Raw genomic sequence first — 71911 nt, forward strand, 5'->3', positions numbered from 1 at the left:
CCACCCGGTTGAATAGCTGGATGTAAGCTCGGAGCGACTCCCTGGGCTCTTGTTTGATGGCGAATAGACTGACACTAGTCTTCTGGTAACGCCGACTGCTTGCAAAATGGTGGAGGAAGGCCGTGCGGAACTCCTTGAAACTTGTAATGGATCCGTCCGGCAGCCTCTGAAACCACCGTTGCGCCGATCCCGAGAGGGTGTTAAGGAACACCCGGCACTTTACTCCATATGTGTATTGATGTAGGGTAGCTGTGTTGTCAAACTTACCCAGATGGCCGTCCGGGTCGGTGATTCTGTTGTATTCCCCGATCGTCGGTCGAACATAATGCTTTGGCAGAGGGTCCCGCAGGATGGCCTATGAAAATTGTCGGTTGATCCTCTCGGGGGAGGTATCCGTTCGGGGAGCTTTGCCTTTTCTGTAGTCTCGCCTAGGCACCTCGTCGGATGAAGATCCTCGATCAAGGTTAGCAGGTGCGATTTCAGGATGCGTACGGAATAGGGCCTGATGAAATGGAACCGTGGCCGGCGGTGCTTCCGCTCGGCCTCCCGACGCGGACGTCGCCTGTTGCTCCACGAGCTTAGCTGCTCTTGCCTCGATTAGAGCATCGAGTTCCTCCTGGGAGAGCATCACGGTGTGCGGTCGTCCAGCTTCGTCCATCTCTTCCGCTCAGATGCAGGTGTGTTCCCACAGACGGCGCCAATTTGATCCTGTCCGAACGCTGAGTCGACGAACGCTGAGTCGACGAACGCTAGGGACGTGGCGCTCTCCTCTGTCTCCAACCAGCTGCACCAATCTCCGGCGAACCTGCAAGGAAGTCGGGCCGGGGCGGGGTTCTCGGCGACGACCCTCCGACGCTCAAGTCAAGCAAGAGGAAAATGATGGAGTGGCTCTCAAGATGATATATTGCGTACCTCCGTCGAAGTGTAAGGGCTCTTATATAGAGCTGTGGGGAGGCTTATGCACACCTACCGAGGCGTACACGTGTCCTTTACCATACCGTAGTGATCCGGCAGTAAGAGCAGGGGACCCCGTTCTGTGGAGTCAATGCCACGTGGGAGTCAAAAGGGCAGGTGGCCGGCCGGAGAGAGATGGGTCGACCGGCCGGCCGGTGTCTAGTTGATGGTTAAAGGCACCCTGGCGAAAGTTAGGTTTCCGGCGCTCATCGGACAATATCACAAAGCCAAGCGGATGGCACGCTCGACCGAATACATGAGGTAGCCTACTGCTAACAGTCCCCATAAAGCACATGATTGAGAATCTCCCAACTAAACCACCCTATATGTCCGGCCGGATGTCGGCGGAGGCTAGCCGGCCGGACGCCCGGCAGGGAATAAAGGCAAAAGGACAAGGGACATCTTTTTCTGACAGCGGGCATGTGCTGCGTTCAGGCCATACTCAAAATCCTATGACAGAAGGATCCGCTGTCCCATCAGAGACGTGCTCAAACTGTAGCAGTATGAGGTCAGGTAAGCTCTTCTGACAAGCTCATACCGGGATATGGATAGAGGACACGTATGCATCTCGGTACATGTGCCCGAGCCTCTTCATAGCTCTATATAAAGGGTCCTCGCCCTTCGTCGGAGGTACGCGTTCTACAATTTCTGGAGCCACTTATTCACTATTTGCTTGCCTGACTTGAGCGTCGGAGGGTCGTCGCCAGGAACCCCTTCCCGACCCGACTTCTGTGCAGGTTCGCCGGAGTTTCGTACAACCCATCGAAGATCTACGCCAGCGACTCAGAGAACGCCACGTGCCCAGCGTCCGTTGATTCAGCTTTCGGACAGGATCAATTTGGCGTCGTCTGTGGGAACGCTCCTGCATCCGATCGGAAGCAATGGACGAAGCTGGACGACAGCACTCGGTGATGCTCTCCACAGAGGAGCTCGATGCTTTGATCGAGACAAGAGCCGCCAAGCTTATGGAACAGAGACAAAAGTCACAAGCCGAACGGGCCAAGCAACAAGCAACATCAGCATCAGGCGGCCGAGCGGAAGCACCTCAGGCCACCGTTGCATTCCATCGGGCCCTATTCCGCACTCCTGAAGCCGCAGCAACTAATCGGGATCGGGAGTCATCTTCAGATGAAATGCCAAGACGAGATAGCAGAAAAGGGAAGGCCCCCCGAGCGGACGCATCGCCCGAGCGGGTCAATCGTCAGTTCTCAGAGGCCATCTTGAAGGACCCTCTGCCAAAGCTCTATGTGCCCCCGGCGATCGGTGAATACAATGGAACCACCGACCCGGACGATCACTTGGGTAAATTCGACAATACGGCTACCCTTCACCAATATACAGATGGGGTGAAGTGTCGAGTTTTTCTGACCACCCTCTCTGGATCGGCTCAACGGTGGTTTCGGAGGCTGCCGGACGGATCGATTACAAACTTTAAAGACTTCCGTACGGCCTTCCTCCACCACTTCGCAAGCAGTCGGCGCTATCAAAAAACCAGTGTTAGTCTGTTTGCCATCAAACAGGAAGCCCGCGAATCACTCCGAGCCTACATCTAGCGGTTCAACAGAGTGGCCATGGACATTCCAACGGCCACCTCGGAAACCATGATGAATGCCTTCACACAAGGCCTCGTGGATGGAGATTTCTTCCGCTCACTCATTCGGAAGCCGCCCCGAGACTACGACCACATGCTACACCGGGCCAACGAATACATCAACTTGGAGGAAGCCCAAGCGGCCCGGAAAAAAGAAACCACAGCCGAGCGGGCTCCTCCGGCCGAGCGAAAGCCGCACACTGCCCATCAACCGCCAAGAGGACCGAGGGCCGAAGCAATCCGCTCTCCCCACGTGAGGTCCCACGTGAAAGAAGTAGCAGTCGAGCGGCCCAAGCCAAAAAAGAAGTGGACCCCAATGTTCTGCTCATTCCACCGGACGGACACCCACAATACCAGAGATTGTCGAAATCTTCCCCTGATTGCCCATCCCGTTCCCCGGAGTGGTGGCCGTAGATCACCATCGTCTGGCAGGTGACAGAGGCCTCGTATAGCCGAGCGGACAATACCCGATAGGCGGCAAAGGCAGACTCCCGAATGGCAACATACACCGAGACATGACAATCCCCGGATGTCTAGGGAGCGACCTAGACCGTCCGCCCGGGAGGAAGAGAATAGAAGCAACACTTCCCGGGGCGAGATCAACATCATTGCTGGTGGTCCGACCGGAGGAGACTCCAACCGAGCAAGGAAGGCGAGTGTCCGGCAGCTCCAAATCCATGCAGTCGGCTGCAGCCAAGAGCGGGCGAGTGGACCCGAAATCAGTTTCGGGCCAGGGGACTTGGAAGGAGTTGAAGTACCCCACGACGACGCTCTGCTCATCAAAGCGGTAATAGCCAACTACACTATTCACCGCATTTTTATTGACACAGGAAGTTCGGTCAACATCATATTCAAAAAAGCTTTCGACCAACTACAAATTGATCGAGTCGAGCTGCTGCCCATGACGACCCCTCTCTATGGGTTTACGGGCAATGAAGTCCTGCTGGTCGGACAAATCCGGCTAGCTATCTCATTGGGAGAAGAGCCGCTCAGAAGGACGCGGACAGTAAACTTCGTGGTGGTTGACTCTCCCTCATCATACAACGTCATTTTGGGACGGCAGGCTCGTGAGTTCCGGCGGCGATCTCCACCTTCCACCGAAGATCAAGTTCCCGTCGAGGACAAAGTGGGAGAAGTACGGGAGATCAACTAGCGACTCGGCGATGCTATGTCCGCTCGGAAGTCGCCCCGGATCGAGGTGAACGCTATAACTGAAAAGCCCCTCTTTAATTTATGAAGAGAAAGAGGAAGTGCAGATTCACCCAACCCGATCGGAGGCCACAACGTTGCGGCCGATCGGAGGAAAGTCGGCGAAGTGATCAAATGCCTCGGGCTGTGATGTCTTGTGCGGTCGCAGCAGGAGCCGGCGGCGTAGCCACAGAGCTACATGTCCAGGACTCGGTGGCGGAAGAAAAGAGATTTCATGTTGGCGAGAATGCCATCATCCGGCGGAAGTTGAGAAGCTTTTGGAGCGTAGCATATCTGTGATTCATTTCCGGTGGCTAGCAAACGTAGTATTGGTCTCCCGGCAACAAGTGGAGAGTATGGGATTTTCGGGATCTCAACAAAGCTTGCGAAAGACTTTTATCCTCGCCTCGGATCGATCAATTGGTGGACTCCACGGTGGGTTGATATGCTCGACACCAAGATATCATCAAGTCGCTGCTTGTGAAGATCAAGAAAAGTCAACCCCGTTCTGAAGCGGCACCTATTGCGTGATGTCGTTCGGATTAAAGAATGCGGGCCACTTATCGGTAGCTTGATGAACAAAGTATTCAAAGAGGATCGGGCAAATCTGGAAATATACGTGACGACATTCTAATCAAATCCGTCAAGCGGCCAACCTCCTTGAAGACATGGAGACTTTCCAACGAGGAGGTACGGTGTTAAACTAAATCCCATGTCTGTTCGGAGCAAAGGAGGACGTTTCTTGGGTTACATGATGACGTGGTATCAAGCAAATCCTAGCAAGGTGAAAGCTCTACAAGATATGCCGCCTCCAGAAATCAAGGTCAATGAACTTCGGATAATTCTGCATCGAGTTCATCTCCAAACCTGACGCAGCCTACCTTTCTTCAAAATCTCATAAGCCACCAAGTTTCATTGGGACGAAGAATGCAACGTTCGAAGATTTGAAGACATATTTGAATTCTCTCCCGGTACAAGCCACTGCAGGTGAGCCACTTTGTATCTATTTATCTTCAAGAAGCAAGCGATATTTCGGCACTAGTAAGGGCGAGCGGAGAAGAGCATATATTTTCGAGCCATATTTTAAAGATGCTGAATCTGCTACGGGCTCAGTTGGCCTTGCTCGGTCCTCGCGCTCGGCACCTTCCGTAGCTCAGCGCATACCATCATTGTCAAAACTAATAGCCCGCTGACGAGTATTATTGAATCGAGCGTCAGGACGGCTCATCAAGTAGACTCTGAGTTGGCCGTTCGACATTCAATACCAGCTTCGGCGATAAAAGCGATCCTTGGCGGATTTTGTCACCAAGTACAAACGAGCGAAGCCATGTGGAAGATATTTGTGGACGGATCGTCCACTCAGCTCGGAGGTATATTGTTATTCTCCCCTCAAGAAGAGAAGATGCACTTATCCATCCTGGATTATAGAGCCACAAATAATGAAGGTGAGTATGAAGCCCTCGGTTCTTTGGCTTCGATATGTGGGAGTGGGACGGGTGACTATACATTGATTCTCGGTTGGCGCTCAGTGACTCTCTAGTACTTTTGAGATTAACAATGCTGGCTCAAACTCTATCTGAAGCCTTTGAGAAGCTCGAGCCAATTTCGGAGAGTCATCATCCAAAGATACCGAGCGGAAAATCAGCAGATGAGTTAGCCAAACTTGCAAGCAATAACCGCTTGTCACGCACAATCAATCGAACAAGTATCTTTGGTGGTACGTCAACCGGATGGAAGCCCTCACGTTCCCAAGCGATTGAGGACACCCATCATGGAGTTTCTCCGCTCGGAGCTACATCGATCACCATGAAGCCCAACTTCTCAGAAGGAGATCCGGTCACACTTATTGAGAATCAACTTTACAAGAAGGCTTTCTCCCATGCTGTTGAAATCGTGAGCTCGGAGGCGGCGTACATCCTCAAGTGCACCAAGGATCATCGGGGACATCCGGAGGCGATTCTTGGCTAAAAGATATTCTTGGCGGATACTTCTAGCCAACCACACAAGCAGCCCGCTAGGAGTCTCGACATGCCTCTCTTGTCGAGTATCATAATTTCTCACCGAGCCGTGAAGAAATGAAAGCGACCAATGTCCTATCCTTCGACCAATGGGAATGGATATTGTGGGTCCATTCCTTATGGCGACCGGAAATTTTTAGTAGCGGTGAATTATTTTTCCAAATGGGTGGAGGCCGCTAGCCAAGATCACAAGCGATGGTCAAGAAGTTTATGGCAGAACATCATCATCGGTTCGGCATCCCCATCGACTTATTTACAACCGACGGCAGTTCATAGGAAAATTGCTCAAGATTGGTGCAAAAGCTTGACATCGAACAACACTTCCGCGTCATATCTCAAGCAATGGTCAAGCCGAGTAGCCATTGGAAATTCTTCGCATTTTGCGGGCTCGGCTCGACCATATGGGAGGGTAGGTGGATGAAGTGCCGATCTTATGGGCCATCCGAACAACCCGAAGGAAGGAATGGCGTCACACCTTCCATCCGGTGTATGGCGTGGCGGTTATTCTTGTCGAGTTGGCGTGGTCGCTCGAATCGAGTATGATAATGACAAGACGGAGGAACATGGAGTGGATTTGGTCAAAGAAGAGAGACCAAGGCGTCAGTCCGGTGATGGCGTCTGCGAAGAATGAAGCGAAATTACAACCGGTAGCGTAATCCCGGATCATTCCGGTCGGCGATCTTGTGGAAGAAAGTCAACGGTCGTGACGTCGGCATGGAGGCTCCTTGGCGGGCCTTCAAGGTTATCAGCTCTGCTCGGCTTACTATTTGGAGGATGAAGACGGAGGCAGCTGGACCGACCTTGGAGCGCAAATCACCTATCGAAATGGATGAAAGGTGCAATGATGTAACTCATTGTTGTGTATATTCTAGTCGCCCATGTCCTTGTAATGCAGGAAGCAAGGATGGCTAATGTGTTTGCTGAGCGGCCGTGTTAGGGTTAGCCTTTAAGGTCGCCGAGCTCGACGTTAAAAATCGAGAGACGAGCCGGCATCTATAAACCCTCCGAGGCGGAAGACCGCTGAGCTCCGGCGTTAAAAATCAGAGACAGCGGCGTCTATAAACCCTCGGCGGAAGACCGCCGAGCTCCGACGTTAAAAATCGAGAGACAGGCCGGCGCCTATAAACCCTCAAGCGAAGACCGCCGAGCTCCGGCGTTAAAATCGAGAGGCAGCCGCGTCTATAAACCTTCGGCGGAAGACCGCCGAGCTCCGGCGTTAAAATCGAGAGATGAGCCGTCTATAAACCTTCGAGCGGAAGACCGCCGAGCTCCGACGTTAAATATCGAGAGACGAGCCGGCGTCTATAAACCTTCCGAGCGGAGGACCGTCGAGCTCGGTTAAATATCGAGAGACGATCTATAAACCTTAAGCGGAAGACCGTCGAGCTCCGGCGTTAAAAATCGAGAAGCGAGCGATATAAACCTTCGGCGGAAGACCGCCGAGCTCGGCGTTAAAATCGAGAGACGAGCTGCGTCTATAAACCCTCCGGCGGAAGACCATCGAGCTCCGACGTAAAAGACGAGACGGCGTCTATAAACCCTCCGGCGGAAACGTGAGACGAGCCGGCGTTAAAATCGAGAGACGAGCAGGCGTCTATAAACCCTCCGGCGGACCGCCGAGCTCCGGCGTTAAAAATCGAGAGACGAGCCGACCGGCTTAAAAATCGAGAGCTCGACGTTAAAAATCGAGAGAAGCGTCTTTAACCTTCCGGCGGAAGACCATCGAGCTCGGCGTTAAATATTGAGAGACAATGGCGATATAAACCTTCCGGCGGAGGACCGCCGAGCTCCGACGTTAAATATCGAGAGACGAGCCGTCTAAACCTTCCGGGCGGAAGATCGTCGAGCTCCGACGTTAAAAATCGAGAGACGAGCCGGCGTCTATAAACCTTCCGAGCGCCGACGTTAAAATCGAGAGACGAGCCGGCGTCTATAAACCTTCCGAGAAGACCGTCGAGCTCGACGTTAAATATCGAGAGGCGGCCGGCGTCTATAAACCTTCCGGCGGAAGACCGCCGAGCTCCGGCGTTAAAAATCGAGACAGGCAGCGTCTATAAACCTTCGGCGGAAGACCGCCGAACTCGGCGTTAAATATCGAGAGGCTGGCGTCTATAAACCTTCGGAGGACCGCCGAGCTCGGCGTTAAATATCGAGACAAGCCGTTCTATAAACCTTCCGAGCGGAGACCGTCGAGCTCAACATTAAAAATCGAGGCGGTGTGATCCTAAACCTTCGGCGGAAGACCGTCGAGCTTACGTTAAAAATCGAGACGAGCGCCTCTATAAACCTTCCAGCGGAAGACCGCCGAGCTCGAGCGTTAAATATCGAGGCAGACGGCGTCTATAAACCTTCGGCGGAGGACCGTCGAGCTCAGGCGTTAAATATCGAGAGGCAAGGCGTCTATAAACCTTCGGCGGAGATCCGAGCTCCGGCGTTAAAATCGAGAGGCAGGCTATAAACCTTCCGAGCGGAAGACCGTCGAGCTCCGACGTTAAAAAATGAGAGACGAGCCGGCGTCTATAAATCATCCGAGCGGAAGACCGTCGAGCTCCGAGGTTCAATATCGAGAGACGAGCCGACGTCTATAAACCTTCCGAGCGGAAGATTGTCGAGCTCCGACGTTAAAAATCGAGAGACGAGCCGGCGTCTATAAACCCTCCGAGCGGGAGAGGCCAACAAAAGGTGCTGTAAATGTCCAAGAAACTTGCCGCCAATATCGTTTAAACATCTCTAGGTTCCGCTCGGCCCAATACCCAAAGGTACTTTATAGGTATCTAACGAGCGATCTCTGCTATCAGAACGAAATGTTACGTATTCAGAATATTACATATTTGGCCGAGCGGAAGGATCACGCTAAATACTTCGTAAAAATCCCTTTCAAATACTAGAAATGTGATAATAGGCGAGTGGACAACACACTCATTGGTTGGCAGAAGGACAAAGTAAAAGGAAGGAAAGCATTGCATTGAAAATAATCCGTCAGGCCGAATGGCCTAAGTACAAAAAGGAGCATCTTTTGGCTGAGCGGCCTAATTACATGTAAACTCCTACTCTAAATATTCATAAAGCGTCGTGGGGATATTGTTGAGAAGAGCCGCTTGATCTGCGGCCGGAATGACAACGGACTCGGGAAGATGCCCCTTTGACTTCAGATACGTGGTGGTGGCGGTCATAGCCAGGTCGAAGGTCGTGTACATCCGCTCGCAGACTTTCTCCGAGAATTCGGGCGAGCGGATGTAGCTCTGTCTTAGGGCAGCGACTCGACTCGGCTCGGCCTCTTGATATTCTTTGAGAGCCGCCTGGGAGGCAGTAAGGGCCTCATTCAGATTTTGAAGCTTTTCCGCGTCGGCCGATCGGCCCGCTTTCTCTCTATCGAGTTGCTCCATCAAATCCTTTACCTTCAGCTCCAGGCCCTGAGCCTCCACGTTCTTCTTCTCCAAGTCGGAGATGGTCGTGTTCTTCCGAATGGTGGCCAAGGTAAATTTTTGGTCGAGCGACTTGACTTGCCGCTCGAACTCAGCCAGATGGTGAGCCTGGTCGGCTGTCTTCTTCTGCTCGGCCGCCAGCAGATCTTGAGCTTTCTTCAGCTCCTTTCGTAGCTCAGAATATGAAGGGCCTTGAGGGCCGGACGGACCAACCGCCGCCTTCAGTTGCCTTAGTTCTTCATCTACTAAGGCCAGGCGGTTGGAGACAATAATCTCCTCAACCCATCTCTGACAAAAGAAAGAAGTTGTTATTGGCCGATCGGAAGGAACGCATACAAAACTCGGAGAAAATAAACTTACCCCCGTGGCCTGCTGCATATGACTATTGGCCAAATTCCGAAGAGGGATGAGCGCGACGCGTGCCCAAGCGTCGGCCCCTTCAGAGTGATGGTATGTTCGGGCGCTGTCGGTTGGTCGGCCTCTGGCAGCACTCTTCAGTTGGAAGATGAAGAGTGACTCGTATTGTGCGGCCATGACCTGGTTCGTCCAAGATCAGCAGTCCTGAACAGATCGACTGGCTGAACGAACAGAATGAAGGATGTCGAGATACTTTCAATTGGCAGAGTTGACCCTTTGATTGCCTTTCAGCCTCCACGCCCCTCGAACCTCGTCCTCCTCCTCCTCCTCCGCCCCCATTGTCCTCTTCCAAAAGCGTCAGGAACTCTTTTGTAGAGGTTGTTCCTCTTCCGGAACCTGTCCTGAGTATATCCGGCTCCATGGCTATGTTACGAGCTAAGAAGTTGAGCAGCCGACTCAGCCTGAGTCCCGCTTTCTCCTTCATGCGATCAATGGTGGATACCAAGCGCTTCCATTTCTTTGGGCCACGGCCAGGCCGCGCCTTTCTCTTAAAATGTCGGCCATTCTGACTCCATGGCGATGTTATTGCAAAGGAAAAAGAAATCGTTAGCAATTAAAGCATACACCCAAGTTAAATTATTACCGAAATGGTGGGAAGGGTCCGTATTGGACTCGGCCGAAGATGTACATCACTCCTTCGTGAAGAAGCTTATTGATGTCAAGACGTAGACCGCTAGCATATTTGACATGAAGGTATTCGGTCGGTCTTGAACTTCTTCACTCGGGAGAGTGGGGGTAGGTTGACACGCCACTTGGTCGAAAATTTGCTCGATCGGGCATAGAATATAAAAACTCCTTCCAATGTTTATTGGAAGAAGCCATTGTTAAAGAAGACTAGCCCGGCCGAGCTTGGAACATGAAGGTGCCCGGCTCAGTGCGGGTAATAGAAATAAAAGACCTCCGGTCGGAGGGGATGTTGTGGATCTTGAACAAAACAACTACACCACGAGAAGACGAAAGGTGTTGGGTACCAGATAGCGACACAGAAAAAATTATAAACATCTATAATGAAGGGATATGTGGAAACGCAGACCAGTGATGGCCGTCATGAGAAGACAGAGAAACTCCATGCGCGTCATAATGACGCGGAGGGACCAGCTAAAAGAAGTTCAAAATCAGCGGGGATGTCAAAATTATCGGTCAGAATATCAAAGTCATGCTGGTCGAATCGTGACTGCATGGTAGTGTACCATGGGCCGAGAGACTGGTCTTCGGGATGAGAAGAACTAGCCATGGTCCGAGCGAATGAAACCAAAAAAGATGGCGGGACAAAAACAAGAAGAGGGCACCGGAACAATACCCGGGGGCGAAAACTGGGGAGAGAAGTGTAAAGAAAGCACGGGAAACAAGAAAGAAAGGAGGAGAGCCTTACAAGAAAAAGGAGGATCGAAGGAAGAACACCGGGGATCGCCGGAAACAGGAGACACGATCGCCGGAGCTATAAAATGCGAGAGACAACCAGGGGCATGCGAAAGGAGAAGTGAGGCGACGGAAGAGAAAATGAAGGCTTTATAGGGTAAAGGCCGGACGGCCTCCACCGTTGGATCCAGGTCACGGGAATCAAAGTGCGCATCGCGCCATCCATTTAGAACCGCCTCGATCTCGTCAAGGCACCACGCTGCCGCCGCCGTACGATGACGACAGTGTGCCACGTGGCATTCCGCCATTTGAAGCATTTAATGCGCGCATGCTCAACCTTAATGTCGAAGATTGGCGTAGAATACGAGGAGGTTAAAGAGATGTTGCTGTGGAATAATCTTTAAGGCCCTCCATGCGGTAGGCCGAGCGGAGGATAAGGGCACGAAGGTGCCGCCTGGCTAGATTCGTGGTCCAGTCAGTTGGACTAATTGCCTCCTTCGACTAGACTTGAAGGGGAGGCAAGTGATCCGGCGGTAAGAGCAGGGGACCCGGAAGATGACGTGGAGTCAAAGTCAAGGTGATGGCGGAGAGAAATGGGTCGACCGGCCGGCCAGCCGGCCGGTGTCTAGTTGATGGTTAAAGGCACCCTGGCGAAAGTCAGGGTTCCGACGCTCATCGGACAATATCACAGAGCCGAGCGGATGGCACGCTCGGCCGAATACATGAGGTATCCTACTGCTAACAGTCCCCATAAAGCACATGATTGAGAATCTCCCACGTAAACCACCCTATATGTCCGGCCAGATGTCGGCGGAGGCTGGCCGGTCGGACGCCCGGCAGGGAATAAAGGCAAAAGGACAAGGGACATCTTTTTCTGACAGCGGGCATGTGCTGCGTTCAGGCCATACTCAAAATCCTATGACAGAAGGATCCACTGTCCCATAAGAGACGTGCTCAAACTGTAGCAGTATGGGGTCAGGTAAGCTCTTCTGACAAGCCCATACCGGGGTATAGATAGAGGACACGTATGCACCTCGATACATGTGCCCGAGCCTCTTCATAGCTCTATATAAAGGGTCCTCGCCCTTCGTCGGAGGTACGCGTTCTACAATTTCTGGAGCCACTTATTCACTGTTCGCTTGCCTGACTTGAGCGTCGGAGGGTCGCCGCCGGCCGGAACCCCTTCCCGGCCCGACTTCTGTGCAGGTTCGTCGGAGTTTCGTACAACCCATCGGAGATCTACGCCAGCGACTCAGAGAACGCCACGTGCCCAGCGTCCGTTGATTCAGCTTTCGGACAGGATCACGTAGTATGGGCTTCATAGAGAAGCATGCCTGACACCATACTGCTACAGTTCGAGAACCTTTCTGATGGGATGGTAGAACCTTCTGTCATAAAATTATGCGTATAACTTGGTCGTTGAACATGCTTGTTGTCAGAAGATGTTCCCCAATGTCCCCTTGTCCTTTTGTCTCTTCTTTCCCCGCGCCGAGCGTCCATCCGCTCGGCAGGCATCAGTCCGACCTGGAAGATTCCACTCCACGTTCTCCGGTCGGCTGAGACGGTTCCTCCACCATTGCTGCTTTACGCCTCGGCCGAATTTAATTGATTTCATGCTATTCACCAAATCTAAATCAGGATCTATTAGGTACTACCTTATATATTATCAAATTACAAAGTTATCTATCCGGAATAATAATTAGACCCTCAAATATGAATAATCAAGAATCTAAAATTCATCCGTATATATATATATATATATATATATATATATATATATATATATATATATATATATATATATATAATACAAATTATAGAGTATAAATTTAATGTAACGTGTATATAATAATTAAGAAACTATAATTTGTAAATTATAAATGGATAAAATTTAGTATATAGGAATTATAGGACCTAACATTTATAAAGGTATAAAACTTTGTATGTATATACAAATTTATATAACATAATATATATATATATATATATATATATATATATATATATATATATATATATATATATATATATTACTAGGCTATAAATATATAAAGACTTAGTATTTATATATGTCTATAAATTTTTATAGATTATTCATCTAATTAATATATAAATAAAATATAAAGAATATATTATATAATATAAAATTTATAATATAAATTATAAAGAATAAATAAAATTAAATAAGGATATAAGATATATAATGTGCAAAAATATATAGTGCATATAAACTAATTAAGAAACTATAGTATTATAAATTATATATATCATAAATAAAATTTAGATAACTAAGTAAAATATATATAGAATTATATAACCATTGATATAGGTTTCTATTTAGACTTAGTATTAAGTTTTATAAAAATAATATATAGGACTTAGTATTTATAAAATTGGTAGGAATTAGAAATTGAGACCAAGTCCTAAGTTCCTTCTTTTAGTTAAACCCTCACCTAGAACTCCACCTTGTCTTCTTGTTTCTACCGATCCTAAACCCTCACCTCACCCAACTCCACCGGTTCTAGAGCAACAAGAGAAGACAACTAAAGGAGAGGTTGGTAGTTAAGATTTAAAGGCATGTTTTCAACATGTTATTGTTTTATTTAGCTTCTATGTCTTGTAAAGTTTAGGATTTTATAGTTTGTTAGGTTTGGTTCTGTTGTGGTATAAATTAGCCTCAATGGATGAATGAATTTCATTTTTGTGTCTTCTGTTGAAGTGTATGGAATGTAGTTACCTTTCATTATCAATTTACAGAACTCTTTTTGGATCAAAGATGAATTTCATATGATTTTTATACCACTAACTGACGAATCTGGAATTATGTTGTGACCCTGCTGCTTTTAGTTCTGTTGTGGTGTAAATTAGCCTCAATGTGTGAACGAATTTTACTTCGATGTCTTCTATTGAAATGTAGAAAATTTATTTAGCTTTCATTACCAATTTACAGAACCATTTTCGGATCAAAGATAAATTTCATATGATTTTTATACCACTGATTGACGAATCTGGAATTATGTTGTGACCCTGCTTCTTTTGGTTCTGTTGTGGTGTAAATTAGCCTCAATGGATGAACGAATTTCACTTCAGTGTCTTCTATTGAAATGTAGGAAATTTAGTTAGCTTTCATTACTAATTTACAGAACCCTTTCAGATCAAAGATGAATTTCATATGATTTTTATACCACTGACTAACGAATCTGGAATTATGTTGTGACCTTACTGCTTTTAGTTCTGTTATGGTGTAAATTAGCCTCAATAGGTGAATGAATTTCACTTCGATGTCTTCTGTTTAAATGTAGAAAATTTAGTTATGTGTCATTTCCAATTTACAGAATCCTTTTCGGATCAAAGATGAATTTCATATAATTTTTATACCACTGACTGACGAATCTGGAATTATGTTGTGACCCTGCTGCTTTTGGTTCTGTTGTGATGTAAATTAGCCTCAATGGGTGAATGAATTTCACTTCGGTGTATTCTGTTGAAATATAGGAAATTTAATTATCTTTAATTAACAATTTACGTAACTCTTTTTGGATCAAAGATGAATTTCATATGATTTTTATACCACTGACTGACGAATCTGAAATTATGCTGTGACCTTACTGCTTTTGGTTCTATTGTGGTGAGTTTTAAATTTTGTTTTAAGAGTTATGAATATGAATGTTGCATTACAATTTCGGTCATGCTTCTAGTTGTCTTCTCTTAGAAGATCCATGCTTAATTTTAAGTATTAAACTTGTAAATTTCATATTTATGGGAGTAGTTTTAAATTCGGTTTAGGGGCTCTTATTCATCATAATGTTGTGCTACCATCGCTCCATGTTTTTCTCACATCTTGTTTTATTTTAGTTCTTCAAGTTCATGTTTGTTTAGGAACCCTATATAAGTTTCGGTTTTTGTTGTATATATGTGTTAAGGAGATGATACCATGTTAGCTTTTATAGATTTGTAGGGTTCGGATTGCATAAGACCTCATGCTTTTTTATTACTTAGAAGTTGATACCATGCTAGCTCTTAGAAATTTTGATACCATAAGGTTGAACCCAAGTTTATGATTACTTTGTGTCATGTGTAGGTTTGGATCTTAGGGGTTAAGTTGCCATGAAACTAACTATTTTGTGCTTAAGATATATGTAAATTTTTGGAATTTGGTTTTGGGGTACCTTTGTTTATTTTTATATCTTAAATTTTTGGAATTTGGTTTTGGGGTACCTTTGTTTATTTTTGCTTCTTATCATGCTAACTAATGAGTCACATGTTAATGTTAGGGAATTAGGATATTGGATCTAGTTATGCCCATGTTTTTTCTTTCTCTCCAAGGACGTCCCAGTATCGGGGTCGATTCAGCTTTTTTCCGGACCACTTCAGCTAGACTACCATTCTCCCATATCCACGTGGCACTCTCATATTACCTCCCAGATCAGATGTCATATTAAGTAATAGAACAAGGAACGACAAATATCCATCAGAGATATCAAGTTACAAAGAGTGGTAATGTATATCATTTACATTGAAAAAGATATTTCCATAATACAATTATGGCTTAAAATATGGACTGGAAATGCTAATACATACAGTTTGCAACATTTTACCAGCCATGCAACATTTTCAATTATTTGACTTGTTACACTTGATGCCTTGCCAGTACAATTAGGTACACAGCCTTCTAAAGAGGAGCCAGATATGTAAATGAAAGGAGGTCACAAACACTACAAGAATATTACACATCCCATAAGCAATTTGGTGAATTTATTGTTGTAACTGAGAATAATTTGCAGGAAGAAGTGATATGTTGCTGCAAACGAAAATGTTTTTATTTTATATTTGGTATCATAAATGCTACCTGCAATGTGAAGGCAAGGAAGCCACCTTGAGAATCAAAGTCTACAGTTTGGTCGTTTGCACTGACAAACAGATTATGTATCAAACATACTTTCTTTTTTTATCTCAAAAGAAAATGTCAACACAAATGAATACTGTAAGTCAAATTAGGATGTTGGCTACAACAAAATTAACAAACATAGGCTGGTATCTCTTCTAGAAAAAAAAACATACTCCATATATAATTCCTTGAAGGTAAAAACAGTTCAAAAGGCATATAGAGGAGCTATAGATCAATTGATCAAGTCAATAGACAACTAAGTTGAATGTTAATAAATGAGGATTTTGTTAGACTTTATGATCGACGAAAGACAGCCTATATACTGCAGATGTTTCTAATCTAGGTCTTTATGACCCACAAACCACAATTCCACATGCTGCAGATATACCTAAAGATTTATAATTTTATTTGCTGGCAATCATATATTCTGGGAAAAATTATATAAGCTCTTGGAGTAATTCCATATGAAATATAGATGAAGGTCATACAAGTTATGAATACCTAGTGACAATATAAGTGGAATCTAGCATACATATGGACTAGCTAGACCAATCAGTTTCTCACTGGCTAAATTTTTTTAATTATTAATAAAAAAATGTCAAATAAAACAGCAGAATACATTGACATAACTGTTTTTTCTTTGCTGATATTAAATGAGAAAATTTCGTTTTGCCCCCTGTAGTTTACTTGCATTTCAAACTTCCCCAAACTTTGAAAGTTGTCATTTTACATCTTCTTTAAAACCCTTATCAAAATGTGTCCTCCTTTAATTACTAACAGAGCTATCAGCCATGTGCACTGTGACAGAATATACCACAAGCTAATCTGCAAATTAATTTGAGGTGAATTTTTTCATCAAAACAAATTTTTTTAGCAAACAGTTCTGATATATCTCTCTTCTAGTGTTGACAAGCTCAAACTGGAAAAGGGATTTGAATTTTAGACTGGGAGTTGATTTAGTAACCAACTTATGTCATCAGAAATTCCTCCGCAAACATGTTCACAAATCATCTTGCAGACAAAATTTTCATTAAAGAGCTTTTTCGGGGTCAAAAAATGCTTATGTATTTTCTAGAGGTGTCATCTTTGATTCTTTAGCCTGCAAGTTGATTGTGAATGAGCTTGCACTATGAAATATGGCACAAAATGCACACAAATTGATTTACAAATCAGCTCACTGTGAAATTTGTCCACAGGATAAACTTCTTGAGCAAAAAAATCTAATGTCTATGTAGTGATATTGGTAAATTAAAAGTGGCTAAAATTTTATATTTTTAGATCATAAATTGATTTCAGCTTGTGCCATCAAAACTAGAACAAAAATAGTATACAATGTCTACAAACTGATTTATAAATCAACCTGCAGTGAAATTTTTCATCAAAAGTTTTTTTAGATAAGAAAATAGATGTCTTTCCGGTGGTGTCAATAGTTCAAAGGGGACAAAAACTTCAATTTGGTGACTGCAAGCTGAAATTGCAATATATTCCATTACATATTACACACATGATGGTTAACTCTGAAAGTAGTTAAGGGAGTAGGAAGCTATTTCAACAAAGTGTAAGGGGCATTTCAAAAAATTAAACTAGGGGGGACAATGAAGTTTTCTAATTTTAAATAAGTCATTCGAGTTGTTTAGCTATGTTGGTCTGTTTATACTTTATCACATAGTCGTCTGTTTGCAGAATGGGCAGTTGATAGCATTATAAGCATTAAATATGCTCCTGTGGAAAGAACCAAATTATCTATGTTGTCAATAGTACAAATCCAAACACTTAAAGGCACAAGATACATATAAATGCAGCTGCTAGTTAAGGTGGGCATCCCAGCACTATTTTGCAATTTAATATGGAATTTATATTCATAGTAAATTTTTTTTCACACATGGACTACGAAATCAATGTTTTACAACTACCGCTAACATATTTTCCAAGGAAAGAAAACAAATAACAAAGCTTTAGGGTTCAGAGACAATTTTTTTTTTTAGAAAGGAAAAACTAAATCCAAGTTGGACCAACCTGAAATCCCGTATATGCAGTTCATATATGCTGATATCAGAAAAGGAAAGAAGCTCAGGCTTTTCATCTGCCAATTTATCCCATCCAACTGGCTTTAGATTTTTGCTATCAAGGTCCACCAACCAAGTTCGCCTACCATTTGAGGAAAGCCTGATCCAACAAAATTTATTAAATTTATTTTAGTCCAGAGAAAGTGATCCATGATTATCAATCCTGAAGTTGATCTATAGAAATTTTGAAGTTAGATATGCAGGAGAACCTTCAGTAGCAAATCATAATAAACTTACCCACGAGCATAGGGATCAACAACAGTGCAAATCTGCACTTGCAAAATGCTTGGATGATAGACAGAAACTTCATAAACATAATAAAGACCTTCCCAGCTACTTGGTCCAACAGCACTCCAAACACCATTTGTCTCCTCAAGCTTAATTCTTTGTAGCAAGTCTCCACCCAAGGGATCCTCATAAAAACACACATTCACCTCCTAGTTTCAAAAGAACAAAAGGTTAGTAACATTGTTTGTCTTCTTTTGCAACTGAAACACAACTCTCATCATCAAAAGGAAATTTTTCCTTTTTGTAAAATCTGCCCAAGATATTAATTATTGTCAAAAGAAGACCGCCATAGATGACTTTTTTTTTTTGGTAAGGATGCAGTTTTACTTAATATAACTGAATGTGACCCTCAGTTATATGATAATTACTTGGAACAGTGGATAGTATATGTTAAAAGAGACTACCAGGCCAAACATGAAATAGACATAGAAACTTGAGATGCTATGATTTGAGTGGGCGAAAATTACTTAGGAGACATAGCCAGAGTAGCTTGGGAAGATTTTAAAAATCATTTTCTTGAAGAAGTGGCCCATATTGCCTCACAAGGTAATAATATACTCAACTTCTGTTATGCCATTCATCGACTTTTAACTGCTAGAGAGGCAAATACTGCCTGGATATTAGACAAAAAGAAGTCATAAGAGACTTAGAATAACTTTAATTATTTAATTGGAATTAAAGTCATAAGGTATTGGAATTATTTAATACAAATTGTGGAGTCATAAGAGGCAATTGGAATTATTTAATTATACAAATTGTGGAGTTTTTAGTTCACCCCTCACTCTTTCCCAACTGTGGACTCGCCCGATGCCTCACAAATTCATTCCTCTTATTCTTAGACTTAACTACCTTATTTCCCCAGATTGTGCCCGGTTGCTTACCAAAGACTATGTCGTATTCCTTTCCACTCCTATTATTTTGCCTATCTTATCCGCCTACCCATCAGAGGTTCGCGTTGGTCAGCGTGGTGGAACCCCTCCTGCTGAATCTTGCAATCCAACCACCTCTTCTACTGACAGTCCTTGTCTTTGCCCTGTCTCCAATTCTTGTAAAAAGAAACCTACGGTAAAACTTTCCTTACAGGAAAACTAAGCCTACTTGGCGATTCTAGCCCCCCAGAAGATCTAGATGATCTAGTTACTCAATATTTCGGATTCTTGACTCAGAAACCAATACCTATTATCAAGATTGTTTCAAACCTTCATACTTATATACGTTACTTAATAAACAGGACAATTTAGACAGCGTAATCTCAAGACTAGAAAAAATAGAAATTATAGGAGAAAATCCTACCAAATGCTGGGAAAAAGATAAGATATATTGTAAACTCAATATTATCAATCCCGATGTAACCATTAAGTCACAAGACTTAAGATATACCAATTGAGAATTAGAAGAATGTAAAATGCATATTACTCAACTCTTGGCACTTAAAGCAATCCAACGATCAGATTCTAGACATAGAAGTCCAGCCTTTATTGTTAATAAAGAAGCAAAACAAAAACGTGGGCAGTCTATGATGGTGTTTAACTATGATAACTGTCATGAAGGCGGCTATAAAATTCCAAATAAAGACCAATTACTTAATAAAATCCAAAACTCCAAATGGTGTTCAAAATTTGACATGAAATTTGGATTTTGGCAAGTACGTATGCATCCAGACTCTATTCCATGGACAACATTCTCATGCCCAGAAGGACATTTTGAATGGTTAGTTATGCCCTTCGGACTTAAAGTAGCACCCCAGGTTTTTCAAAGGAAGATGAATGATATATTTAGACCTGTGACTACTTTTATTTGTGTCTATATTGATGATATATTAGTATTTTCTCATACCAAAGAGGAACACTATGCTCATTTACATATGATCTTTAACTTATTTAAGAAACACTGGTTAATTGTTTCTAGAAAGAAAATGAAACTAGCAGTAATACATATTGAATTCTTAGGCAGTCTTATTGGCCAAGGAAAAATAACACTTCAAGCTCATATAACCAGTAAAAATATTAGGTTTTTCTGATAAAATGGAAGACATTAAAACACTTAGATCCTTTTTAGGATTACTTTAGGGAAGATGAAATTCCCCCTAGAGGAGAAAAATTCACAAGATCTGGAGCAGTGTCTCATACTTGTGCTGTAGGAGCCCAAAGATGAAGTGTCACAGATTCGTTGTCAAAAGTAGCACCAAGAGGCCCGGTGTATGCAAAAATGTCATCAAGGACACCAGGTATCTGAAGGCTAGTAGCATTCATGCATTTTCCATCAACTATAAAACAGAAATGGAATAGCCAAAGTTAAAATTAATCATGTAAATAATGTCAAAATAGAAAGATTAATTTAGTAAATGAAATGTTTGCATTGTAAAGGGATTTGGATGTGTAACAAAGAAATGATAGCCACATTGGTCTTTCCATTTGAATTTGATTCACTTTTTCCTGCAGCTTGAACCAGTGATACAAGCCTACACCTACTCAAAAGAGCTTGAGAACAAATCGGGTCCTGAATCAGCTCAACAACTTCAATGTTTGACCAGCTTTTTTCATCTTACGAAAATGTCCCAGATCGGCTCATACCAACTTCCACTTTAACCGTACATTATTTTACTCCATTGGATATTCATCTTGGGAACCTATCACGGAGTATGAGATTACAGCCAATGTAAGGTTGGTTGAGGGTCAATGGACAGCATTTTATCCTTGCATGTGAACAATGAAACAAACTTCCAATTGAGCAACTTATTGCATCAAGGAATGGTTCTCCTGTAGCTCTTCTATGTGCAAATAAATAAAATCTTAAGTAACATATACAAATAACAAGTTACGTGCTAAGCTATAAGTTTGTGAATGTGTGACTGTGTACTTGCGTATCTTTTGTACGTGATATGAACAACATGTTGAGACTTACCACCATAGGAAGCAACTACCAACTGGCATTTGAGAAGGCTTTCAGCATCTAAAGAAGTTGGCAACTTAAATGCTTTATAGGTTGCAATGTGTGGAAATTTTTGAATTACCTGAAACATGAAACAGTAATTCATATCAACAAAAAATGAAAGCTTCACAAGATTGTTAATACTTTTCATATTTCATAAGAATACAATATTTTAAAGAAAACTGTGTGTAGCTTAAAAAAGTAGAAATTGATAAGATTTTTTTTTTGCCATGGTGTTAGGGCATATATTTATGAAGTTTCGATGTCAGGAGCAGAGGAGCTTATAGATGCATTCATTGTTCTTTGTGAAATGAAATCCATCTATGTCCACTTGCAAACATTAAAAAGTAGATAGAGAGATAAGTTAATTTGGTCATACATTTGTTGGTAGCCCACAACACTCTGTTTCAAGCGGAATTTTTACATCATAACCTGCAATAAGATAATATAATATGTTATAAAAATTGCCATGCCCATGACTGTCCATGTTGTGCCACCAATAAAGTTCATTCCCAAATGAACAAAGAGCATTTGAATTTTAGTCAACTAGAAAGATGCATTTATAATTTATGTGAAAGAGATTGAAACCAGATCATGTCATCACTGGAGCATTAGTTATGTTTTTTGCCCAAGAGTTTAAATTCTAATATGATGTAATGACTTAGAACATCAATTAAACATTTAGGGCTATAAAACATAATAAAACTTCCAAAGACAAACTTACTAATTGATCTTGGGACACTAAGTTATTTTCCTTGTGCACTCATAAAATTTTGCTACGGTATGAAAGGATATAAAAGAAGACGAAATCAATGCACTAAGAATCTGAAGCAAATGAATTATTTCGCAACATTATACTATGTGATGTACAAAACCATATTCTCAATAATCAATCTCAAACATGGATGCAGAAGTGGTGGAGTCGTGCACTGATGCCATCATATCAAATTTTATTGACATGGATCTAGACCCATCAACTATCCTGAAATATTAAGAAAACAATATGCTTAAAAAATCTAGTAATCCTGATTATTAAGGTTCAATGAAAAACATGCTAAGGATTCTAATCATCCTGTATGGATCTCAAACTCTGAAGGAGGAGCATATTTAAAATTTAAAACATAAAAAATAGCTTAATTTAGCAAGATGTAAGACAATAAAGAACCGATTGTCAATGTCAACAAATCCCAATATTCTCACAAGTATAATATAGTATTAGAAAGTAACAAAGATATAAGAAATCAGCAATTTCGAAGTACACTAGTAAAAGTAACTAAAAGATGCCGTATTCATAGAAGTTTGCAATATGATAGAATATATAGGAACTTGGGTGAGAGATCATGTTTCAAACCTTGAATGCCTTCATCTGAAAGGTGTAGGTCAGCCTTCCTACTAGCATAGAAAGAAACTGAAGTTTCGTCATCGCTGATGTTCCAAGCAATGAGGGCTTTAGTAACCCAAAAAGCCCTTGCATATGACAAAAAATCCTGCATGTACATTAGAGAAGTTGACTAGAAACAAGATAAATGATTCAGCATACTAATAAGTTGTGGCAACAAATTACATAGATAGATTGAATTTATTCCTCAAGTACCTTTATAACATAGTCACCATTAGGATTTGCAGATTAGTCAAACCTGTGCTAATGGTATTACTAACTCGAGAGAAATAAAATTCAAATGGCACAAATCTTATTTAGACAATCAAAGTTTTTCAAGGATACTCTTCTGCTTTATATACATCATAATCTTTTTCCATGAACAACGTCAAGGGATCTTCTTAAATGGAAGATCCTCCATGTGGATAATATTCTTCTCTATTGAACGATAATCTTCTCAATTGAAAGATCCTCCATCTGGATAATACTTATTCAGGCTTAACCTTTCAAATATTCACGCCCATGTGACACTAGATTATCTTTTGGATAGACCCTGAAAGGAAGGTTGGAACAACAACAAATGTGCCTAATGTGTTATCTTCTAATTCACCCACCACCATTTTTAGAACGTGCAGTGTATCTACTCACTAAGATTGATCCAAATTATAACAGCTCTTCATTCAATCAGTTTCTTACTTCCTATTATGGATTTGATCGAGAAAACAACTTGAATAAGACACGAAATTGACAACGATGTCTTCCTTTTTCTAATGCATTCTTTGACAATTCAAAGTGATTTATTTATCTCAGCTCATAATTCTTAGAATGATCCAGAAAGGAACGTGAGCGATCATCGACGTCGTCATATGGCTATATTACCATGGAAAAAATGTATCCGAACGCAAAAAAAAAAAAAAAAAAAAAAAAAAGGAAAAGAGAAAGAGAGAGAGATCTACTTCGGGAAATAAAAAATAAAAAATCTCTGTAATCGAATCGGATTGAGCTCCAGTTAAAGATACGCAGGAATCTGCAATGCCATGCAGGAGGAGAGAGGGTACCGGAGGGACGGTATGCTGAAGCACAGCTGTTTCTTCCATGGGAACGTCCGAGAGAGTGCAACGAGGCACCGTCCTACGACCGCTCCTTGGGTGACGTCGAGCTGATAAAGAGGAGGCGAGGCTGTGTGAGGGACGGTGTGAGGAGAGGAACGAAAATGAAGGTCGAAGAGACGACGGCGAGTGAGCGAGAGGGAGGAGTGGTGGAGAACACGAAGGAGGAAAGGGGAGATTGATGGAGGAGGAGGAGGAGGAGGAGGAGGAGGGCAACAAAAGAGATGGCGAGCAGAGGGCCATGGTCATTGCAGAGAAGTTGTTTGCTTTTCTGCCGATGACGAGAGTGAGAGAGCTCCTTTCCGTTTGTCTCTTTTCTTCGCCTTCTCGCGTTGTTGCTTCTCCGTTGAGGAACGGAACGGAAACGTTTCTCGGTGTCCCACGGATCACACTTTGCCTTTATCGGGTAGTTGTGAGTGACGGGTGTTAAATTGATGTTCAATTAAAGCATCAATAATTAAACTTGATTTTATTAAAATTTTATCTATATTTAAATAATTTTTAAATTTTTTTATTAAAAAAAATATAGTCGAATATTTTATATTAAAATACCTCTTATTTCATCCAAATTATTTTAAGTTAACTATTACGCAATTGTAACTAAACTCTAAGATTTTAAATTATAAATCCTGAACATTATTAAGTGAAAATTGAATATCAAATTAGTAAAATATTTAAACTTCATCACAATTAAAATTGATCAAAATTATTTTAAAATAATTAAATAGTTGTCATAATGCTATAACAATGTCATATTTGTTATTACTAATTAGTCAGAACAATTATAATAATGCTAAAAAGTAAGAATTGTTATAGAGTGGCTATTATGGATTATAGTAGTTGATCGTTGCTGCTATAACAACATTGAAAAATAAACATATTCTCCTGATAACAATATATAATGGATCGTTTAATTTTTTTTAATAGTAATTTAGATATTTAACTTTTCGAATTGTCTAATTGATTGATCCGATTCTATAAAAATTTTCCATCAAAGTAAATCAAAATATACTAATAAAAATTCATCTAAGTAATCATTTTCAGGCCGCTTAGTGGATCATTCATTTGTTAATTTTTATAAAAGATGAAGAATCGAGTAGAAATGATAGGAGATGAATATCGTTCGTTTAAAAATATTTTTTTCATGTCGATTCATAAAATGAATATCAAAGTAATAGCAAAAGTTAAACTAAAAAATATAGGCAAGTTCAATTACTTGGTTCGGAGCCTGTGGTGACTCCTACTTCAAAACATTCGATCCTTGATCGCACCGTTAGGCAATTCACTAATAGTCTTCTTTTCAAAAACTTCAAAAAAAAAAGTAACTCATACAAATAATGTATATACTAGTAACAAACTACTATTTTACCAAAATAGTACAAGCCTTAAGTATACCAACAAAGATGAAAAGTTGAAGCACATATCGTCAAAGAAGAGTCGTAGCAGCTTACACAAATCGAAATAGTAATAGCAGCACGAATAGAGAGAATGAGAATGTTGCTCAAAGGAAATTGATCGTGGCTTGGATCTCGAGACATTCTTTTATAAGTTGCATTTGGTCGACTGAAAACACGTTTGGTTGGTTTATCCTTTCGGTCGACTGATCTCCCTTTCAGTCGACTAAACAGGCATCCTTCATTCTTCGTCGAAATCCGATCTTTGCTCCATTAATTACATTTAATGTTCAGTCAACTGATCACCTTTATCGGTCGACGAATCAATCTAATTTCCTTCTTCGCTAAGATTTGAATCTGTTACTATATATACCAAAACAGGTTCGATCACTCGATCAACCTGACTTCCAAGTTTACTATGTACGATCTGAACTTTGCCACATCAGCTTAGTTCGGTCGACTGAACCTCCTGTTCAATCAACCAATCCTACGGGTTTATGCAAAATAGAGTTAGTTCCACAGTATAAAAATATCCCTACAACATAAAGTTAGCACAGTAATATAATGATGCATGAGTAAGAAAATATAGTAAGATTTGTCTTGATTTCAGCTTGGAAACCTCTCAATTTCTTCAGTTGTATCAGCGACCTAGAGTTTGTCCCTTTTTTGAACACGATCTCCCTATCGCTCCACTCTAGTTACTTATCTCAACCCACTTGCCAAACATCTAGTCCTCCAAATCTATTTAGACTTCGGCTTAGCATCAGATCGGCTCACCCAGACTTTCCCTCAATATCGGGTCCTCCAGACCTATCGAGTCCAACTATCAGGTGTCAGGTCCTCGATCCACCTAGACTTTCCATGTCTAGCATCCACTATCTGCTAAGACTTCCCTACCTACCTAACCACAACTAAGACTTTCCAGGTTGAGTAAACAGTCTACACACTTAGTCAATTCATCAAATCACAAAAAGACTTAACTTGAACTTTTGATAATATCAAAATTCATATTCGATTTTGATACACTTTGCACTGATAACGTTAGGACTCTTAGCGGCTGGCTAGAGGGGGGTGAATAATCCCTACACAAAACAAGCAAACACAATAAATTTTTCTCGAACTTATAACTTAGAATAAAACACTTGCATAAACAAAATACGAAAAAACTGAAAAGATAGAGACACAGAGAATTTTACTTAGTTACAACCGTAGAGGTTGTTAATCCAAGGAATAAAGTCGCGCTAATTTCTCCTTCAGACGGAGAAGTCTCTTTACAGCAACAAAGCACAGAAAGACGAAGCTAAAACAGACAAAGAAGCGTGTACAAGTGTTGCTTAATTAATTCTGGTTGTTCTTTAGCTTTGGAAGCAGTGTTGCTTATATAGCTTTGCTTGGGGTGCCTGGAAGGGCTCTAGGCGCCTGAAGGAGGATAAAACTTTATCCCTTTCGTAACAGATCATAGTCAAACGCAATCTGGATAAAATCCTTTCGGCGCTCGGACCATAAAAGTCAACCAAGTTGACTTTTTCTAGTCCAAGCCTTCTGCTCCGATTTCGCTCACCTCGGTCCGGGTCTCCACTCTAGTTCCTCTTGTTTGGGTGATCTCGGGTATTTGGAATAGAGCTCACCCGAACTTAACTTCCTACCTTCTCGAGCAAACTTTCGCTCCTGGTTCTTCGTCCCTCAGAAACACCACGCACCTCCTTCTTGTCTGCCTGTGTACTCTTCCGTAGCACCTCGTCCCTCAAACGCACTAAGCCCGCCGGCTCTCTCCCGTGCGATCGCTAGCTGCGTCTTTTACTCAACATCCTGTGCTCCTAAGTTCCTACACACTTAGACACAGGATTAAACATAACAAACCTAACCTAACTTATTTAATCACATAAAAAAAATCTTGGGATACTATAAGATAAAAGATGCATCTATTTGATTATCCCTTAAATGGATTGTCTTTTGATTTTATATATTTTTTAAAATATTATTCTTCTTGATTAATATATGTATTTATTTTGATTTTATATTATATAATTAAAATATTTATTGGTGTACGTATTATATTATTTTAAATACATATTTTTAAAATATTTTAATTCTAATATTTTAATTTTCGATTTTTCTATCTCACGTTTAAATATTTACTTTAATATTTTTAATGGCTACTTATAGCACTTATAGTAGAATCGGAGAGATTTGGAAAGGCTACTTTTCTAAATGTCTCTTCATCTTAAATATTGAGTTTTGTCCGATGATTTCTTTCCTCTTTTTATTAAAAAAATAATAAAAAGTTGGGTGCATTGGTGGGCCCACGTAGCAGCTCGTTGATTTATTTTTTTTTAAAAAAAATAAATGAACGTTGGCTGTTTGTTTAAATAAAATATTATTATTATTAAATAAATATATTGAATAAATGTTAAAATATATAGATAAATATTAATTAAAAATATTTATAAATAAATGTTAAACAAAATATATTAAAATTTAAAATATAATCAATTTATTTAAATATAAAATTAGAGAAAAATTAATAAAATAATAATGAGATCTATAAATATTAATGAGATATTTGATTATAAAATTTAACATACTTAGACAGTGAGATATTGGAAAGTAGAATTTTTAAGGAATATTTAATTATGAAATTTAAAATAGTTAAAGAATCATATTTGATTAATTTGATTGATGACACGAATATGAGTCTATAAATATTTGAGAAAAATATTTAATATTGGTGTACATCTCTAATATTTATTTAGTTCTTTATAATATATCAGATCTATCTATCCTTTTATAAAAGTTTTCTTTATTTTTTTCATAATAAATTCATTGAAATATTTCAACTATTTAAAAATCTATAATGGTGTTTAAAAAATGTGATACCGCTCCTTCACGACGGTCCACGCATTGAAAGAAATCAAAGGAGTTTAAGTTTACAGAACGGTCTTACACAATATTAATTAGCACAGAATCGCGTTTTACTGACGTTATAACACAGTTATATCGTACAGTTACGCCAAACTGATACGTCAAAACCGTTATTTCGAACAGAGTTACTTTCTACTTTTGTGTCGGTTACTTGCCTCCCCTGAATATTTATTCAGCGGTCATCGTCGCACCCTTTGCCTTCTCGACGCGGACGAGAAGAACCGAAGAGCCGAAGGCCTCTCACGTTCTCATCTCCTCCAATCCACCCGTCTTCTCCGTCCAACGCCTCCTGTGATCGCCAGGTGATTCCGATCCCATATTTTCATGCGATCTCCGTCGTTTTAGATCACGAGGTGCCCGATCTGCTTCCTCCGCCCTAACAAGTAGATTGATCTTTCTCTTCTCCGGTCGGCGCTCGGATCGGGATTGTGTTCGTGTAGATCTTTTGTCTTCAAAGCTTCGCCTTGTTTCGGTCTCGATTTTTTTCGCTTTTTCATGTGGAAATACAACGGAATGCCTGTTTCTGCTTCAGATCTGTTGCTTTCGTTGTTGGATCTTCGATCCGCCTATTTTAATCGTAATTATTTTAGGCTTATTAAATTTACATTTCGCTCATGGTAGTTGAGGGAACGATGGGGCTCACTTTCGCGAAGCTATTTAGCCGCCTGTTTGCGAAGAAGGAGATGAGGATCCTGATGGTCGGGCTTGATGCTGCTGGAAAGACGACCATCCTTTACAAGCTTAAGCTTGGAGAGATCGTCACCACCATTCCAACAATCGGTGAGCATTATTCATCATCTCGCGGTATCTGGTTTTCCATTCTTTGTCTCAGAGTTGACTGCTAGATTTGCTCGGTGAAGAGGCTCATCTCACCTAATGTCTTTTATCCAGTGATTTATAGGTGTTAGACATGCATTATTTACCTAATGATCAGTGATTTTCAAAGATTTGATTGTGGTTGTATTTTTTTTTATCGTGAGTTGTCTATATCATGTAGTCAGTATCAAGGAGAATGAAGAGAGATGAAGAATATGCATCATGAACAACTGAAACATCTCTAGATCAGCTATGGTGATGAAATAGAAATAAAACATGAACAACCTATTACTGCTCGTAGATCAATGTTCAAAACATCACCAAATACTTGAATTAACAAGAGATCAATTTATTCCAACCTATGCAATGATTGATACTTTGAGAACATTTCAACAAGTTCATACAAAGTGTCTTTTGTGTAATTTGATTTTTGTATTCATAGTAAAACCAGGTATTTGTCTGGAATTTTAATAATCCTAACTTAGTTGTAAGAACTGAGAAATGTTGATGAAGTAACAGACCAGTAAACACCATTTTTTTAGATAGGATTTTCTTCATTCTTGATTTCCTTTGGAAATGAACTGTTGTTACTATCTGTTTGTTAAATTTATGATATCTCCTTTTGGTAACAATTTATATTCGCTTAAAAATGTTCTCTATGGATGATCAATACATGAGCCATTAGCTGCAGCTTGCATCACTTTATAACTTTTATATTTAGTTATTATAGATTATTTGAAGAGTTCATGTTTTGGTCAGTTTAGATATGTGTTATCTCATTATGCATTTGTTAACTAAGATGACTTTTAATGCAGGATTCAATGTGGAAACTGTTGAGTACAAGAACATTAGTTTCACTGTATGGGATGTTGGTGGTCAGGACAAGGTAACATTCCACTCATGTTAGCCAGTATTTCTCATCTAAACAACCATGCTACTTTGGAAAGTTATTTTATTTTGGTGGCAACAGTTTTATGAGAGTGCCAGTCGTTATCTGGATAGCAAAACAATATGGGTATTTGATAAATAAGATGATATCACAGTTAACATCACTTTATTAAATTTAACATGCAAAGTTGACATTATTGCCTCGGGATGATTTGTCGGATAACAGTTAACTTGTTACGCATTTCTAAATACATATGTTTTGCTGAACAACAGATCAGACCTCTGTGGAGGCATTACTTCCAAAACACACAGGGACTTATTTTTGTTGTTGATAGCAATGACCGAGATCGTGTCGTTGAAGCAAGAGATGAACTTCACAGGATGCTTAATGAGGTGACACATTTTGTTAATAAATATACCTCATATAATTTCCGATATTAATCCTGTTTCTGCATAACTATTCTGGATCTAATATAGATTTCTTGCTGCACTGAACATTATGGAAGTGATATCATATCTATTTGTTTTTTTATCTTTTATTCTTTGGGGGTAATTAGCCTATCTGCATCTAGGATATTCCACCAATAATTAAAGGTAAATTGTGAACAAAAAATGGAGAAAACTTGCAACATTTATAACTGACTGTAGTCGAATGTTGTTAATTGTCTTCACTTGACATGATCCTAGTCAGCATGAAGTGGAAAGCTCCCCTGTTTTCTTTATAACTATAGTACAGCTTGCATAAATGCCTACTTGAAACTATTGTAACCTGATTTCATGGGATTATGTACTGATAGGACGAGTTAAGGGATGCTGTTTTGCTTGTGTTCGCTAACAAACAAGACCTTCCAAATGCAATGAATGCTGCCGAAATAACTGATAAGCTTGGTCTTCATTCTCTCCGTCAGCGGCACTGGTAAGATATGTTGCATTGTCTGTTTTCCTTTAGATATCTACTATGGCGGCCATTTTGCATACTTTTTGGAATATATGCTGAACTATCAGAAGCCAGAGAAAAGTAATGGCAATCATACATTATACTTGCCACATTAAATATGTCCAATGCTAGATGCATATTAGTTGTTTAGAGGATTGTTTGTATTGGATTTGCTGCTCAAGGCTAAAAGGTTAGGTTATTACCTCTTCAATGCCATGGAAGTTGGTTAAGATCTCTATTCTCTTCTAAGAAATCAGATAGGTTGAAGATTAGTTTTCAAATTATTCATCTCCTTTCTTTTCTTGAGTAAATATTCATTAATATCGTGTCTAGAAAAAGAAGTGAGGAGCATATAATCTCCTATGAGTTTAAGAAAAAAAATCCTATGGGTTATATAGGTATCTCTGTAGATGGTTAGTTTACAATTTATTGTTTCATCCTTGTCCCTTTTTTTTTTCTTTGTCTAAATAGTGATCCATACATGGGAAGGGAAGAAATAAGAGGAAATACAATCTCCCATTAGTTTAAGAAAACCTATATTGGTAATTGAAATAGAAGATTACTTTAAAATGATTGGTCTCCTTTCTTTTCTTGAATAAGTATTGATCCATATTGTGGCTAGGAAAGATATACGGGGGACATATAATTTCCTTAAGACGCTATGTGATGCTAACATAATGTTGTCATAGATTGATGGTGTCTCTAAAGTCAATAGTTGCAACTTATTCTGATTCTGGTCTTGAGAATTTATAGACAGGAGAGTCCTGCTGTCCTTTTGCAGTTTAGAATAGTCCACAGAGCAACCAAATCTAATTCGCTTAGCTAAATTTTGCTAGTTTAGGATGCACAGGCTCAGTTTTCTGCTTTTTTTAGTCTTCCTCATGGATCCAAAGTTAGTAGCCCAGTCTTCATTGTGTCACTTACAAAGTGAATCGAATCAACTTGATGACCTTAGACGTAACTCAGTTGTTCAGCAATACGGTAAGCTCCATTTTGATTTTCCATTATATCTTAAGAATATTTCCCTTGTTTATGCATTTCCAAATCCATGTGGTTGTGTTACATGATTTTTCCATATGGCAATGCAAGAAATTGTAGTTTGTATCATGTTGTATTTTGTATGAATTAAACCACTTTCTGTAATCTTTTATTAATCGACTATTCGACTTCCTGTCTTGTAATTGTAATGACAGGAATACTATCTCTGGTTTTTAGACAAATCATATTTGTTTTCATAAGTTTGATATTTCTTCATATTTTTCTATAAAAGGCCATGAATGATTAAAAATAGAGGAGTTGCTAGCTCTCTACTGAATGGTTTTGTGCACTCTCCAGGTACATACAAAGCACTTGTGCTACATCAGGTGAAGGTCTGTATGAAGGGCTTGATTGGCTCTCCAGCAACATTGCCAGCAAGGTATCTGCTGTTATTTTCCACAAGGCAATGAAAGGATTAAGTTATAATATTCTTGTGATATTTGCTTATGAAAACTGTTTATTTACAGTAATCAAAGCTGCTCAGAGGCTCTCTTATCTTAACAGCACCAGTGTTCGCGTTCCATGCTTTTTGCCATCACAGAAGCAAGAAAATTATCAATGCTACACTTTTTTTTTCTGCCTTTGAAAACCCTAATACTTTTGTCTCCAGAACAAATACGTGTTTGGTTACTTAAAATGTGATCCTCTCCAAGATCTTATTTCCTTTTGCTGATTGAGACGCCAACAGCCTTTGCTCGTTCACATATTTCCTTTTCAGATATTTTATGTCGTCTGAAATATTGTTTGTCTGGGTTGCAGTTCTACGATTCAAAAAATAAATTCAATTATGTGTAATTTACAAGCCTACGTGAATATCGAGCCTTTGCTCAAATTAGCTGCAAGTCTGCAACGCTGGAAAAGAAAATTAGGGAAAAAGTTTATCATTTAAAAAATGCTGTGGGATTACTATTTAATTCTGAATGGATAGGCAATGTTTTCTTTTACCATAGCACCTTTTATAATGCCCCCCAATATTCATGTAGCTTTGCCATTTTTAAAGTTAACATTAGTTTAAATTAAATTAAGCTCAAAGATGAAGGATAATTTTGACGGTTTACTTTTTAAATTAAATTAAGCTCAAAGATGAAGGATAATTTTGACGGTTTACTTTCATAGTCATTAAGATTTAAATGTAGCACAAGCCCTTCACGTAGAGGTTGTGGGCAAGGGCTTGTGCCCTAGAGCTGTTCAAAAGCGATAGATTAAATATAATCGAGCAAAAAATATGTAAGCCATATCATCCCTCTAACCCCGCAGCTTTCCTATAAAGAAAGAAGATTGCTAGGAAAATACCAAAAAAATCTCATAAAAATAATTGTAAAATATTAAGAAATGCCTTTTTCAGAGAAGAAAAAGATGAAGGATAGGATTTCATTTGTTAATACATATAATGATATCCTGTCAGACCTTACGTGAGGATGGTATTAGAACGATTTGACCAGATTAATTTTTTTTTATTTAATCTTTGTTTCTAAATAATTTTCCTCACAATTCTCTTATCTAATAATTTTTCTCTTTCCTCTACCCTTCTTTCTTATCTCTCCTTTAATTACACATAATAATCATTATAATGCTATTTTTAAAAACCAATACCGAGATAGTGTAAATGCTACAATACAGTAGTTAGTAGTTGTTACAAATATGTAATTATTAATAGTTGAAGGTATAATAGTTAGTAGCAGTTATAATATGTAGTAATTACTGTATAGTAGTTGGTATAACGTATTAGCTATTACTATGTAGTAGTTGCTACACGTTGTAACAACTACTATATAATAGTTATGACATGTAACTACAATGTATAACAGTTAGTAGCTGCTACAATATAAAACTTCTATATAGTAGCTAGTATAACATATTAGTTGTTATTACGTAGTAGCTGCTATAACATCGTAATAACTACTATACAATAGTTGCTACAACGTGTAATAATTACTGTATAATAGTTGCTACAATATAGTAACTATTATAATATTATAAGCTACATCATCTTTGTGTTGATTTTTAAAAATCTAACAACATATGCAAATGATAAAGGAAAGAGAGAAGAGCTATTGTATGCAGATGATTTTTTTTTTTTTTTTTTTTTTAACTATATCAAATCGTCCACGTTTGATGTTATCCACGATAGCTCACCTAAAGGCAGGCAGGATATATATATAAAATAAAAGGAAAAAATTCTATCTATACCAATTTTCATCCAAAATAGATAGACAATAGAGAAACAGACTGTAACCACAAGAAGTTAGAAGATCAAAAAGGAAATGTAGGAGATAAAAGAAGATTGAGAAACTATGAAGGATTAGTTGATATTAGAGTCGTGATTGAAAACAAAGACAAACATTTAAATCCAGATACATTTGATTACAAATCAAATTGAATTAGAAATTCCAATTGTACCAAGTTGTTATTTCCTCCTAATCCCTCCTTAATGATCCCTTGTATCATTCCCGTGAATATAGTTACAATTATCATTCTACGAATCAAACTAAAAATATTCTCTTTAAAACTTCATACTGATAGTTTTGACTGACTGAAATTATAAAATAGTATATGAATGGAATAATTGTCTAACGCATGATGAATGGAAAATCCTCTAACTCGGACAAACGTTTAGCAAACAAATATTGCATTTGCATATATTATCAGATATATCAGACAACCGAAAGACCGAACTGTACCAAAATTCCCAAGCATATTAAGCAACCAATTGGTGCTTTTTGAGAAGTCTTATGAATTCTTGTATGAGTACATCAATTTAGCATGAGTTCTGCTCTCACCATAAAGTACTATACTAGCATTGCACAGCATCAGCAGCGGCTGCAGCCTCAGTTAAAATGCTCCGAACTTCTGTATCCTGGTCTGCAAGATCCGCCGGAATCTGTATCAATCGGTTAGTATGTTACAGATATGTGATGGGCATTAAAAAAAAAGGGATATATGCAGGTGGTCTGTGGCATCACAAAAGCAACCTTTCCGTTTATGTTTATCTTCATTGGAGAAGCCCCAGCTGCAAGCAACAGCCGTACTACACCAAGATGCTCTCCCCTTGCAGCATGATGCAGAGGCTAAGCATAGGAGGAAACAAACAGTTATCAGAATAGACATTTTACAGCAAATTAAGTTGGAAATAAAAGTAAATTGGCTACAGTATCGCCTTCCGTATCAGTAACATTTAACATGCGGGTTATAACATCGGGGCCACTGGCAAAGCTCAGCATGTATTGAACTATCTCAAGAAATCCTGCACATATCACCAGTGGAAAGGTTATGAGTGTGGCTTTGATTGTTAAGTTTCAGCTTTTTTCTATCTAGGTGTGTGCATATTGAAATGTCAGACGATGTTACCGAAAAGATAGATGAGGAAAGTAATTGAAACTGAAGAGTTTGACCCTTACCGCTAGCACAAGCATCATGAAGCGGAATGGCCCCTTCCTCATCCTTGGCCTCCAAGCTAGCTCCACGCTCTAGAAGTAACTGGGAAAAAGAACCAAGATTATTCCCACAAGTTGTCGAAGTAATAAACGAGAAAAAGAGGCATAAAAATTTCATGATAAGACAACCTGAACACATGAAAAATACCCATAGAGACAAGCTAAGTGAAGAACTGTATCACCATCTTCAACGGGTTCATCAATGCTTCCATTATGATTATCTGCATTCCATAATCATCAAAATACAAAACACAGTTAGCAACCATAAAGGTCAGATGAATTTTGTGATTCAAGTTAGAAAACTTAAAAAGACTAATGACAGGTGGAAGTCTATTATTTATACCCACAGAATATCGTGATGTGTAAGACAATTTATTTACAATGAATATACATGTTTCCAGAAGATGAATCGTGAATAAACTTTGTCGTCTGCTTTATTGGACAGATGAATCATGGTATTACATTTGGTATGAGATATTTGGATAAACAACTGCAGACGAGATAATGGACAAAAATCATGAATTTCTAGGTTGTTAGATTTGTTTGAGCTTTAACGAAGATTCAAGAGTCACATAATAAATAGATTAAGATCCTACCTCCTTTCTGTTGTAAATCAGAGATGAAAAAGTATGTACAGGGGAGTATACCACCTTATGTGTATCATCCTGGAATTGTTTATCCAGATTCTCCACTAGCACATAAGAAATTCCTTAAAACATCTAAATTTTTTTCTTCCAAATTTCATAGAATAATAATAATAATAAGGAACTGGGAAAATGTTTGGCAATAATAGGGCCACAAAAATAAGAAAGAGAAAGGACAGCTTTATCTCTTGAAACCAAGAGGTAATAATAATATTTAAGGTGATAAGGAGAATAAATAGACATGTGAACAGCCTAATTATGTATTGGGACGTGCAAATACTAATGTAATTTTTGACATGCAAACCATCATATTCTCTATCCTGGTCTCAAAGGCTATATTTAAAAAATAGAAGTTTGTTATCTAACATTAAGAACATAAAATAGATCCTATCCTAAATTATAAACTGAAAAATAGGATTCTTGCTGATTTTTTCATCATTAATGTGTACTCTGTCATAAGAGTTTACATGACCAGAAATGGGAAATAACTACCAAATAAAAGGCTGGATGCAGAAACTTGAGGAATAAAAAAATTATGGTCAAAAAAGAAACTTAGCTTGTGAGTCAGATACATTAGCCTTTATTTCAAAAAAGTATCTTGTTCACTTTGCCATATCATCTAAACAACTTCTGTAATATCATATTCAGAAAATTTATTCCTATGGACTTTTCAGTAGTTGAAACAATGCTGAAGGTTTCCAGTAAGATATCTCCTGTCAATTTGGGTTAAATTAGATATTGATAAAGGGAAATTTTGCTGAGTGACTAACAAGATGATCTCTATGTTTGCTTGAAGCCCTAAACCAGTCAATTTGTACATCGTTCACCACACATCTATTTTTCTCAATGACATTGGAGTCAAAGATGACTACTAAAATCCAATGGAGAGAAGAATATATTTTAGATTATAGGGAGCAAAGATACATTAAAATGGGAGAGACCAGATGAGAATGAGAGGTGGAAAAATTGGTACAACTTCTGTAATATCATATTCAGAAAATTTATTCCTATGGACTTTTCAGTAGTTGAAACAATGCTGAAGGTTTCCAGTAAGATATCTCCTGTCAATTTGGGTTAAATTAGATATTGATAAAGGGAAATTTTGTCGAGTGACCAACAAGATGATCTCTATGCTTGCTTGAAGCCTTAAACCAGTCAATTTGTACATCGTTCACCACACAACTATTTTTCTCAATGACATTGGAGTCAAAGATGCCTACTAAAATTCAATGTAGAGAAGAACATATTTTAGATTATAGGAAGCAAAGATACATTAAAATGGGAGAGATGAGATGTGAATGAGAGGTGGAAAAATAGATACATGTTAATCTAATAATTGACATGTTAACCAATTTTCCCATTAACTTAGTGTTTAACCTCGTAATTAAGTGGCAAAGCAAAAGACCTCATTGCATTTGCTGTGAATGGGCTTGAAGATCTAATGGTGCAGTGCATTATGCCCTGATAGGTAGGACTATACAGGTCCGCTCAGTAAATCCTCTCCATTGGCAACTACTCTACAGCTCACCCAGCAACCTCACTCTTAAAACCATTCTTGAATTAATATATTAACCACTATTAGCTCGAGTTACAATATTAGATGAAACCTTGGGTTTAGTGGAAGTGTCAAACCCCATTACTCGTGTGTTGCAGATGGACCTGAAAAGCTTTGCAATTCATTACACATCGACAGGTGAAGTTAGCCATGTACACGTAACAGTACCCAGTTAAAGTTCTAATATTAGCGCCCTACAAGTCCAACACCCCATCTGACTCATTGAAGATAAACTTACTAACACACTATTAAACAAAAGTTGAGTCTTCATAAAATGAAGGCCAACTTATATTAACACCATATTTTTTGTAAATGCATAAAAAAAATTAAGTAATCATGCCAATTAAAGTTCATATGTTATCATCATGTACTGATTACAAGTGCACTATCACTAGTAAAAGGAAGTAGCAAAGCAGTTCACTATGATTAATGCGTACTCAAGGATTAGTGGATTACCTAACACGTCCATACCTCTAAAGTAAATCCTTAATTCAATATCGATGGCAAAACACTTTAATAAGCTTCTCATCAATGCCTTAAACCTTCGAGTATCTTCAAGATCGATTTGGTAACAGCAACTCAAAAGTAATGAAAGAAAGATCAAATAAAAAAAAACTTCAATAACCACTGCTATGCATCGACTCCGAACAAATTGTTTGTCGCTCTTCCAACGAGATGAACTAGATCTTTCACTACGACCGAAACAGAACGCCGGAGGATGGAAAAGAACAATACTAGGATCGATCTATTTCAAAGAAAGAAAAGAAACAGGGACTTGTATCGTACCCAGGGCCCGCCGAAGGGCGTCAACGTTTCCGGTCTCGACGGCCACGAAGAGGGCGCGGAGGTGAGGGGGGACGTCGGGTTCGAGATCAAGCTCGGCTAAGACATTGCCGTCGCCCAAGAGGATTTCGTCGTCGTCGTCGTCGTCGCCCATCACACCGTTGCGCCTCCCTGGAACGGCCATTGATTCGGCGGTCAACACCGAAGTAAGGTTTCGCCACCGCCTTTGGCTAAACCACGGTTAATAAAAAAATCGGCATTTGTAAATTAGGGCTGGCGGGGCGGCGTTCTTTGCCACTTTAGGATCGGAGCAGGTTCGGTGACAATTCGATCCGTTTAGCTATAATTGACCTAATTAAGCAAGCCCATTGATCCTGCGAGGGGCGGGCGGTGGTCTCCGGCCCACGCAAAATGCTACGCCGGAAAATAAATTACTCTCTTATAATAGTTGACGAGCCAAAAATGTCATGCGGGGATAGCTCAGTTGGGAGAGCGTCAGACTGAAGATCTGAAGGTCGCGTGTTCGATCCACGCTCACCGCAATATTTTTCTCCTTTCTTACTCTTTTTATTTAAATATGATTTTTTTTAAAAAAAAATAATTAAATTAATATACTGGTTACTGCCGTATCATTGGTCACTGACACAGTTGTGCGGGCGTCCTCTGATATTAAATGGCAAGGATTACATTAAAAACTATTTATAGAATCTAAAGCAATGGCAATCCGAAAAAAAAAAATATTTAATTAAAAGTTAATGATAATTTGAAAATTAATCTAATTCACAATTTTATGATGCTTTGAATTTTAAAAAAGGTTTTTACGTATCTATAAAGTTTAATTTTAAACAAGAATTTATCTCTCTCTTATATACATCAAAAAAAATATATTTTTTTTTAATTTTCTGAAAACAAATTTTATGAATATATTACACAATTAATATGATTTCTTTTAACCATATCTTTACCATTAGTGTATTTAGGTTTATACAAAACAAAACAACATTAAATTAAAACCATATGGTTATTATACTATATTTTTTAATTTAAACAATTACAATGATTTCAAATTTTAATTTAATCGAAGGAATGATTTTGCCTTTATTTATTTAAAAATAGATACAAAATTTTTTTTCCCTTTTTTCTCAACCTCCTTCGTATGAACGATTTGTAAATGATAACTAAGTCTCCTAGAAGAGAACATGAGATCTTACGATAGTAAGATCTAGAGTTTGAATTTTGATATAACTAACATAAATATCTCCTTTATACGTCAATTACTATTCCAAAGATTAACCATCCGTAATTTATCTCCTGATCCTAAGACGAATTAACAAAAGTACTAGGACGAACGTAGCCACATTTTGCTACCACTTGTATACGATAACTGATTATTATCAATGATAGTTTATTGGTAGAAAAAGTGAGTTAAATCTCTCCTAGAAATGCCATGGGAAACTACTTCCAAGGAATATGTTATTACATAGCTCCAAAGTGTTTACAATAAACCTCATTTCTAGAACACAAAAAATGTAATCCATGGAGTTCACTTCAGTTTTTGGCTCTAGATTGTTAAGCATCTGTTTCGAAGATGTAACTAGCAGATGCAAAGTGAGATTTCACCAATGCCAGTGCCTTCGAACGATGAGATATCTTGTTCTTTTCCTCCTTGGGCATCTCAGCATAGCTTCGCCAACAAAATGCATAAAAGAAATAATCAGGAGTTGTCATACGGTGTAAACAAGAGATTATACTCAAAGAAAGAGTGGTACGTTTGCTCGTAGCCATCTGGTTGGAAGATTGGATCCCATCCGAAATCATTGGGCCCTCTCGGAGGAACGATTTTACCCTAGAATGGAAGAACAAAAATCAAAATGAAGCGAGGATACATTCATGATACAGAGACAAAGCAGTTCGTGTTCTCACTAGAACAAGTCGAAGTTTCACGATCATCAAATGATTTTTAGAAAGTGCAACACCAATAACACAGATAAAAGGGATACAATAAAAAAATAAATTACAAACGAAAAAAGAAAAGGCTGATCCCTGTATTGTTGTTAATAAGTGAATCGATTGCAGATTTTAGTGGTAAATGACGCGATATGGATGGCAATCCCATTTTGTTGTGTGTTCGGTTGAGTGGAGTTAGTGACCTTCGAGCTTATTAATCAACTTTGCTCATCATGAAATACAAGAATTTTAACCATATAGATGGACCTATCATGCTATACAAATAAAAGCTATACGGAAAACAAGATAATCAAGAAAGTCTAAGTTATCAAGTTTGCTCCATTCAGTTGGGTAAACCTCAATTTAGCTAACGGTGGATGTAAGTGAAACCATATCAAACTTTTAACCACTGAGATGTTTGGCACCAGGTTAGTCCTGCCCTGGTAATTTATCTCAATTAGTTCCACAGTGTGTCGCTACTTATGATATACTACATAGTTGTTGGGGAAGTGATATAGAGAACTATAGTAAGAACAGTTCAGAGGACATAAATCGCATGATAAAGCCTACCAACTGAAAGCAGATATCAAGAAGGTACTGTCACGTATGACCAAATATAAAGAAATGATCTTTGAATCACTTATGAAAATATCTTTCAGTCATTTCACTGACAACTATGGTGAAGAGCAGGAGAAGATTCACTAAAATCATGCTCTGAATCATCTATGTATTTCCTCTTATTTGTTAAATGTACAAGTAAACCTTTTTCCGCCACTATGAAACTAATTTATCTCTCTTATACTCTCAACATCCCAACTTTAGTTTAATTTCATATTAGTAAATAGCTCCTACATATATTACTAATACCTGCTAACCCTTTTTATAAAAAAATCATAATCATATTCATATTTATATTTCCTTGAATATTTCTGGAGGTAGCCTTCATATTGCTGCAACAGTTCATCATAGTATTCCCAATAAAAGTAGTACAGAAATATTTTACAAAATGTTAACCGTATTTTGAGAGTGATACTAAAAACTATTTCTCTGATGTTCATGGAAAGAAAATGCTTCTTCTCTTATTTTCTCTATTGGGAAGAAGCTCTAAAAAGGTCCTTGATTTTCTATAAAAAAAAACATGTTCACGGCCAGCAGGCATGTTTTTCCCTCTTAGACATATCTGATTGACAATTGGACCTACCATGGTTTATCAGTCAGGCATGTTTTTTTCCCTCTTAGACATACTGATTGACAATTGGACCTACCATGGTTTACCAGTCAAACCAACTGGATGTGTCCTCTCTAGCAAATTTTTTAATCATTAATTGACATTCATTGTAGCAGTATCACTAAATGATACAATAGTGACAACATTTTTGTGATAAAAATTTTCGTCACGTATATAATCATTATCCATAGCTTTGTAATCAAAATTCTTTTAGTGACAACTGCTCAATATTAGTTGTGGCTAAAAATTCATCTTTTTGCAGTGTATCTAAATTAACCAGTGATGATAGTCCTCAACTATATATATTAGTTGTGATTGTGTTTTAAGTAAACAACTGAAAAAAATAAAATGAATAATTCACTAAATTTAGCAACCATAGCATTTCAACCATCCATTCTACAACATTTAACTTCGTAGCCTTCCTCGTACTTTACTTCCATGACCAGAAAGGTTACATAAACAACACATCTAAACTAACAAAATTATGTTAACCATCTCTTCAGAGGAAAGAACAACTAACTATAAGTAGAGGAGAAGATACAAGAAGGAAAGAATTCATCACCTGAGTTTTTCCAACAAATGTAATGGGTTCGTTACTTGGACCAAGAGAAAGAGAAAAAATGCACATTGCATAGGCTGATTTATCTTCATAAGCCTTCAGCAGATTGTTCAAACCTGTAAAAAGAGGAATCCTAATTATAAAAAATGCGTCATAATTTGAAAACTAGATAATATCATCCTAACTCTCAGATCATAAAACCTTCATGTCCAGTCTTCTGCAAGAACCACTTTCTGTATATCAATTTGAAGAGCATGCAGCATTGAAATAAACAAAGGAATCATCAGAAATCAACGGCGATGATGTTTCAAAAAGAATAAGAAAGAACTTTAGTCATGCACATATAAAAGGTACCATTTGACAGAATGAACGGAAAACTTACATATAAGGTCCTGAAAGTTAAACAAAATAGTTATATATTAGCATTGAACACGATATTAAATCGAACAATAAAAATGGATAAAGCAACAACCTGGGAGGCCATTTAAAGCATTAAAGCACAGACAAGTGTCTTCCACTAGTACAGGCCCGTTTACCTTTAACCAAAAAAAAAAAAAACCCACAAGTTAATTTTTGATGATTAACACAAAAATGGAATTTTTGATGATTAACAGATTAACAAACAAGATAGTACCGAGACTGCAGCCTGTCGGGCCTTTTCCTTGGATATTTCTTCTGGTTCACCTTGTAATTCAGGCACTGCACACAGAAATCTTCACAAGTTAATTCTTTTTCCTATGATATTTTACATTGAGGGCATCTAGACGATGCAGGTCGCGCGCACTTAAAGCTACATATACAAGAAAATAATTTCTTATCTTTAAGGAAGGACCCAGAATCAAAACAGGAACCTTTTCAGAATCAAAATTGGAGACAGAAGAAGAAACAAGGGATGGGATGAATGGGTGATTACGATCTAGCTTGAGGGACTGGAAGGGGATGGACTGGCCGAGGATGGATCGGACCTCCTCCAGCTTCTTAGCGTTCCCGGTGACGAATGTTACGGGCCGCAACAGTACCATCGGCATCTTGTCCGCTTCCCCCGTCGATGATGATCGATGCAGAGACGGATACTGCCGCAGCGATCACGGCCCTTTGCCCTTCGAGCCTCGCCGCCAGCCGATCCAGCACTTACCCTCGTCACGGCCACTGACGCAGCTTTATTGGCTACACTGCGGTGTGTTGGCTGTGGAATGGACTTGGGTTGGTTTGGGTTGAGTTGGGTCGTGAGGAAACAAGTTGGTTTGGTTTGTTTCTCAGACCGGTTGTGTTCGAATGTGGAAATGATTTGAATAAATAAAAAATATCAAATAATAATTAAATTTACTTTCTACGATATTTTATTATAATGAAAGAAAATTAAACAGCTTGCTACCTAATTCAGTAATTAAGTTTACTGAATACTGATTTGATGTAGGATACTTTATAAATGACTAGATCGACCGATTTTACCCCTTATCCATGTCGTTGTTCGTCCACGTGGTCATCCACCTCGGCTGATCTTCCGAAGCAAGTCTCGAACACGACATCCCGCTCATCTTAAAAAATGCAAAACCTAACTCTCCCCTTTGACCTACTCTCCCCACGTTCGAGATGAAATCTGTCCTGCACATCTTCAAAAATGCAAAACTCTAACTCCCCCCTTTCGCGACCTGCTCTTTCCAATGCTCCTTTCGAACCACATCACCCCTTTTGAATCACGTCGTCTGCTCTTCCCGACGCTCAACGTTTCACCAGTGAAGTCCAGCTGCTCTTCCCAATGCTTAGTGTTTTACTAGTAAAGTCCTACATCATCGATGCTCAGTGTTTCATCGACGAAGTCCTGCATCACCGATTGACTTCTTCACCTCCACTTGCCTCTTCGTATTTCAAAATCATATCCTTCATCGATTACTATGTTTCCAGAAACTTCTAGGTCAAACTTCAGCTTCACCAGTTTCACTATATTAGCTCCTTGTCCTATCGCACCACATTAGCACATTTATATGAATGTTGAAGTATAACATTATCATCTCCAATGGAAAAAAATGTTATAGTATAAATTTTTTAAATTGTTAATTTAGTTCTCGCTTTATTTATGAAAACACATTTTTTATATTTAACTTTATTAATACTATCAATATGAATTATTAATATAATTTAACTTTGATACAAAGCCTATTTTGATTTCTTCTATGTTATACTTCCTACCTAAAATATTTTAAGGATCTCTTAATCCAAATAGGTTATATCATCTCTAACCTACCTCTCATGTGTGTATATATCTCATCGTGTTGTTTTTCGTAGTTCATCAACTTAGTTTAACTTATCAATAAATTTAATATTTTTTAGATTATATGTTCCTTATGTTTGCATTCATTCAAATTTCATAATCATTATTTATATTTTAATTTGTTGTATAGAGTTAGTGACTAAATTTAATTTAACTTTGTTTTGCTAAAAATATTTGATTGAATTATATAAAACTTGATTGTTGTTTTGTTATATAGTAGGAAAGTAAAAGAAATACAACAAGTGAGGTACAATTATTAATTTTGGAGGAGAAATTACATTGAATGAGTAAGTTGGAATATTTTATAAATTTTTGTTCTGAAACTACCACAAAGGAAAAAAACAAAGAGTCATTCAGGAGTTATACTCCACAAAAAATACATGAATGTTATAAGAAGTAGTCCCTTTGCATTATTCCTCAGTATACCAAAAATTTGACATCTTAGGAGATTACTGGTGACAATTTTATTGATATCAGAGTTATAAGGTTGCGAAGCTTGTTTTTGTATTTCGGATTCTGTGGTTTGTTCTCTTGATGTGATTTTTGAGTTTTTGGACAAGGCAAGCCGAAGGACATCTCTGAGCTATAGGAAGTAAGGTATGCCTTTGATGATTATCTTACCTTTTGTGTTCACTACTTGGTATAGGTCTTGTTTGAAAAGTTGAATATCATAGAAATTGAGGTGTGATTGGTTAGACTCTCTCCAATTCTGTGGGATGGTGTAGTTGTTTTTATATCTTTCTATTAGGTACTAACTGATTTGGCTTAGCATGATGACACTTAGAGAATCAGCTCTATTCACAATCGTGGTCTTGGTCGACTATGGACACTACCAGTTGATACTTAGGACCTAAACCTGATACAAAGTGATCCTGTCTGAAAGAAGAAAGCTGGAAAGCTGGAAAGCTGGGGAGGTGGTGGCTTCGCTGACTGACTATGGACCTCGCTCCACTCTACAACACAAATAACATTAGTGCCGAGCCAGTCATCGAAAAGTGTGAAGAAGCAAAGCAATAGTAGCACTATGCGTAAACAGTAGATAGCGTGTACCTCTATCGGTGATGGACCCCCTTTATATAGAGCCCTGGTGGGCAGCGTGCGCACTTCTTGAGGTATGAGCACACTCTTTTATGTGTCCCATGAAAGGACCTTGTTAGGAAAGTACCTCTGACACCATATCTTAACAGGGCATGCATATCCTGACTCGACAGTAGAAGCTTCTGCCGTATGATCCGCCTGTTGACCATGCCTCATGTTAGCGGAACTATCTCCCAAAAGGATGTCGAGAGATACTACAATGGTCCCGTTGCTTGGCCGAACGGAATAGCCGCTCGACTGGGACTCCACTCCGTCCATGGCCAGGTCCTGTTGCTGGGTCTAGCGAGATAGCCGCTCGGTCGGGACTCCTCCACTTTGTCGGCCTCTGTGGTTCTTCTATACGATCACCGTGTAATAACATATCTTCCCCTGTTCAGACCAGCTATGCGGTCTCCCTTGGCATCCTACTGCTCCATATTGAGCATCGGCTATCTTGCGTATTATCCCGATCCGGAATGGGGGTCTACTCAGACCCATCTCTTGTCGGTCGGGGGCTAACCGCCCGATCGGTCATTGCAATTATCCTTCGTTCAGCCTTTTGACACCCGGGTGTTGACCACCCTGACTTTGACCTCCACCCTGGCAGTTGATCTTGTGACAGGTAGGCCTCCCTCCATCGCCGTATCACAAGCCTCCCCCTCAAGTCTGGTCAAAGGAGACTGCAAGTCCGACTGACTAGACCAATAGTCTTCGATGGCTTCACGCCTTTGCCGTTCCACTTCTCATTGCCAGACTAGATATACAACCGCTGCTCGACCCAAGCCCTTCAACCCAAACTGTGCTCCAGCTGTTCGGCTATGTGATAATCGTTTATCCGTGCCGCTCGGGCATTGTGCGACAACACTTAGAGAAAAATCATTTTTCTTGTGCTCTTTGGCTGAGCGCCCTGACGTCATCCAGATTTCTCGAAGACCATGTAAATCTCTGCTCATTATGGCCGAGCACGCAACCATACCTTTTAATTAAGCCTCATTAATGTTGTCTGCTGATTGAGCGCCACGTGTCTGTTAGGATCCTTCGTACGGCTAGAGAGGGGGGGTGTGAATAGCCGACCCCAAATCTCTCGCGTTTCTTCCTACAATTCGTTAGCGCAGCGGAAAATACAAAGAAACGAAAGAGAAGAAAACCAAACCTTAACACGAGGATGTAACGAGGTTCGGAGATTAGGGCTCCTACTCCTCGGCGTGTCCGTAAGGTGGACGAGTCCAGTCAATCCGTCGGTGGATGAGTCCCCGGAGAACCGGCTAGTACAATATACTCCTTGTGGGTGGAGAAACCTCGCCACAAACGTTTGCAACAGCAAACAAAGAGTACAAGAACAAAGAGTAAGCAAGAAATACAATAAGAATACACAAGCACTCTACCAATCTTGCTTTCTCGTCGACTGGAGTCCGGATGAAGCAGCAGCTTCAAAAGCTCTAACAGCAGCAGCTGTTCCAGTCGGGGAAGCTCACGCGAAGCTTTGGACGAGCTCAACAAAACTCAAGCACAGCAGCACTTAGCAACAGGAAGGAGGAAGAAGAGTTGTCGCACAGAAGATGCCCTCGATCCTTTTATACCGCGAAGAAGACGAGAAAACTGGCCGTTGCGTCGCGGCAGCTAGAACCTCGATCCGCAGACCGATCGGGGAGGAAGTGGATATCGTCACCGATCGATGCGTGGACCGATCAGAGTGTGCCTGATCGGTCCACGGACCGATCAGCGCTTTCTCCGAACTCCGCTAGCTGCTCCGATCGGTCGTGGGGACCGATCAGGCCTATCTGATCGGTCCCAGGCCGATCGAAGGCTTCCGAGAGTTGCCCAACTCTGTGGAATCTGATCGGTCCTGGACCGATCCCACCTCAGCGTCCCCGATCGGTCCGGGGACCGATCAGCTCCATCTTGATCGGTCCCGACCGATCGGTAAGCCTGAACCATGATCGCCTTACATTGGTTATCGATCGGTCACGGGCCGATCGGATACCAATCATCGATCGGTGCAGATCGATCCGAGCTTGGTTTTCGCCCAAACCAAGTCCCAAGTCTCCCAAGCCAACATCCGGTCAACCTTGACTGTTGATATATCATGCTTAGCATCCGGTCACTCCCTTGACCTGCTAAGACTCTCCACCAAGTGTCCGGTCAATCCCTTTGACCTACTTGGACTTTTCCACACCAGACGTCCGATCATCCCTGATCCATCCGGATTTTCCTCTTCGTGCCAAGTATCCGATCACTCTCTTGACCTACTTGGACTTTCCAACACCGAAGTCCGATCATCCCATCTTTCCATTTGCTTGGCTTCACTCACGGGACTTTCAACTGCCTCACCAGGATTTCCACCGCCTAACATCCCGATTAGGACTTTCTCACCGCCTAACATCCAGTTAGGACTTTTCCGTGCTTCACTCACTAAGACTTTCCAATGCCTAACATCCAGTTAGGACTTTCCAATGCCTAACATCCCGATTAGGACTTTCTAGTCAAGTTCCTCCCGGGACTTTCCAACTGCCTAACATCCAGTTAGGACTTTCCACTGCCTGGCTTCACTCACCAGGACTTTTCCCGTGCCAAGTCTCCATACTTGGACTTTTCGCGTGCCAAGCTCCCTGCTTGGACTTTTCCAGTGCCAAGTCTCCATACTTGGACTTTTCCAATGCCAAGCTCCCTGCTTGGACTTTTCGCGTGCCAAGCTCCCTGCTTGGACTTTTCCAGTGCCAAGTCTCCATACTTGGACTTTTCCCGAATCAGGTCAACCAGGTCAACCTTGACCTAATGTTGCACCTACAATCTCCCGAACACCTATTCTTGTCAAACATCAAGAATACAACTCTCTTCTCGTCAAACATCGTCAAACATCAAAACACAACTCGAGTCAGGTCAACTCGAGTCAGGTCAACCAAGTCAACCTTGACCTAAGGTTGCACCAACAATCTCCCCCTTTTTGATGTTTGACAAAATCCAAAATCAAGTTAGGTTAACCCGATAACCTAACTTAGGTTTTCCAACCATCTTCCAATGTCCAATGTTCTTTTCTTGAACATTCTCCGGACATTCTCCCCTTAGGTTAACCCGATAACCTAACTTGGGTTCTCCAATAATTCTCCCCCTTTTTGACACACATCAAAAAGTATTCCAATGTTCTTCCTTGAACATTCCTAGACATTCTTCCCCTAGCTTAGGTTAACCCGATAACCTAGCTTGGGTTCTTCAATAATTCTCCAATGAACACTCTCCCCTTTTTGACACACATCAAAAAGAAAAGGAGGATATCAAGGTCAAGAGTTTCTTCCTAATGAAAGTCCCATACCTTTCATTGAAACTCTTAATTTCCCCCTTGATACTAAACTCAACAACCAACTTAGTGATAATTTCATATCACTCAAGTCTTTAAGAGTAAAAACTCCCCCTAAAAGTCAACTCCCCTTGACAATTAGGTAAAAACTCCCCCTAAAGGTCAACTCCCCCTTGACCATTGCACCAACAATGTCTTGGAGAGTTTCAAACCTTTAGAAATCCACAAAACCCAACTTCCAGTTGAAATTTCAGACCAACAGCTGAAAATCAGAAACTGGCACGCACTGATCGGTCCCCAGACCGATCCCAGACCGATCCACGCTTTCTGGATCGTCACTGATCGGTCACCAGACCGATCAGGCCTTCGCCAGATCGCACCAAGCTCCTGGATCTCACTGGATCGGTCCGCAGGCCGATCAGATCTTCCCTGGATCGGTCCCCGGACCGATCCAGCCACTGAAATCAGAATTTCTGATTTCCCCTTCCGGAAATTCAGAAACTCCTAATAAATTCCAGAAAATTCCAAAAATCGTGAAATTTTGAGGATACATTCCTCATAACATACACTATCATGGAAAAATAGTTTTCTATGAAAATAGTTTCCATTTTTCAATCTTGATACAAAATTCAAAAGCTTTGAAATAGTTCAAAGTTAAGTCAACTTTGTATCACAATGTTCAATGATGAATGCTATCACTATGAAAGCTTCATCAAGGTTTTTCAAATCAATTTTAAAATGCTTTTAAAACCATTTGAATTTAGGACCATAATCTTAGGGCTAAATGTACATGACTTGTACACAAGCTTTCCCTATGATCCTTCATTTCTTGAATTAGGCTCATCTAGGTACAAGACCTATGTACCTTGATCCTAACTCATGATCCTAATATCTCACACACATCTAAAGTGTATCAAACACATCCAAGTCAATTTTGATGTGAGATATGAGTTTAGGTTATCTTAGACTAAGTTCTCATGCATTTGCTAAACTACACTTTGATCTCAATATCAAAATGTGTTTTTATCCTTAAATCAAATTCATTGATTATTAATGCAAGAGATGATGACATGGCATAAATGATATCATAAATGAAAAACATGTGCCAAAGTCATGATGTCATGGCATAAAGTATGAAACTTGACTAGAGCATGACATATAGATAACCTAAGCATTATCATGACATTTCAAATGATAATAAGATAAATATGATGTCATGGCATGGCATATGGCAACCAATCATGGTAAGTTAGCATAGATAAATATACCTAGATTACCTATCTAAGTATCCTTAACCACTTTGCTAACTTAAAATCTAACCCTAGATTGCCCATATATCCCTAAGAGAAAACCAAAATCCCAATTATGGTATTTCTCTAGGTTTTCTTAAATTGTGCCAAATAAGATTGAAATCGATATTTTTCAAATATGGCACAATTTACTCTTTAAGGAGTAAATAATAATTCTTTTTCATTTTCAAAGGTTATCAAAACCTTGAAAATGCTCCTTGAGTGTCAATTTCCTCAAAGTTGGGTTAACTACCCTTCTAATTGGAGTTGACACTCTCTAACCCATCTATGGGGTAGAGAAGATGCTCCTAGGAACCCAATACCTATTAGAGCTCATTGGGTTCACTAAATATTCACTAGGGATAACTTCCCTAGCAACCCTCCTAATGACCCTCTTAGGCTTTGAAGCCTTGGTCATTTGGGTCTCATCAAGGTCAACTATAGGGGTGACTCCCCTTGTAACCTTGGTAATGGTCTTCCTAGCCCTAGGTTTTGTTCCATAATCAAATGGAACATTGTGGTAAGTGGGCTTGACCATTTGGGACTTAGGTTTGTGACCCAAACCTTTTTTGTCCTTGGACATTGGTTTTTGACCCTTAAACCCTAGAGATGACTTCTCCAAGTTCTTAAGAGCATTTTCCAAAGTATCAAGTCTTGACCTCAAGACTTGATTCTCCTTCTCTAGTACCTCAATTTTTGATTTGTCATTTTTCTTTGAGGCATTCCTAGGCATGTGTCTAGTTGATTTGGGATTCCTACCTAGGTTCTCCTTAACCTTAGATGAGGTAATTCTAGGGTTGGCTTTCCTAGTGTTATCCTTATCTAGGCTCACATGTTTGGCACCTAAGCATGTGTATCGATTTCTAATGTTATCATGCTTATCATTATTGACTAGTGCAATAAAATTTCTAGCATGCATCTTACTAGTATTGCACGAATGAGACTTAAATGATACCTTAGGGTTTGCCTTAGCTCCCCCTATAGAAGTGCTCGGTCTCTTGCCCTTGTGAGGTTGCCTCCCCCTCGGACAATGACTCCGATAATGTCCCCTTCGCTTGCATTGGAAGCACACCACGTGCTCCTTGCCCTTGCGTGTCGGGACTCCGGCTACCTTGACCTTTGGCGCCGGTGGAGTCTTCCTTACCCTCTTTGGACACTTACTCTTGTAGTGCCCAAATTCCCTACACTCAAAACACATTATATGCAATTTACTTGAACTTAAAGTGTTTGAGTTACCTAGGGTTGAGGATGAATGGATGCTCTCTTCTTCATCCCTCCCGGAGGTAGAAGCTTCTTCTTCGTGCTCCGATCTTGAAGTAGAACTCACTTCCTCTTCTTCTTTAGATGTTGAGTAACCCTCAACTTCCAATTTGCTCTCTTCATGATGTGAGCTACTTGGCTCACTAGGCTCCTCTTCATGGCTTGAAGTGGAGCTCTCTTCATGGTACTTGGCCAAGTTATCCCATAATTCCTTGGCATTGTTGTAACCTATCTTACACAAGATGTTAGTAGGCAATGAAAATTCAATTATTTTCGTTACCTCTTTGTTGATTTCGGATTTGTGAATTTGTTCTCTTGTCCACTCCTTCTTCTCAAGTGGTTTTCCTTCCTTATCCACCGGAGGAGTAAATCCTTCTTGTACACAAAACCAATTCATTATGTTAGTCATAAGAAAATACTTCATCCTTACCTTCCAATACGCGAAGTCGCCGCATTCGTAGAAGGGTGGAATGGTGACATCTTCTCCATAGAGATCCATTCTCTAGCTTTGCTCCCACGGGTGTTGATCCGATGAAGAGCGAACCTTCGCTCTGATACCACTTGTTAGGATCCTTCGTACGGCTAGAGAGGGGGGTGTGAATAGCCGACCCCAAATCTCTCGCGTTTCTTCCTACAATTCGTTAGCGCAGCGGAAAATACAAAGAAACGAAAGAGAAGAAAACCAAACCTTAACACGAGGATGTAACGAGGTTCGGAGATTAGGGCTCCTACTCCTCGGCGTGTCCGTAAGGTGGACGAGTCCAGTCAATCCGTCGGTGGATGAGTCCCCGGAGAACCGGCTAATACAATATACTCCTTGTGGGTGGAGAAACCTCGCCACAAACGTTTGCAACAGCAAACAAAGAGTACAAGAACAAAGAGTAAGCAAGAAATACAATAAGAATACACAAGCACTCTACCAATCTTGCTTTCTCGTCGATCGGAGTTCGGATGAAGCAGCAGCTTCAAAAACTCTAACAGCAACAGTGTTCCAGTCGGTGAAGCTCACGCGAAGCTTTGGACGAGCTCAACAAAACTCAAGCACAGCAGAGGAAGCAGGAAGGAGGAAGAAGAGTTGTCGCGAAGATGCCTCGATCCTTTTATACTGCGAAGAAGACAGCGAGAAAACTGGCCGTTGCGTCGCAGCTAGAACCTGATCGATCTGCGACCGATCGAGGAAGTGGATCGTCACCGATCGGTGCGTGGACCGATCGAGTGTCTGATCGGTCCACGCACCGATCGGCGCTTTCTCCGAACTCGCTATCGTGCTCGATCGGTCGTGGGGACCGATCGAGGCCGATCGGTCCCGCCGATCGGAAGGCTTCACGAGAGTTGCCCAACTCTACGTGGAATCTGATCGGTCCTAGACCGATCCCACCTCGGCGTCGATCGGTCCGGGACCGATCGCTCATCGATCGGTCCCGACCGTCGGTAAGCCTGAACCATGATCGCCTTCTGTTGGTTATCTGATCGGTCACCAGACCGATCAGATACCCAACCGTATCACTGGATCGGTCTGCAGACCGATCCAGAGCTTGGTTTTCGCCCAAACCAAGTCCCAAGTCTCCCAAGCCAACATCCGGTCAACCTTGACCTGTTGATATATCATGCTTAGCATCCGGTCACTCCCTTGACCTGCTAAGACTCTCCACCAAGTGTCCGGTCAATCCCTTTGACCTACTTGGACTTTTCCACACCAGACGTCCGATCATCCCTGATCCATCTGGATTTTCCTCTTCGTGCCAAGTATCCGATCACTCTCTTGACCTACTTGGACTTTCCAACACCAGAAGTCCGATCATCCCTGATCCATCTGGATTTTCCCTTGCCTGGCTTCACTCACCAGGACTTTCACCTGGCTTCACTCACCAGGATTTCCACACTGCCTAACATCCCAGTTAGGACTTTCTCACTGCCTAACATCCCAGTTAGGACTTTTCCACTGCCTGGCTTCACTCACCAGGACTTTCCAACTGCCTAACATCCCAGTTAGGACTTTCCAACTGCCTAACATCCCAGTTAGGACTTTCCCACTGCCTGGCTTCACTCACCAGGACTTTCCAACTGCCTAACATCCCAGTTAGGACTTTCTCACTGCCCGGCTTCACTCACCAGGACTTTTCCCGTGCCAAGTCTCCATACTTGGACCTTTCGCGTGCCAAGCTCCCTGCTTGGACTTTTCCAGTGCCAAGTCTCCATACTTGGACTTTTCCAATGCCAAGCTCCCTGCTTGGACTTTTCGCGTGCCAAGCTCCCTGCTTGGACTTTTCCAGTGCCAAGTCTCCATACTTGGACTTTTCCCGAATCAGGTCAACCAGGTCAACCTTGACCTAAGGTTGCACCTACAATCTCCCGAACACCTATTCTTGTCAAACATCAAGAATACAACTCTCTTCTCGTCAAACATCGTCAAACATCAAAACACAACTCGAGTCAGGTCAACTCGAGTCAGGTCAACCAAGTCAACCTTGACCTAAGGTTGCACCAACAGTGTCCTCCTTTTTGCCGCCGCATGTTTAACGTGACAGGCGGATATCCGCTGGTGACGTGATATGTAGCTTTTCGAATTCGATGGCCGGATTGCCACCTAATTTTTCGCAACCCTAGATCGGATGGTCCAAGACCGTCGACCGTCGACCGCGAGGTTTATAAACCTCACGTGCTTCGCCATCTTCCTCACATCGGATACCTTTGTCTTTGAGCTTTTCGGTGACATTTTGCTTCTTCTGCTTCTTCGGTGATTCTTCCTGTAAGATTCCTCATCTTTTCATTCAAATCTCTTTGTTGTCCTTCATCGTCCTCCTTGTCTTTGATGGCAAGCTCCTCCCAGCCCCCCACCTTCGTCCCTGGGCTCTAGTATACTTTCACAGAGTCCCGATTCGACGGGGGCGACGTTGAGAGTTTGAAGTCTGCTTACGAATTTCTATCTGGATATCAAATTGCTCTTCCTTCTGCTTGGGCTTCTTCCACGTTGATGTATTCAGTGGCCTTCTTTTGCAGGTGGCCGAAGTCCCTTGACGACTTCCGAATGAGCGACCGAAAGAACTCTCCTTCAGTGAGCCCTTGGGTGAAGGCGTTCACCAGCACGTCCGAGGAGACAGCTGGGATGTCCATCGCCACCTGATTGAAGTGTTGAATGTAGGCCCTCAATGCCTCTCTAGGCCTTTGCTTGAGTGAGAATAAGTTCACGCTCGTCTTCTGGTGGTGGCGATTGCTGGCGAAGTGGTGAAGGAATGTTGCCCGGAAGTCCTTGAAGCTATGGATTGTTCCGTCCGACAATCTCTTGAACCAGCGTTGTGTCGATCCGGAGAGAGTGGTGAGGTAGACTCGACATTTAACTCCGTCGGCGTACTGATGAAGTGTGGCCAAATTGTCAAATTTGGCTAAGTGGTCATCTGGGTCAGTGGTTCCATTGTAGTCTCCGATTGCCAGCGGAGTGTAGTGTTTTGGCAGAGGGTCGTTTAGAATCCCCTTCGAAAACTGTTGATTGATCTACTCGGATGAATCATCCTCCCTAGGTGTCTTCCCTTTCCTTGTGTCCTGAATTGGTACGTCGTCTGAGGAAGACTCCTGATTCCTGTCCGCTCGGCCCCGTTCCTCCGATGGGGTCTTGAACAACGATCGGTGGAAGGGGATAGGTGCATTGGGCGCTTCCCCATACGTGCCAGCCGACTTCTTACTATTACCCAGAGCGCATACTCGGTCTGCTCGGTCACCCTGTTCGGCTGGTCGACCGGTGACTGATGCTGTGGGCTCCTGCGCTTGTATTATCATGTCGAGTTCCTCTTATGTCAGCGTCGCCGTTGTAAATCGTCCAACATCTTCCATCTTCTTGTTCAGATGCAGGTTGCGTTCCCACAAACAGCATCAACATGATCATATCCGAAAGCGGGAAGCTGGAAAGCTGGGGAGGTGGTGGCTTCGTTGTCCGACTGTGGACCTCGCTCCACTCTGCAACACAAATAACGTCAATTTCGAGCTAGGGAAGGGGTTCTCAGCGTTGGCCCTCCGACGCTCAAGTCAGTCACCCGAAAATGTGAAGAAGCAGAGCAACAGTAGCACTATACGCAAACAGTAGATAACGCGTACCTCCGCCGATGATGGACCCCCCTTTGTTGGTGCGGTTAGCATTAACGATTTAACCCAGGTTTTGATGAATGACAAATCAGGTTAAGTTAGTCTGTTGTTGTCTAAACACTCTGATCGAGTGTGCAGGAGAAGTCCAGACAGGTCGACGGGCTGACCGGATGTCTGGCACGAAGCTCAGCTAGGTCGACGGGCTGACCGGATAGCTGGCAAGAAATCCAAGCGGGTCGACGGGCTGACCGGACGCTTGACGAGAAGACCAGCTAGGTCGACGGGCTGACCGGATAGCTGGCGAGAAGTCCAGACGGGTCGAAGGGCTGACCGGACGTCTGGAAGGTAAGTAAGGTAAGTCACTGGAGGGAAGTGACTGCGAGGACGCGTTCCCTGGAAGAGAACATTAGGCGTCAATCCGGCTTAGATCCATTCGGATATCTAAGTCGAGATCGTGACTAGATTCCGGTCTCGGAAAGACGGAATCTAAGTCATACTCCTTTTTGCTAATTCATACTCACTTTGCTTTTGCTAACAATCTGTGTTGCAGGGTAAATTTGCCTCCGGACTAACGTTTGTCTTGCAGGACGGATTCTGCGGGAAAACAGGGTCCGGGCGCTCGGAAGGAATCCGGGCGCCCGGAGGTCCGGGCGCCCGGGAGGGAAATTTCATCCAAACTCGCGCGTCGCCAAGTGGGGCTTGCTAGTTGGACCTGCCACGTCCCACCAGGGCGCCCGGAAGGGATCCGGGGCGCCCCGAGCCTCATATAAAAGAAGGGTCAGAGGGGAGCTTCAGAATAACAACGAAAAGAAAGTCTTCTACTGCTCTGCGCTTCAGCGACGCTAACAAAGATCCGACATACGCTCCTTTCCTTTTCTTTAATTCTTGTCGGTATTTTCTTTATTTTTCTAGCATTCCTGTACTTTAAATTTTAATCATTTTCGAACTGCTAGTGATTGCCCAACGAAAGTACTCACGGAGTACGGGCCTTCGAGTAGGAGTCGTCACAAGCTCCGAACGAAGTAAAAAACACCGTGTTCATTTGTCCATTGTTTTTTATTATTCCGCTGCGCTTAACTCTTTTCAATGGGGTTTTTCGAATCGATATTCACCCCCCTCTATCGACGTTTCACGATCCAACAAGTGGTATCAGAGCAAGTACCGCTCTGATTTGGTGCAACCACCAATCAAGCAAAGGGGGGTCGTTTTAAAGGAAAAAAATTTAGATATTGTTTGTCTTTTAAATAAAACCTTACGCCTTTCATTTTTTTCCCTCAAAAACGATTTTTGAAAAATACATCGTCATCTTTTCACCATTGTTTAGTATTTAAAAAATATTACATTTTTAAAATTTTGAAATAATATTTTTTCAAATATTTTATTAATATTTTAATAATATTTTATTATTTTTTTTCGAAAATAGTGAAATATTATTTTTTTCAGCACTGCTAATCCAAGACCAAGTCTTGGGATTTTTTTCTGTTTCTCTGTGTGCAAGAATAATGACTCTTCAAGAAGGACGGAACCCATGCGAACCACCACCATACGATCATGAAGACTTCAACTACTGAAAGCGATTAATGGAATGCTTCTTAGGAAGTGTAGACATCGATTATATGCTAATTTTGAGGAAACCTTCTCAAAACTCGGAACTGAACAAAAAGGTAAGTAACATTATTTGTAATGTTTTACCTAACAATATTTTATGCAGATTAGAAAAGTACAAGAATGCGTATGAGCTGTGGACCCAGTTGATCAAGCTTCACGAGACGCCGATGGAGCTAGAAGATCAAGTTAAAGTCAAATATGGACTCGAGTCAAATCCAACGGAGAAGCCTACTGAATTAGGGGTTGCGCTCAAGGTTAGTAATATTTATCAAAATACCCCTGCTAATAGTAGCTTAAATAATCAGCATGATGATAAGTATGAAATTAGTCCAAGTATGATGCATGATAATCTAAATTTAAATGATTTAAATTCAAAATCACAAAATAATCTAGACTCTGATCAAGTCAATCAGGGCTCTGATCAATTTGACATCAACCTTGACTTGGTCAAACAGAACAATGACCAAATCAATTCAAATAATTTAATTAATTCAGAAAATTTAAAATTAGGTGAGCATTTAGACATAAATAAGTCAAACATTAAAATAAATTTGAATTTAAATGCTAAAAATGAGAAAATGGATAAAATCAGTAAATACCTTGATAAAATATTTAATAATCAAGATAAAATCAGTCTAGAAAATGCTATCCAAAACCAAGATAATTTAATTAATAAAAATTTAAACTTTAAAGATAAAACTAATCTAACTAATTCAATTAACCATATCAATTTAAAAGGCAAAGAAAATATAAGGATAAAATCAAACACTTTGATAAAATCAAAACGGAATTTAACAAACTTAAAATTAAATGTTAAAGATAACAAATTAAACAAAAATAATCTAGAAATTTCAAAATTAACAATTAATAAAAAGCTAAAAGATAAACCGTTAAGAAAATATAATTCAAACAGTTTAGTTAATTCAAATTTAAAAATAAATAAAAACTTAAACTTTAAAAATAAGCTATTAAAGAAAGATAATTCAATTAACCCAATAAAATTGAAATTGAAAGAAAATTCAAATATTAAATACACTCTCTTAAAGAAAGATAATTTGACCAATTTAATTAATTCAAAATTAAAAACTTAAATTTAAATTACAAACTAAACTAAAACCAACTCTAATTATACAAAAATCTTAAATTTATGGCCAATAATTCAGGGGGAGGCTCCAGACTAGCTGATACCTCCAAAACTAACCTACCCGACAGGGTAACCCTAACCAACCTACCCGACAGGGTAATTAGGACTAGTTAAAGAGAGTTCAAGTTTAACTTGAATCATGGTACTGGTGAAGTTTTTTGATGATAGTACGTTGGGGAAGCTTGGGCATCGCATGTCTAGAAAGATATGGCTTTAATCTGGTGCATTTAGCCAAGTGGAACCGACCGAAGCTACCTTTAAATGGATCCTAACTAGTTAGACCAAGGTTTAGTACTAAGCTCCGTGGATAGGACTATTCAGAAAACCTCGAAAGGTTGGTTACTTCTAATGACGTCCAAGTGACTCACCAAGCTTAGAAGTTTATCCGAAGAATGCCTATTTGTTGAGACCAAAGCTAAACTTGAATCTAACACAAGCTAAACCAAACTTTGTAATAAAATCTAACTCATCTCACTAAATTATAGGATTCCCTGATTGATAATCTAGATCGGGTGAGATGAATAAGGATTAAATTAATTTTCAAACTAAATTAAAATTAAAATTCGAATTTCAAATTACTTAAAATAAAATTTCAAATTTCAAATTAAATTTCGAATTTAAAATTAAATTAAAATTAAATTAAAATTAAATTAAAATTAATTAAATTAAAATTAAATTAAAATTATTTTTTTTTAACTTAAAAATTTACTTTAAAAATTAAACTTATTTTTTTTAACTTAAAAATTTATTTTAAAAATTAAACTTACTTTTTTTAACTTAAAAATTTATTTTAACTTAAAAATTTATTTTAACCTAAAAATTATTTTAATCTAAAATTTATTTTAAATTAAAAATTTAGTTTAACCTAAAAATTCTTTAAAAAAAAATTATTTAAAAAAAAAATTATTTTTTTTAAAAAAAAACCTTTTACAAAATCATTTTAAAACAATTCTTTTAAAAATTCTTTTAAAAAAATCATTTTAAAAATTCTTTTAAAAAATTATTTTAAACCTTTAAAAATATTTTAAAAACTATTTTTTGAAAACTATTTAAAAAAATTCTTTAAAAACTCTTTTAAAAATTCTTTAAAAACTACTTTAAAAATTCTTTAAAAACGGCTTTAAAAATTCTTTGAAAACTATTTTAAAAATTCTTTAAAAACTATTTTAAAAATTTCTTTAAAAACTCTTTTAAAAATTCTTTAAAAACTATTTTAAATTTTTTTTAAAAACTATTTCAAAAAATTCTTAGAAAACTCTTTTAAAAATTCTTTAAAAACTATTTTAAAAATTCTTTAAAAACTCTTTTAAAAAATTTCTTTAAAAACTCTTTTAAAAATTCTTTAAAAACTAATTTAAAATTTTTTAAAACTATTTTAAAAAATTCTTTGAAAAACTTTTAAAAATTCTTTAAAAAACTATTTTAAAAATTCTTTAAAAACTATTTTAAAAATTCTTAAAAATCTATTTAAAAAAATTCTTTAAAAACTACTTTAAAAATTCTTTTTTAAAAACTATTTTAAAAATTCTTTAAAAACTAATTTAAATTTTTTTAAAACTATTTTAAAAAATTCTTTGAAAACTCTTTTAAAAATTCTTTTAAAAACTATTTTAAAAATTCTTTAAAAAATATTTTAAAAATTCTTTAAAAACTATTTTAAAAAATACTTTAAAAATTCTTTTTTAAAAACTATTTTAAAAATTCTTTAAAAACTATTTTAAAATTTTTTAAAACTATTTTAAAAATTCTTTGAAAACTCTTTTAAAAATTCATTAAAAAAAACTATTTTAAAATTTTTTTCTTTAAAAACTATTTTAAAAATTCTTTAAAAACTCTTTTATAAATTCTTTAAAAACTACTTTAAAAATTCTTTAAAAACTGCTTTAAAAATTCTTTGAAAACTATTTTAAAAATTCTTTAAAAACTATTTTAAAAAATTTCTTTAAAAACTCTTTTAGAAATTCTTTAAAAACTATTTTAATTTTTTTTTAAAAAACTATTTTAAAAAATTCTTTGAAAACTCTTTTAAAAATTCTTTAAAAACTATTTTAAATTTTTTTTAAAAACTATTTTAAAAAATTCTTTGAAAACTCTTTTAAAAATTCTTTAAAAACTATTTTAAAAATTCTTTAAAAACTCTTTTAAAAATTCTTTAAAAACTACTTTAATTATTCTTTAAAAACTACTTTAAAAATTCTTTGAAAACTATTTTAATTTTTTTTTTAAAAACTATTTTAAAAAAATTTCTTTAAAAACTCTTTTAAAAATTCTTTAAAAACTATTTTATTTTTTTTTTAAAAACTATTTAAAAAAATTCTTTGAAAACTCTTTTAAAAATTCTTTAAAAACTATTTTAAAATTTTTTTAAAAATATTTTAAAAAATTATTTGAAAACTCTTTTAAAAATTCTTTAAAAACTATTTTAAAATTTCTTTAAAAACTCTTTTAAAAATTCTTTAAAAACTATTTTAAAATTTTTTAAAACTATTTTAAAATTTTTTAAAACTATTTTAAAAAATTCTTTGAAAACTCTTTTAAATTTTTTTTTAAAAACTATTTTAGAAATTCTTTAAAAACTATTTTAAAAATTCTTTAAAAACTATTTTAAAAAATTCTTTAAAAATTCTTTTTTTAAAACTATTTTAAAAATTCTTTGAAAACTATTTAAAAAATTCTTTAAAAACTCTTTTAAAATTTCTTTTAAAACTGCTTTAAAAATTCTTTGAAAACTATTTTAAAAATTATTTAGAAACTATTTTAAAAATTATTTAAAACCTTCTTTAAAAATTCTTTAAAACCTTCTTTAAAAATTCTTTTTTAAAAAACTATTTTAAAAATTCTTTAAAAACTATTTTAAAAATTCTTTAAAAACTCTTTTAAAAATTATGTATCATTTTGGAAAATTCTTCTTATTTTTTCACTATAATAAAATTTTGTTAACTTAAAAAAATTAGTAATAATAATAAATTATTTCTATAGATTATTTTCACTTTAAAAATTATTATTTTGACTTTAGACTCACTTTTAATCTTAAACATCATTTTTATTTTAACTTAACTGAAAATTAAATCTTAAATTAAAACTTAATATTGAAATTACAATTAAAATTTAATAATTTAACTTAAACTTAAAACTTAAACCTAAATTAATCACTGATATTAATTTAAATCTATTGTCAAAACTGAATTAAACGTATGTTAATTGCCATTAAATAATTAGAAATCCCTTAAAAATAATAATAATAATAATTCTTTTATATTCATTTAAAACTTAGACACCTAACTTAAAAACTTAAATTCCGTTAACTTTAACTTTAAACTTAATTATCTAATTAATAAGTAGAACCTAACTATTTAAGCTTAACTTCATTTGAGAACTAAAGTTGACTTAAATTAAACCTTACTTAACTGTGTCTAATAATTTCATGCTAACCTCAAACTAAATTAATCCCACTTAAAAGAAAGTAAATAAAAAAATTAATTATAACTAACACTTTCATTGACCAACTCAATCAATTAATATGAAATTTGAATTATTTTATTAAGTATTAAATTGTTACATCAAGTAAAAATTAATCAATAAATTATTGATAATGGCCAACTATTTTTGATTTAATAAAGTTTATCTTATTAAACCTTAAACTGAGGCTTAAGCGCCTGAATATAATATTAATTATTGATTAATCAAACTCAAATAAATAATTATATCAAGGATACAGAGATAAATATGTAAATAATATAAGTGTTACCAAATCCCCTAGAACACTTAGGTAGACAAATGTGTTAGGGCTTGAAATTTAACACACTCAAACCTTAGCATTATATTAAGGGGGAGTAATAAATAAGGAGGATTAATAAATTAAAGGAGTATCAAATTCAGGGGGAGGTTTATTTTTTAATTATCTCATTAAGTGTTATTTTTTTAATCTTCTTTTTAAAATCTCTCTAGAAAATTCTACCTCATTTTAAAAAACACAAAAAAAAAAAAATTCTACTTTGAATATTCTTAGCAAATATTTTCAAAATTTTATGCCAGGTTCAGGGGGAAGAATTAATTAAAATTTTCCCTTTATTTAAAATATTTTAAAATTTATGTTTTGAAAAATGTTTTCTTAACAATTTTTTATTTTTGAAAACTAACTCTTATAAAACTAAGTAAACTAAGTTGTTTTTAAGAATTGAGTTTTACTTTTTATTGAAAATTGATTTTGAAAATTATATTTAACTTAGTTTTGAAAATTGAATTTAAAACTCTAGTTCTTAAAATTTGATTTTACTTAATTTTTACATTTTGATTTGAAAGTTAACTTTTACAAAATTTAGTTTTAAAAATTGCTTTGATATTGAAAATTGTGAAAATTAGATTTTTTTTTAAAAAACTTAAGTTTACAAAATCATTTTTCCTTAATTTTGAAAATTGAATCTTTTTGTTGAAAAATAAATTTCAAAGTTTTAAAACTGATTGTTTCCTTAAATCTAAAACTTAGTTTTAGAATTTTGAATTTGTAAACTTATGTTTGAAAAGCGTTTCAAAGTTGAAACTTGTTTTGAAAATTTAAACTTGATATTGAAATTTAGAACTTATACAATTATGTTTGAAAATCAGACTATCTAAACTTAGCTATTTTTCTAAACAGCTAATGCTTTAAACAAGTTTTCAAAAGTTTAACTCCCCCAGATTAACTTGACATTATTTCTTACTTTGTCTGAAGTCTATGTTGATGCTTACTTAATCCATACTTATTTTTTTGATGAATGCCAAAGGGGGAGGGTTAGGTGGTTAAGTTAGCTAAACCAATTTGACCAACTTGAAAATACAAACTAACTTTAAAACCACATAAATGCATGTTGTTTGCATGTTATTTCTTGCATATGTTTTCACTAACTTAACCAGGTTGTCATTCCATCAAAAAGGGGGAGATTGTTGGTGCGGTTAGCACTAACGATTTAACCCAGGTTTTGATGAATGACAAATCAGGTTAAGTTAGTCTGTTGTTGTCTAAACACTCTGATCGAGTGTGCAGGAGAAGTCCAGACAGGTCGACGGGCTGACCGAATATCTGGCACGAAGCCCAGCTAGGTCGACGGGCTGACCGGATAGCTGGCAAGAAGTCCAAGCGGGTCGACGGGCTGACTGGACGCTTGGCGAGAAGACCAGCTAGGTCGACGGGCTGACCGGATAGCTGGCGAGAAGTCCAGACGGGTCGAAGGGCTTACCGGACGTCTGGCAGGTAAGTAAGGTAAGTCACTGGAGGGGAGTGACTGCGAGGACGCATTCCCGGGAAGAGAACATTAGGCGTCGATCCGGCTTAGATCCATTTCGGATATCTAAGTCGAGATCGTCACTACAAAAAAAACACCTGTATAGGAGCGGTTGTTTAGGAGTGGTTTTAATACCGCTCTTGAAAATTGACCAACTGAATCAGTTTAAACTAAACTGCTTCTATTACCTGACCTTTTAAGAACAATTATGAAACCACTCTTACTGCATAGCTTTAGCATCGATTTGAAAAAACTGTTACTATAAACCGCTCCTAATGATACAACTATTAGAAGCAATCTTAAAATTGCTGATATTAGCTACCTTTAGTAGCGGTTCTAAGTCAAACACTGCTACTAACCGTTCCTATTGCTCTAACTTCTAGGAGCAATTTTCAAGCCGCTCATATTGGATTCTTAGAACAGAAGCTTGTGTAAAGTGTTATTATAAATCACTTCTATTGCTCTAAGGGTTTAGAATTAGTTTTTAAACTGCATCTATTGCATAGTTTTAGAGCTAATTTGCATAAATCGTTAATAAAAACTGCTCTTATTAATACAACTATTAGAAACCATATTGAAACTGCTAATTTTGGACACTTCTGGCAGCGATTCTGCGTCAAACGCTACTAATAACTATTTATATTGATCTAACGTCTAAGAGCAATTTACAAACCACTCACATACATTCGAACGCCCAGATGCCCCACACAACTCGGGCACTGGAGTCAGGCATGAGAGTTAGGTAGCATAACCTTACTCCCTCTAAATACCTTATTTCTTATAACAATATCCTAAAATACTCATTTATTTATTCAATAGAATCAGCTTAACCATGTGATCATTTCTAACTTAAAATTTTTATGATTCTTTATTTCTAGGATAAAATTCAAATTTAAATAAATTTCTTAATAAAAACTTATTAAAAATAAGAAAAATTTAAATTTGACTTTTTATTTTTCAAATTTTAATTTTAATTTTAATTTTTTTAAATAAGAGTACTTAAATAAAAAATTTGACCATGCACCTAGTATTTTAAAAATGGTACAAATTATTTAAAATTTAATATAGTTATAAATATTTATACATTTATATTATTTTCTTTTATTCAAATTAAATTAACCATATATGACTAAAAATATTATTTTAATATACAAAGTGCAATGCAAATAAAAAGGGAAAGGCGTTTTGCTTAAAATTTTAAAATACAAAGTTTTACATCATCATTTTATTTTATCGGTGTTTTATGCTCTTTTCTATTTTTACTTAGATGAAAAAATAATATTTTCTCAAAATTTATTAAAATTACACCGTGTTTCAAATTTATTAAATTTTATAGTATTTTCTATTTGTACATTATATATTATAGGAAATATATAATTTTAATTTTAATTACACCAACGTAGAATTAGCATTACTTGAGTTGATTGATTTTAATACCAAATTTTAATTAATTTTAGGGAGAACAATGACGAAGATAACCATAACCTGATGGTGCAAGAAATGTTATGCGACACATTTAGGATACATGAAGAACTATTTACAAATAATGAAAATAACATTGGTACATCGACAAGTTATTTGCCAAACGAATCTAGATATTATGCGGCGGTATACAAGTCCTCCATCAAATACATATGAAAGTGATCACAGATCTCCTCTATTATCAGAGTCAGATAAAAATATAGAATTTTGGAAAAAAAAAATATTTGTCTCATGTTAGTACTTTTAATTATATATTGAATTTGAAATAATTTTATTTATTTTATATTAGCAATTAGAGTATTCTTGTTATTGTTTTGGAGGATAATTGTTTAATAATATTATATATTAATTTTGTGGATTGAAATATTAAATATCAAGGTTTTTATTATTTAATCATTATGTATTTAGGAGAGTTTTGTGATGTTAGAGAAGTTTGTGATGTACACTTATTGGGATGCGTTGTTGGAAAGCTATCAGGTTTATTATTAATGATATTTGAATAAGTTATTATGATAATATTTTTATTATTATTTAATGCTTAATGAATTCTCCCATCAATCATGGAGCTGTCGACAACCAACCTATTACAATTACCTTTTTTAAAAAGGAAGGAGGCCTATTAAATTGTAATAATTAAAATATCCAAATATTAACAAGGATCAAAAGAAATTATCAAACAATCTATCTATGTGGCAATCATGTATTGGATAAGACAAGTGTCATGGATCATTATAATTTTGATATTATTTACCTTTGGATTAAATCTATCCAATGGTTGAAAATTGCATCAAAATATGTTTCTATTCAACTTAAATGCCACCTCTTTTCATCATTACACGCCCCATTATTCTCTCCTAATTAAACGCACGCCCATGTCTTTCCTAATTAAACGCACGCCCTCTTTTCATCACACCCTAATCTTGCGTTGTTCTATAGATGCACGCCAATTTTTATTGCATCTAACCCTAATCCTGCATTCTTCTACGAAGTAGATGGCGTGAAGTCTACTAGCGGCAAGGCGTCGAGGAAGTCGGCTCTAGCGATTGACGACGTAAAGAAGTGACACTGCTTCTTTCCGAGCACGGTGGCACTGGGGGAGAGATCAGAAAGTACCAGAATAGCATGGAGTTGCTGATTCGAAAGTTGTCGTTCCAACGCCTTGTGCGTGAGATCACGTAGAACTTCAAGAGCAGATGAAGCAGATGCTACAATTCCAACCACCCCCATGAAGTTGAACACCGACAACTCCCTGCACCATCCATGCCTCCATGCCACAACTTGCAAGACCTCACTGGTGAGCCTTGCTTTCTCCTTCAAATTTTAACTCAATCACTAGCAATTAATCTTGCTACAGCTGCGACTCCACTGCTCTATCCCGTGTGGGAGAAAAGATCCATGTCCTTGTTGTGCCAGGATTGGTAATGCAAGTGATGACATACACGACATTACAATGGCCGAGGATGAGCTCTCTGATGACGACATGCAAGCAGGAGAAGAAGAGGCGGTGATCACGAAATAGGTGAGGGCATTGGAAAGGAGCTTCGATCTGTAGGGAAACAAACTGGAGTCAGAGAGGAAACTGCAGTTGGCTGCCGCGCTTGGGCTGCATCTAAGGCAGGTGGCTATTTGGTTCTAGAATAGGAGGGCCAGGTGGAAGACCAAGCAGTTGGAGATGAATTATGAGCTGCTTAAGACCCAATTTGATGCCTTCAGATCACAGAACGAGACCCTAAAATAGCACAACAAGAAGCTCCAATATGAGGTAAATTGAGAATTTTCAAAAAATGATTACTGGGACATGAATAACTCTGAGGAAATGTGCAGATCTTGGCTCTATAAGGCTGGGAAACAACACGAGAAGTCATCAATCACAATAAAGAAACTGAATGTTCTTGCAACAATTGGAGCCAGAAATCGAACAATATTGCAAATGTTGAAAATATTTTGGAGGATGAAAGTTTCTTAACTTGATGTAACTTTTAATTTGAAAATAACATATGGAGAATTTGATTTGGACTTATCTAATCAAGTTTGTAAGATGTATTTGAGTAGAGATCTTTGAAGAATATACAATAAGATTTTCTTCTATAATGAGTTGAAAATTATTTTTATACCTGTTGGGTTCTAGTTGAAAATTGTTTATACATCTAATAGGTTTTAAAGATAGAGTGGTTTGAAATGTTTCTAAATTTTAGTTTTAATAATGTTTTGAAGTGCTCTTATACTCATGGCATTTAGGTGTGGTTTGAAATTACTCTTAAATTTCAAGAATCAATAACGTTTCAAAAGTGCTCTTTAACAACGTTTGAAGTGCTCTTTAACAACGTTTGAAGTGCTCTTATACCCATCATATTTAAGAGTGGTTTGAACTTGCTCCTAAATTATTAACATCAATAGCATCTTGAAATCGCTTTTACATATACGGCGTATAGGAGCGGTTTGAAATTGTTCTTACATCCAACATGTTTTAGAGCAGTTTGAACTGTTCCTAAATTTTAAGCTTTAATAGCATTTTGATGTGCTCCTATACCTACATATAGGAGCGGTTTAAAATCGCTCCTTAATGTCTAGCATTAATAGTGTTTCAAAATCACTCTTATATCTATGACATATAGAGGCAGTTTTAAACCATTCTAACACCTAAAGAGTTTAAGAACGGTTTGAACTGCTCCTATATTTATAGCTATAGAAGTGGTTTGAAACCGTTGTTATACGTACAATATGTAAGATCGATTTCAAACCGTACCTATAAAGTATAATAGGAGAGGTTATTCAACTTTTACCAACGGTTACGAAAATCGCTCCTATAGGATATAGGGACGGCAACAAGAGGAGTGGTTTTCAAACCGTTGGTAAAAGTGTAAGAGTGGTTGAAAACCACTCTTAAAAGCTAAAAAATCCGCCACTATATGGGTGTTTTTTTTGTAGTGCGTGACTAGATTCCGGTCTCGGAAAAACGGAATCTAAGTCATACTCATTTTTGCTAATTCATACTCACTTTGCTTTTGCTAACAATCTGTGTTGCAGGGTAAATTTGCCTCCGGACTAACGTTTGTCTTGCAGGATGGATTCTGCGGGAAAACAGGGTCCGGGCGCCCGGAGGTCCGGGCGCCCGGGAGGGAAATTTCATCCAAACTCGCGCGGCGCCAGGTGGGGCTTGCTAGTTGGACCTGCCACGTCCCACCAGGGCGCCCGGAAGGGATCCGGGGCGCCCCGAGCCTCATATAAAATAAGGGTCAGAGGGGAGCTTCAGAATAACAACGAAAAGAAAGTCTTCTACTGCTTGCTCTACTGCTCTGCGCTTCAGCGACGCTAACAAAGATCCGACAATACGCTCCTTTCATTTTCTTTAATTCTTGTCGGTATTTTCTTTATTTTTCTAGCATTCCTGTACTTTAAATTGTAATCATTTTCGAACTGTTAGTGATTGCCCAACGAAAGTACTCACGGAGTACGGGCCTTCGAGTAGGAGTCGTCATAGGCTCCAAACGAAGTAAAAAATACCGTGTTCATTTGTCCATTGTTTTTTATTATTCCGCTGCGCTTAACTCTTTTCAATGGGGTTTTTCGAATCGATATTCACCCCCCCTCTATCGACGTTTCACGATCCAACACCTTTTATATAGAGCCTTGGTGGGTAGCATGCGTGCTTCTCAAGGCATGTGCACACTCTCCCATGTGTCCCATGAAAGGGCATTCTCAGGACAGCACCTCTGACACCATACCTTAACATGACATGCATATCCTTGACGCAACAATAGAAGCTTTTGCTGTACGATCCGCCTATCGACCATGCCTCGTGTCTATTGGTACCCCAGGATTATTTTGATATGATCAAACGAGTTAGGTTATGTCATGTTATGTTTAAGTGTGTAGAAACTTAGGAGCACAGGATATCGAGTAAAAGATGTAGTTAGTGAGAAGGACGGCACATGAGAGAGTCGACGGGCTCGGTGCGTGTGAGGGACGAGGTGCTGCGGAAGAGTACGCGGGCGGATGAGAAGGAGGCGTGCGATGTTTCCGAGGGATGAGAAGCCAGGAGCGGAAGCTTGCTCAAGAAGGCCGGAAGTTGGGTTCGGGTGAGTCCTATTCTGGATGGCCAAGATCACCCAAGCAAGAGGAATCAGAGAGGAAGACCCGGACTGAGGCGAATGAAACCGGAGCGGAAGGCTCGGACTAGAAAAAGTCATCTTGGTTGACTTTCTTGGTCCAGGCGCCCGAAATCGAATTTTATCTAGATTGCCTTTGACTGCGATCTGTTGCGAAGGGGATAAAATTTTATCCCCCTCCAGGCGCCCCAGCAAGGCTATATAAGCAGCCTTGCTCCCAAAGCTAAAAAACAACGAGAAATACAAAGAAACAACACTTGTGCGCTCCTAGTTTTTTGTTTATCTTCTTTTCTGTGCGTTTATTGCTGTAAGAGGCTTCTCCGCCTGAAGGAGATTTTTTAGTGCGCTTTTTCGTCTTGGATTACCAACCTTTCCGATTGTAACCAAGTAATTCACCGTGTCTCTTTCTTTTCAGTTTCTTTATTATTCTTTTATGCAAGTGCTCATTTTATTTAAGTTATAGGCCGAGGAAAGTATTTTTGTTTGTTTTTGTGCAGGGGCTATTCACCCCCCCCTCTAGCCGGCTGCCAAGGGTCTTAACAAGTGGTATTAGAGCCAAGTTGCTTCAGGAGGACTAATCGCCGAACAAAGCATACGAGATGGCCGGACCGAGCATCTATCCATTAAAATTCGAGGGGGAGTTTGCGAGCTGGAAAAAGAAAATGGAGGTATTCTTTAAAAGTAACTTTGAATTACTTTTAATAATAAAATTAGGTTTTGTAGCACCCGAAGGAAAGGAAGAATACCAGTGGATGAAGAAGGAGCAAGCTGACTTCATGGAAAATGGCAAAGTAGAGTTTCATCTACTGAGCGTCCTACCGCCACAAGAAGTCAACCGGATCGACGCATATAACTCAGCAAAGGAAACTCAGCAAAGGAGCTTTGGGAGAAGTTCCTTGAGCTACACAAAGGGACGTCCGAAGCCAAGCTCACGAGACAGGATCTGCTAAGGGATAAGTTAAGCAACATAAAACTGGAAGTAGAAGAAACCGTTGCACATCTTCACTCGAGAATGAAGGAACTAATCATCGGACTCACGAATCTTGGAGAAAAGGTAAGTAACCGAGATTCGCTAAGGTACACGCTTAATGCATTTCCTAGATCAACTGAGTGGGCATCATTAGTAGATGCTTACTATATTTCTAAAGATTTAGATTCTGTTACCTTAGAAGAAATGTTTTCAACATTTGAAGTCCATGAAACGAGATGTGTAGATCCGAAAAAGGAGCCGAAGCACAACGTTGCCTTTAAGGCAAGGATGGATGAACGAGATTCAGAATCCTCTCTGGACGATGACGAAATGGTAATGATGGTAAGATAATTTAAAAAATTATTTAAATCTAGAATAACTAACCATCTGTAGGGTAGAAAGAAAAGAACAATCAAATGCTACCACTGCAACGAAGAAGGACACATTGAAGACAAATGCCCTAAGTTAAAGATCAAGGACAAGGAAAAAGGGAAGAACAAGAAGCCTGTCCAATCCAACAAGTACAAGACGCTAAAGGCGACGTGGGATGAAACATCGTCCGAATCAGAAGTTGAAGCTGTTGTTGGACTTGCATTAATGGCAAATCATCAAGACGACGAAAATGAAGCAAGCTCATCCGAAATGAGCATCGAGAGCATTGATGAAGGGGGAGTGACATCGGAAGAAAGCAGCAGTTCAGGGGGAGCTACGGATAACGAGATCGACAAGATAAATCAAGTACGATCTCTTCCTCCAGATAAGTTATTATCTAAAGACTGTTGCAAATTAGAAAAAGAAAATAAATAATTAAAATTAATTCTAGCCAAATCTTGCTTATTAGAAGATTTTGAAAAATTAAAATTGGAAAATAATGAATTGGAAATACAAGTAGAAAACTTGAAAAATAGTGCATGCTTAAATCAAAATATTAGGAAAAATAATAATTTGAACTGGTATTTTAATTACCACAAGGGACAAATTAAAAAAATTTCTCAAAAATATATTCTTAAAAGATTTTTAATTAACTCAGTTGGTTGGAACCTATATTGGGTTCCAAAGTCTTGTCTAAATTGAATTTTAATTAGACTTAAGGATTTCAGCAAGAAAATTAAATGTTTAAATTTTCTTAAGAGACTTTGTCTAGAAAGTGGTTGTTGCACCAATAAATAAGAAGGTCTAGTATCTTGCCACAACTTGGAAGGAAATTAATGAAATAAAATGTTTAATTGACTACTGATAAAATATTTAATTGTAATTAAATAATACTTTAAATAGTTACTCAAAATATTTTCTTTTTGGTGTTTTTAACTTAAAAAAAACTTAAAGTTTTTTTTGGAAGTATTAGTTTTACTTTACCAAAATTATTTCTATAAAATTAGTTTTTGCAAATTTATTTAACTTAGGAAATTATTGATGTTACAATTTTTTTTGGTGATATCAAAAATATTTTTACTTAGATTTTTTTTTTAAAATTATTACATTTTTTTTAAAGTGTTATCAAAATTATTTTTAAAATTTTCAAAAACTTGATAAGTTTTTCAAAATGTTGAAAATTAGATTTTTTTTTTAAATAAAAACTTTCTTATTTTTTGAAAAATTCCCCCTTAGTTTTCTTTTGGTACCCCATTTTTTTATGTGATCAAAAGGGGAGAAGGAAAGATTAAGTCTAGGGGGAGGTAGTTTTAACTTTCTTAATTTTTACACTTTAATTGCTAATTTATTGCTTTTACTTTATGTTAGTTTACCCTAACTTAACTTGGGTTGTTCACATAAAAAGGGGAAGATTGTTGGTACCCCAGGGTTATTTTGATGTAATCAAACAAGTTAGGTTAGGTCATGTTGTGTTTAATCCTGTGTCTAAGTGTGCAGGAACTTAGGAGCACAAGATATCGAGCAAAAGATGTAGCTAGCGAGAAGGACGACATGGGAGAGAGCCGACGGGCTCGGTGCGTTTGAGAGATGAGATGCTGCAGAAGAGTACGCGGGCAGACGAGAAGGAGGCGCGTGGCATTTTCGAGGGACGAGAAGCCTAAAGTGGAAGCTTGCTCGAGAATGCCGAAAGTTGGGTTCGGATGAACGCTATTCCGGATGGCCAAGATCACCCAAGCAAGAGGAACCGGAGCGGAAGACCCGAACCGAGACAAGTGAAACTGGAGCGGAAGGCCGAACTGGAAAAAGTTAGATGAACTATTTTGTGAAATTGAGCTACACAAACAAACTAATGCTAGAACTGAGAAAGGTGTTGCTCTTTTTGTAGATTCCTCCAAGGAAAAGTTAAGAACCAAGCTTGAATCTAAAGGTGAGTCTGAC

At 38.4% G+C, this 71911-nt stretch overlaps 4 protein-coding genes and 1 non-coding gene across 5 annotated transcripts; 2 read left to right on the forward strand and 3 right to left on the reverse strand.

Moving 5' to 3' along the window:
* Positions 1 to 15585: 15585 nt before the first annotated feature.
* LOC121990349 (pullulanase 1, chloroplastic-like) lies at positions 15586 to 24006 on the reverse strand. Its single transcript, XM_042544494.1, has 9 exons — positions 23562 to 24006; positions 22477 to 22612; positions 21505 to 21557; positions 21099 to 21207; positions 20324 to 20460; positions 18144 to 18343; positions 17857 to 18006; positions 15802 to 15862; positions 15586 to 15667 (listed from the first exon to the last, which is right to left on the reverse strand). Exons 1-9 carry the CDS (start codon positions 23859 to 23861, stop codon positions 15659 to 15661), a joined length of 1155 nt encoding a protein of 384 aa, XP_042400428.1. The 5' UTR covers positions 23862 to 24006; the 3' UTR covers positions 15586 to 15658.
* Positions 24007 to 28084: 4078 nt separating this feature from the next.
* LOC121992853 (ADP-ribosylation factor 1-like) lies at positions 28085 to 32309 on the forward strand. Its single transcript, XM_042547452.1, has 7 exons — positions 28085 to 28230; positions 28550 to 28708; positions 29560 to 29630; positions 29906 to 30025; positions 30430 to 30548; positions 31905 to 31986; positions 32075 to 32309. Exons 2-7 carry the CDS (start codon positions 28561 to 28563, stop codon positions 32075 to 32077), a joined length of 543 nt encoding a protein of 180 aa, XP_042403386.1. The 5' UTR covers positions 28085 to 28230; positions 28550 to 28560; the 3' UTR covers positions 32078 to 32309.
* A 1910-nt stretch (positions 32310 to 34219) lies between these two features.
* LOC121992854 (poly [ADP-ribose] polymerase tankyrase-like) lies at positions 34220 to 38301 on the reverse strand. Its single transcript, XM_042547453.1, has 6 exons — positions 38027 to 38301; positions 35171 to 35262; positions 35006 to 35084; positions 34757 to 34851; positions 34580 to 34675; positions 34220 to 34488 (listed from the first exon to the last, which is right to left on the reverse strand). Exons 1-6 carry the CDS (start codon positions 38205 to 38207, stop codon positions 34402 to 34404), a joined length of 630 nt encoding a protein of 209 aa, XP_042403387.1. The 5' UTR covers positions 38208 to 38301; the 3' UTR covers positions 34220 to 34401.
* A 191-nt stretch (positions 38302 to 38492) lies between these two features.
* Positions 38493 to 38565, forward strand: TRNAF-GAA. Its single transcript has one exon. It is a non-coding gene; the product is annotated as a tRNA-Phe (tRNA).
* An 846-nt stretch (positions 38566 to 39411) lies between these two features.
* On the reverse strand, positions 39412 to 42941 carry LOC121992855 (inosine triphosphate pyrophosphatase). The gene is made up of 8 exons (XM_042547454.1): positions 42671 to 42941; positions 42392 to 42456; positions 42230 to 42293; positions 42140 to 42149; positions 41959 to 41990; positions 41761 to 41873; positions 39793 to 39869; positions 39412 to 39707 (listed from the first exon to the last, which is right to left on the reverse strand). Exons 1-8 carry the CDS (start codon positions 42783 to 42785, stop codon positions 39593 to 39595), a joined length of 591 nt encoding a protein of 196 aa, XP_042403388.1. The 5' UTR covers positions 42786 to 42941; the 3' UTR covers positions 39412 to 39592.
* Positions 42942 to 71911: the final 28970 nt, after the last annotated feature.

Source organism: Zingiber officinale, chromosome 6B, assembly GCF_018446385.1.
Source record: "Zingiber officinale cultivar Zhangliang chromosome 6B, Zo_v1.1, whole genome shotgun sequence".
NCBI lineage: Eukaryota > Viridiplantae > Streptophyta > Magnoliopsida > Zingiberales > Zingiberaceae > Zingiber > Zingiber officinale.

Coding starts and splice junctions, on each gene's coding strand:
- LOC121992853 (XM_042547452.1), top strand. CDS start 28,561: ATGGGGCTCACTTTCGCGAAGCTATTTAGCCGCCTGTTTGCGAAGAAG. Junction 28,709..29,559: donor CACCACCATTCCAACAATCG/GTGAGCATTATT, acceptor CTTTTAATGCAG/GATTCAATGTGGAAACTGTT. Junction 30,026..30,429: donor TTCACAGGATGCTTAATGAG/GTGACACATTTT, acceptor ATGTACTGATAG/GACGAGTTAAGGGATGCTGT.
- LOC121990349 (XM_042544494.1), bottom strand. CDS start 23,861: ATGACCATGGCCCTCTGCTCGCCATCTCTTTTGTTGCCCTCCTCCTCC. Junction 18,344..20,323: donor TTTGGGCTCCTACAGCACAA/GTATGAGACACT, acceptor TTTTGAAACTAG/GAGGTGAATGTGTGTTTTTA. Junction 15,863..17,856: donor CTGCATATACGGGATTTCAG/GTTGGTCCAACT, acceptor TCTGTTTGTCAG/TGCAAACGACCAAACTGTAG.
- LOC121992854 (XM_042547453.1), bottom strand. CDS start 38,207: ATGGCCGTTCCAGGGAGGCGCAACGGTGTGATGGGCGACGACGACGAC. Junction 34,676..34,756: donor CTGATACGGAAGGCGATACT/GTAGCCAATTTA, acceptor TCCTATGCTTAG/CCTCTGCATCATGCTGCAAG. Junction 34,489..34,579: donor AGATAAACATAAACGGAAAG/GTTGCTTTTGTG, acceptor CGATTGATACAG/ATTCCGGCGGATCTTGCAGA.
- LOC121992855 (XM_042547454.1), bottom strand. CDS start 42,785: ATGCCGATGGTACTGTTGCGGCCCGTAACATTCGTCACCGGGAACGCT. Junction 42,457..42,670: donor CCAGTCCCTCAAGCTAGATC/GTAATCACCCAT, acceptor TTCTGTGTGCAG/TGCCTGAATTACAAGGTGAA. Junction 39,870..41,760: donor CATTTGTTGGAAAAACTCAG/GTGATGAATTCT, acceptor CTTCCATTCTAG/GGTAAAATCGTTCCTCCGAG.